This window comes from Manis pentadactyla, chromosome 13 (assembly GCF_030020395.1).
Source record: "Manis pentadactyla isolate mManPen7 chromosome 13, mManPen7.hap1, whole genome shotgun sequence".
Taxonomy (NCBI): Eukaryota; Metazoa; Chordata; class Mammalia; order Pholidota; family Manidae; genus Manis; species Manis pentadactyla.
This window is the reverse complement of record NC_080031.1, coordinates 79,453,518-79,525,606: the sequence shown is the minus strand read 5'-3', so window position 1 is coordinate 79,525,606 and position 72,089 is coordinate 79,453,518. Positions and strand designations below refer to the sequence as shown.

The window sequence follows — 72,089 nt, the reverse complement described above, 5'->3', positions numbered from 1 at the left end:
TACTAGAACTGATATCGGAATACAGCAAAGTTGAAGGATGAAAAATCAACACACAGAAATTTGTAGCTTTCCTATACACTAACAATGAACCAATAGAAAGAGAAATCAGGAAAGCAATTCCATTCAGAATTGCATCAAAAAGAATAAAACACCTAGGAATAAATCTAACACAAGAAGTGAATGACCTATACTCTGAAAACTACAGGTCACTATTAAGAGAAATTAAAGGGGTCACTAACAAATGGAAACTGATCCCAAGCTAGTGGCTAGGAAAAATTAATATCGTCAAAATGGCCATCCTGCCCAAAGCAATATACAGATTCGATGCAATCCCTATCAAATTACCAGCAATATTCTTCAATGAACTGGAACAAATACTTCAAAAATTCATATGGAAACACCAAAGACCCCGAAGAGCCAAAGCAATCCTGATAAAGAAGAGTAAGGTAGGGGGGATTTCACTCCCCAACTTCAAGCTCTACTACAAACCCATAGTAATCACGACAATTTGGTACTGGCACAAGAACAGAGCCACAGACCAATGGAACAGACTAGAGAATCCAGACATTAATCCAGACATATATGGTCAATTAATATATGATAAAGGAGCCATGGACATACAATGGCGAAATAACAGTCTCTTCAACAGATGGTGCTGGCAAAACTGGACAGCTATGTGTAGGAGAATGAAACTGGATCATTGTCTAACCCCATATACAAAAGTAAACTCAAAATGGATCAAAGACCTGAATGTAAGTCATGAAAAAATTAAACTCTTGGAAGAAAATATAGGCAAAAACCTCTTAGACATGAACATGAGTGACCTCTTCTTGAACATATCTCCCCGTGCAAGGAAAACATCAGCAAAAATGAACAAGTGGGACTATATTAAGCTGAAAAGCTTCTGTACAGCAAAAGACACCATCAATAGAACAACAAGGAACGCTACAGTATGGGAGAATATATTTGAAAATGACACATCCGATAAAGGATTGACGTCCAGAATATATAAAGAGCTCAAATGCCTCAACAAACAAAAAACAAATAACCCAATTTAAAAAAGGGCAGAGGAACTGAACAGGCAGTTCTCCAAAAAAGAAATACAGATGGTCAACACACACATGAAAAGATGCTCCACATCGCTAATTATCAGAGAAATGCAAATTAAAACTACAATGAGGTATCACCTCACACCAGGAAGGATGGTTGCCATCCAGAAGACAAACAACAGCAAATGTTGGCGAGGCTGTGGAGAAAGGGACACCCTCCTACCCTGCTGGTGGAAATGTAAATTGTTTCAACCATTGTGGAATGCAGTATGGAGGTTCACCAAAATGCTCAAAACAGACTTACCATTTGACCCAGTAATTCCACTCCTGGGAATTTACCCTAAGGACGCAGCAATCAAGTTTGAGAAAGACAGATGCACACCTGTGTTTATCGCAGCACTATTTACAATAGCCAAGAATTGGAAGCAACCTAAATGTCCATCGATAGATGAATGGATAAAGACGAAGTGGTACATATACACAATGGAATACCACTCAGCCCTAAGAAGAGGGTAAATCCTACTATTTGCAGCAACACGGATGGAACTGGAGGGTATTAAGCACAGTGAAATAAGCAAAGTGGAGAAAGAGAAATACCAAATGAGTTCACTCATCTGTGGAGTATAAGAACAAATGAAAAACTGAAGGCACGAAGCAGCAGTGGAATCACAGAACCCAAGAATGGACTAACCGGGACCAAAGGGAAAAGGACTGGGTAGGATGGTTGGGTAGGGAGGTCTAAGGGGGGGGAAAGAAGGGGGGTATGAATATCAACATGCATGCAGGGGTGGGAGAAAGTGGAGGGCTGTACAACACAGAGAAGACAAGTAGTGATTCTACAACATTTAGCTATGCTGATTGACAGTGACTGTTAAGGGGTTTATAGTTGGGATCTTGTATAGGGGAGAGCCTAGTAAACATAATATTCTTCATATAAGTGTGGATTAAAGATAACAAATAAAAAAGAAAGAAAAGGGGGATTATTCCATGATAGGATAAAACTAACTGGAAATCAATGATTAATGCATGGTTTAAATATCCTTATCTTTGATCACTTAAATGGTGTCAAATGATCGGTTATGGAGGCACACTTTTCTGATAATATTCTTTTCTCTTAAAAAAAAAAAGCAGATCCTGTGTGGTGACCTCCAATGAGTTCTACACAATATTATACATGGAACATCAAAGTGTGGGCAAAGGGTCTGTTTGTATTTATACAGAGGATCAAAGCCTAAATTGGCTACCCAGAAAATGAACTAAGATACGATATGAAGAAGAACTACCAACATCAGCACTCTCTGGAAGAGTCATACCAGAAGATGATCATCAAAAAACCTCAACAAAGATCCAGGTGATGCTGCAGTTGTAGCTGCATTCATACTACCGGTTCCTGGACTTGCCATTGGAATGAAGAAGGAGATATCTAAGCTGGCCTGTGCATACAGTAAAACAACAAGTTTGACTCGATATATACTGTCGGAACTCAACCAAGAATTAGGAGAAGTGCAACTCGCAGCGCTCCAAAATCTTGCGACTATAGACTATCTACTGTTAAAAGAACATATGGGATGTGAACAATTCCCAGGAATGGGCTGTTTTAATTTTTCTGATTTCTCTCAGACTGTTCAAGTACAGTTGGTCAATATCCATCATATAGACAAATCTTTGCAAATGCCTAGGATGCCTGACTGGTTTCCTTGGCCTCACTAGAGACGGCGGTAATTTTAGATCTGCTTTGGTTATGTAACTGTATTCCTGTTATGTTAATGCATGTGTGCAATTTAATTAGTAGTTTAAAACCTATACATGCTTAAACTACTCTAGAAGAAGATATGTCAAAGGAATAATCAATCTCCCCATGTTTTGTTCCATCTGCTTCCTCTATAGCTTTTCTTCTTCCTTCCTAATTACAACCCTTAAATAGAATTCGTGCCTCATATTGAATTTACCAAGTATCATAATTCCTCCAAGTGCTAAAGATACCTCAAGACAAATGCTGGGCATAGAAGCCACAGGGCATAAATCTGCAAAGAAGTAAAAAGCTAACCTTTTCAAACAATATGGCTTCTCTCTCACTTACCAACTTCACATCTCCCTCTACGGCCCTGGAAGATGACTGGTTAGCCAGAGATGGGTAAGATTCCTCAAGGGAGGAACAACCTAAGACAGGCACAGTCACAGGGGTGCCATCAGGTGAGAAATTGGGAATCAACAGAGGTGAGGCTTAGAACCTCTCCTCCCCTGTTTTGAGAGAAATCTTCTGCATCCGTGGATGTTTCATTGCCCTTGTCTAACTTGGATTAACACATAGTCTACAGGCACACACCTGATCATCTACATTTGCTCTCTTAGAACACTAAACTGAGTTTTCTTCCTTTATCTTACATCTACCTACCACTTCAGCATTTTATTTAAAAAAATAATAATAAAGGGAGAAATGTTAGATCCACATACATGTCAAGTATAAAAATGAAAAGAATATTCATATTTGACCTGATTGTTTATGGTTCATAATGCATGATCAAAACCAAAAGTTTCTGTGATGACTGCCCTTGCACTGTTCACCATGTAAGAACTTATTCACTATGTAAGAATTTGTTCATCATGTAAGAACTTGTTCATTATACTGTAGATGATTGGAGACTGTTGAGAATTAGGCTTGGGGATATTTAATGATTGTGCATTGAGTCCCCTATACAGAATTTTATTGTTGTTAACAACCATTTGATCAATAAATATAAGATATGCCCACTCAAAAAAAAGAAAAAAAATCTAAGCGAGTCAATTCTTGCTTTTCCATGTTAGATATCCAATTCTTGTACTGTCTAGTTCAAACTTTTCCCATTTTCTCCCCCTCAAATTATTGATCTTGTTACATTTCCTAATATTTTCAAATTCAGTTATATTACTCAGAAAAATGGTAATTAGTGAGTAATTTCTAGTTTCTAATTTAATTTTTATGTTTATATTCATAATTAAATCTACATTAATGCCTTGGTATAATACTGAGTCATTATGTGTTTTTTAATGTACATAGTGATAAATTTATATTAATCCATTTACCAGATGCAATTAAAACATTTCTTCCTTTAACAGGGACAATTTTGTCCCATAGTTACTGTTAAGGTACATATTATTAGAACATTTAACTGAAATAATATATGGCACTAAACCAGTCTTTTTACCTATTCTGAATGGTTTATGTACTGGAAACTTGCAACTTTGGCATTAAGCTAAAACATTCTTAAATACATTAATTACAGGATAACTATTTCAAGAAGATACAAGTCAATATGAAAAGTGACATAAGTTTCCGTAATAGGTGGTATCAATTTCCTAATGTACTTTTCAATACTTAGTGTTTGCAAATGTGGCATGGGAATCCATTCTAAATTACTTATTTTAATTGGTCTCCCTAATCTCCTGCATGAGCAATTTCTTTTGTGCTAGAAACTTTCTGAAGGCTTTCTTCACACCCTTGTTTCTCAGAGTGTATATGAGAGGATTTACCAATAGGGTGACCACACAGTAGAACACGGAGACCACTTTACCAACGGTGAAGTTGTACTTGGCCGGAGGGTTGACACAGGCAAAGATGATGGTGCCATAATAGATGGTGACCACAGTGAGGTGGGAGGCACAGGTGGAGAAAGCTTTTCTCCAATCTGCCTGGGAAGGCAGTCTGATTGCTGTGACCACAATATGTCCATAAGAGGACATGGTGAGAAGAAAAGAAATGAGAATCACAACAGAGCTACATGTGTAGCTCAAGGCCTCCACCAAGAATGTATATGAGCAAGAGAGTTTATAGATGGGGTCTGAGTCACAAAATAAATGGTTGATCTTCTGGGGGCCACAGAAGATCAGATGAGAGATAAGTATGGTAGATGGAAGAGAGGCAATGAATCCTCCAATCCAAGATCCAGCAGAGAACTGCAGGCACACTGGAATTCTCACGAGTAGTGAGTATCTTAGAGGGTTGCAGATACTGGTCATAGGCCATCACTGCCAGGAGGAAGCACTCGGTAGCTCCCATGGAGAAAAATAAGTAGTACTGAACTATACAGCCAGACACAGAGATGGTGACACCCCGTAACAGGCAGGTGGCCAGCAGTTTGGGTACTGTGACTGTGGTGTACCAGATCTCCAGGAAGGACAGATTCCCTAAGAAAATCTACATGGGCATCTGGAGTGTGGACTCCATCACAACAGTGAATATGATGAGGTTGTTTGCCATGAGGGACAGCAGATACACAGTGAGAAACATCACAAACAATGCGAGTCTCAGGTGGAGAATACCAGGAAACCCAAGAAAAATGAAATCAGTCACTATGGTCTGGTTTGTCATCTCCATAGCTCATCCTCTCTGATCTGGAATCAACAAAGCCTGGATGATAGATGAGCAAGAATGGGATATATTTGTAATCATTTTTTAATGATGATAATAGACTTCTAGTATTTGTAAAAATTAAATTTTACACATGGATTAGCTCACTCAATTTTGAAAGAAATATCCATGGTAAATATTCAAAGAATCTAAACTTCAAATGAAGAAACTGGGGGAGTGATTTTCCTACATTTACATCACTTTAAATGGTGGGGCAGGTTTTGAACTCAGCAGGTTGATTCTAATGGTGAATCCACAACAATAAATAGAATATGTTTCTGTTATTGTCTCATCACTGAGGAATTTACATTCTGGAGACTAGAGGATGGTGATGAAATATGCAGACACCTCATTTCCAAAGCCAGAATATCATGGGAGTGGTTGTTATGCCTCACAGAATGGAGATTCTAGGCCATACTATTTGCTAATCAACACAGAATGTTTTTTACAATTATATCTTCAAGATCCCTAATTTATTCCATCAATTATGGTTTTTTGGAAGATTGGGACATGAGCAAACACTATCTGAGAGAAAACAGTAGCACAAAGTAGGATTTAAAATCTATATGGAAAATATTTATTTATAAATATTAACATTTGTAATCTTTGGTTTGTTTGTTTTTAGAATCATTCAATTCATCTCTTCCTACATTTAGGCGAAATAGTCAAACAAATAAATTTTCACAGACAGGTAGTTTCTATATCTTGGTTAGTGTGAAAGAACAGAGCATGAGATCTACCCACTTTCTAAATATTTAAGTGTACTTTATAATATTGCAAACCGTTGTTCTGTTGTGTTACCACAATAAAAAATAATTAGAAATCTTGTCTTTAAAGAGAAAAGGATTCTTATGGGTACAGTCAGGTATACATGTGCTTTAGTGCCAAGTATCAAGATGATAAATGTGAAGTTAGCAGAAAAATATTCTTAGGGCTCATAATAAAATCTTACTTTTATATGTAAAATATAATTTTAATATTTAAAAAAATTATCTGACAGAAAGATACTGACTTGATATCTCCTATATCACAATAAAAATATGTTGAGTGAAATGTAGAGACAATTGTGTTCATATATGTGTATTTCTGTGAGCAAAACTTCATGGGAATTTTGAAACATAAAACTCTATTTAAAAATATGTATATGTGTTATGTCACAGTATTAATGGTCCAATGTAGTGTACTGCTGATACAGAAGAGAATTTTTCAAGATATATATGTCATAAAATTATTAGATGTGGATAAAGTAACATCAGTATGATCAGGAGACATTTTATTTGCCCCACTACATCAACCTTCAGATTTTAATTTCCTAAAAATGCTACTTTTGGTGTTTACTCTAACATAATATAACATTTACTTTTTTTCAGTGTTTATAACAATTCAAAGTATTTTAAAAAATATTATGAGTAGTGAACACACAGAATTTATCAATTTAAGAAAACTATTTTGAAGAAAGAATTGGGATCAATATTTAAAAATGTATTTCCTGATTCCATTAGACAAATATTACAATTCATATAGTCACTTTACTATAAATGTTTCAAGGTTTCTACATGGCTTTTATGAAAAGGGTATTGCATGGCTCTCTTTCTACTAGCACTATCAAAGGAAATTCTGTAATTTGAGAAAAATAGCAGTAGAGTTTTTGCAACAATCAGGTGAACATCATGCCAAAGAGAACATTTATTTTCTTTTTCTTGAAGATATTATGGCTAATTCTGCCTTTAGCAAAAATAGGGTTATACCCTCTTTAAATATATATTAACTTTGAAGGGAACTGGACATGCCAAAGGTATATTACATGTGATTACAGAAGGATTCAAATTATAAAAGTACTATTACGCAGATCCATTATTTTCTACCCAAGTAAAAACATGTATTATATCCCCCCCAGATATACTCACAGCCTGTAGTCACTTTGGTTATTTTTCAGGAATGGAATGTTATTAAATTCTCTTTAAGGTTTCCTTTCAGAAGGTTACAGTATTAAAGGACACTACATTCAATTGGACCATAAGGAGAAGAAACAAAAACATCTCTTCACTGCTATGTCATTGACTCTCCCCGACCATCTATGTTATAGATAAACACGAATTCCCTTTTTTTTTCAGAGCTTTTTTTTCCTTGTGAGCAGGATGTAAAGAAAGTCGCAGTCCGTGATCCCCTTGTGGGAATTAGTATTATATGTTCAGCCAGGGGCCTTGGAGACTTGCCTTTCAACGTGGGACATCCACAAAGTTTCCCTGAAGATTTTCCTTGGACGAGAGTCATAATTGTCTCACATTAGCAATAATGAAAGAACAAAGGAAGTGTGGGAAGTAACAGAAATGTTTCCACAGGAACTGAAGGAATAGTCTCCTAACGGGCTTTATAATGCCACCGCCCATGGCATTCACCTGTCATCCATGTATACAGATTGCACCCTTCAATATTTCAGCCAGAACAAGCATAACAAGAAGATCACACTGCCTAGCATACAAAGTACACACTGGATCAGTACTTAAAAGACTTCCTTTACAGTAATAGCACAACCAAACATGCAGAACAAAACAATGCTGGTGTGACATTCTCTTCATATAAAAAAACCTCAACTCTCAATATTTACCAAGCATATGTGGAAACAACACTGCACAATTGGATATATACTAAAGTTAAGTCATTTCACACACACACACACACACATTGTTATAGCAGCATAGAAAATATGTATAGACGGTATGAAAGACTGACAATCTACAAGAACAAAAGAAGGGAAAAATGACAATGTATGTGTCTGAATAAGATAAATCTAGATTATTTCTACATATGAATGGCAAAAAGAGAAGTAAGAATATAAGTGTGAGATTGTTGATATTAAGTTCATGTTGCCAAGGAAAATGCTTTCTTAAAATTGTTTCTGAAAATTACATGGTTTCTGAAAATTACATGGTTTCTGAAAATTAGCCCATATGTAAATATTTTAAAAATAAATCCTTATAAATAAAAGTCAAGCCAATCAAACATTCAAGCATTAAAGAAACAAACTATGAATCAATTGTTATTACTGAGAAAGTAAGATGTACCAGGAGGTATGTATTTGAAACTACATACAGGTAGCTTGTTGAAAGTAACATGAGATATTGGTGGCATGATTTAATATGAGAATGAACAATGCTAATTATTTAGGGTTGTCAAATGCCCTACCAAAGATATTAATAGCGGTCCCACTAAGAATCACTATCTAAAGACAATAGAAGACAATTTTTAAAATGAACTTTTTGAGCTATAACTGACATACTATAAGATACAGCCGATATAAGAATAGAGTTTAAGTTTTGATAAATGTATACAACTGTAACCACAACTGCAATAAAAAAAATAGAGCATGCAGAAAGTGTCCTCTTGACCCATGCATTCAATTATTTTCTCCACTTAGACACAAGAAATTGCTGCTTTCTGTTTAGTCACTGTAACTCTGCGGGTGGGGGAATATGTTCCCAGCCAAGGTCAAATTTCCTTTGAAGGTAAAATCAGTCCAAGGGAAAAATAAAGTGGGATAAATCTGTTTATTGCTTACAAGGAGATGTCCACTTCAGCTCACCAGTGTCTCTCCCAACTGGGCTACAAATGACCCAACCAACCTCTCCAGTAAAGATATGGCCTCACTCTTGTGATCATCTATTGATATGGAGATGGACTACTCTCTACAGCCTGGAAACACCTATTGATATGGAGATGCACTAAGGCCAGCCCAGAGTGTCTGGAAATATTGAAATTTTACCCACAGCCCACCCCTCCAGAAATCTCACGTCACAATATACTCAATCCCCATCTTCCACAATGGCCCCTGTGTGAGAAAACTGGAGCACTGTAACCAGACTCTTACCATGCAATAACAACAGCAATAAAATCATGAAAATCCTCAAGCTGGAGGATTCTGCTAGGCTCACCCATACCACAGGCACCAGTAGCTAAAGGAGTTCAGAGCAATCATCATGCAGCAGCTGCAGCCAATGGGCACATCCAGGTCACAGGGAATGCAGAAGAAAATAACCTTAAGGGCAATAAGATACATGTTTTAATGACACCAGCATAGGCAAATCTTGTCCATCTGATAGGACGTATGCAAGAGAGTGGTCCTGTGATAGGACACCAGCAGGAATGGGATCTCATCCTGGTCTGGTACACCAGACTTTCACCCCCTCCCTGTGGGAGTTACAGATGGGTCATTATATAGGGCTACAGGAGGTACATGCCCTGATCATAAAGATAAAACAAAACTTCCTGGTAAGAAGCTCATACTCCCCAGACACTTTGGGTATACTACCATGATCTTTGGGGTCCACCCTACTATTACTCCTGGTACATTCACAAGGCAAGTTTCCAGAGCTTTTCCCCAAGGGGCCAGAAGGGCCAGCCATCACTGGTCTGTGTGTTGGAATGTGCAGGGCCATGTCCACTCAACAGAGTCTCCAGGGTTTAAAGCAGTTGGGGCAGGCAGCAGGATGTTGCTCTGCTGGTCATATCCTGGCTTCAATAATTCCTCTTTGGTTTGCACATACATGTGTAGGAGAGGCATCACTGTGTGTTAGCATATCCACAGGGTTCAAAGCTCTTTTCTAGGACTTCTCATTCTAATGTCATACCATCATCCAGAAGTGAACTGACCAGCCCTGTAGACTATTAGTGTCCGACTTCAGGCCAGATTTCAACAAAAAATTTTACCTCTCTGTCATTCCTGCCCCAGTAGGGTTATATGGTACATGAAACTTCCATTTTATTCCTAATTACTATACCCATTCTTGTAATGCATGTCGAGGAAAGTGGATACCTTAATTGCTCTCAATCCCCTGTGGCCGGCCATAGGCCGCAAAGAGATGCTTTGGGTCCCTCTTGCTGGTTTGCTGATCTGCACAAAATGCAGGAAAAGCAACCAAGAGTCCAGTAGCTGTGTCCACACAAGTCATGGCGTACCGATATCCTTCTCATATGTGCAGAGGCCCAGTATAGTCTATTTGTCACCTGAAAAGGGGTATTGGCCCCCTTGCTATTGTCCCATGTTGCTGCAGGACTCAGCGTATGTCCCTCTTAGAGCACACAAGGCACTCCTTCCAGGCTCTGCTGACTTCTTTAAAGGTCACTGTTAAGGCCTACTGACAGGCCACAGACTACCTTGTCTTTTGCCCCATGTGCAACAAACACTGATGTAACCATTGGGCTCCATCAGAGGAAGGCTTTCCTTCTAGCCTGTGCTCCTGGACCAATGTGATTGCTTCATCATTCTCTGGGATGCCAAAGGCAAATGGCCAGTCACATGATATATGGTAATTGTCTTAGTCTGAGCAGAGACACGTAGGGTTTTGCCACAGCCCTTGTCCCCAAAGGGGCCAGTGACCAACCATCCAATAGCATGGTACCATGTCAGTAGCCATAGGGTCCAGCCCTGATAGATGGCCCAGCTGTCAGTGCAGAAAACTATAGGGGAGGTCTCCTGGGTGACAATGAGCCATACTGCCTGCAACTCAGCCCACTGACTGCTCTTCCCCTCTCTATCCTCCATCCATATTGTCTCAGTCTTAGGATGGAAAGTCACAGCTCTCCACTTTGGGGGCTGCCCACAACTGGAGCTGTCTGTATACTAAGCATCTTCAGATATAGGGGCTTTTCCCTCCTGATAAGCACTCTTGGCTACCAATGGCTCAAAAGCAAGTTCTTCCTGCTTTTCCACTGGTAAACATCACTGGCCCCAATAAGAACTGGAGTTCTCCACTTAAGAGGCTATTGGAAAGAGTGTTAATATACTGTGAATATATGCCCTATTTGGCTAGTGTAGGCATCTGTGCCACACCACTCCATGGACTTTGGGTCTAGTCTTGCACCCACACTGCAGTGGGATAGGTGGTTTTTACCTAGGTCAGAGCTGTTCTGGTGATGGGCTCCATGGTCAGAAAGGTATGGTATCCAGCATCCGGTTGCTTCACTGTCAAAGTATACTGGACCTCTGTTCCTTTCCATAGTTGTGTCCAGAATGCAATAGGTTGGAAGATTAGTTCAAGCTGCTGCCAAAGGTCCCATCCATAACCATCCTTATTTACATGAACATCTAGCTCATAGGGCTTTGATGAGTCCATTACATTCAAGGCATGTATGGCAATACCCAATCATCATCCTGTGGTGGTGAGGGCCCAGGAAGAGTCTTTGTACTGTCCCCAGGAAGTCCTGCAGGAGACACAGGCTGAGCATGTGACTTTGCCTCTCTCTTCCATGTCCTGGACCTCAGTAAGTGGAACTATTCCTCTGGCTTAGTTGTTCCCACAGTTATGACATCATCTTATTGGGTTGCCCATCAACTTTTCTTTCACTACCTCAGCCTTTATCAAATTAACCCACATCTGAGTCCTCGAGACATTCACAGGGCCCTTTGCTCCTCTCCTTTCAGTTGTAGCCTGTACTTCCTTCCATTTTCTTATTATTTCAACCTCCCCCAGATCTGCTAAAGTATGAGTAGCCTCATTTATGGGTTGCTTTATGAGGAGGGCAAGAATAGTTACTACAGACCGAAGGAGAGACGGGGTTGCTATATGGAGCACCGTATTTCTCATTCCTACAGTGAACAACTCTTCATTGGGGCGCCGAGTGTCCATATTATAGATGATATTTTTCTTGCCCATCTCCCATAACACCTGCTGTAGCTGTGCATACATTTTCCCGCTAGTGGGTGAGTATGGTAAATCACCCTGATTAGGTCAAAGTGCCCTGATGGTTACTGCCAGTCAATCCAGAAGTGCCTGATTCCCTGAGGTGTGTTGGGCACTTTACAACTGTTGCCAGAAGTAAGGATGAGTTGTCAGGGAAGCCAGTCTACTCATCTCAGTACCTGACATAACCATGTTTTCCACCTGCATATACCAGAGATGTAAAAGCCATGTAGGCAGAGATTCCAATGGCTTCCCCTGTACCAGATGCTTATGTCCACCAGCTCATCCTGGGTACAGGGATGGAGTAGAGTGCTCCACAAATTGGGGAGGAGTGAGCTCCTCCCCCTGAAGAGTCCACAGTTGCTGTGTTTTTATTTTTTAATTAAAAACTCGCAGAACTTTAATATGGGAGAGAGGTTGGTGCCTTGGAGAGTGACCTTGGCAACAGAGCACCCCCTCACCCCATTCCCTCTTCCCCTCCTCATGACTCCGCTGCCATAACCAGGGGTGAAGGTACCACTCTTCCCTCTAAATGTTTAGACAGTTTCCAATTTAGAGTTATTAAGGATAAAATTACAATGAACATTACACATACAAATCCTTGTATGAAGATATGCTTGCTTATGCTTGAATAAGTAACTAAGAAGATAATTTGTATGTATAGTGTTAAGTACTAAACTTACTAAGAAATTATTACCAAAATAGCCAGATTTGTTGGAACACTTTACATTCCAGTGAGGAGTGACGAGTGCCCCACTGTCCATATCCATGCCAACACTTAATACTCTTCTCTTTCATTTAAGTTATTCTGGTGTTTATGCAGTGTACTTCATGTCTCAGTTTGTACTTTTCTTACAACTAATGACAGTGAGCATGTTTTCATGTGTTCACTGGCCAATCTTATGATACTTTTTGTCAAGTGTTCAAATGTTGGCATTTTAAATTGGATAGTTTATTCTCATATATTTATTTTTTATTATATATGTGTGTGTATTTTTATCTCAATTTTTTACTTGATTTTCCATAGACTTAGTAATGATTTCTAAATAGTAAGAGTTTAAATTTCATTGGGATTTATCTCTATTATCATTTGTATCTTTCATATTTCATGGTTTATGATTTTTGGCATGTGTCTTATAAGATTTCTATTTTCCTAATTTTTTGAAGACAGTTTTCTCTATTTTCTTCTAAAAAATGTAGTTTTACATCTTATATTTAGGTCAATCATCTTTTTCTAGTTAATTTGTGTATGGACTGAAATAACATATGAGATTCTATGTTTTTCCTATACTGGTTTTCTACACCATTTTATAATCCTTTCCTTATTAAATTTTTATAGCCCATTAGAAAAAAAGTTCAGAGTAAGTCTATGTAACTATTTCTAAAGTCTTATCTTATTCATTTTTTTATATTTATGCTAATAACAGTCCTGATTAACGTACCTGTATAGTCATTCTGAAAATCAGGTGGTAAAATTGGACAATATGGTTTGCTATTTCCAAAATTGTTGATTTCTAAACCTTTGGACTCCATGTACATTTCAGAAAGAGTTAATCAACTTACACACACACACACACACACATAACCTTCTGAAAATTTATATGTGGAATCTAAAAACAAAAGAAAATTTATAAAAGAGCAGTAGACTCACAGACACAGGTATAACTGGTGGTTACCATGAGGAGGTGTTGAAGAGGGCAATTGACATATGTGAAGGGGATAAAGAGGCAGAATATCTCAATCATAATATGAAATAGTTACAAGGATGAAAGTACAGCCTAGAGAATGTAGTCAATATCTCTTTAATATGTTTCTATTCTGACAGATAGTAACTGTACTACTTGTGGTACACATTTAGTAATGTATATAACTTTTGAAACACTATGTTGCATGTTCAAATAAATATAATATATACACTATAATTAAAATATATAAAAAGAAAAACGATGTTTCATCAGTTATACATCCATAGTGAAAATGTATCTTTAAACATCACTAACACCATTGATAATATCAGCTATGTTGTAATTCTAAATTTGAAAAAAAATTACTAAATATTTTAGAAGAAAACACATGTGAGCATAGGTGTATGTAACACTTATCTGTTTGATGCAACATTCATATTTGACCTTTTTGCTACCAGCTTAAAACTTTTTGGTGGGTTTCCATTTTTTGTTATTATATAGAATACTATGAGGAATATAGATAGACAGTACTTATCCACTATCTATCCTGGATTATCTATTTCATACTCATCAATCTTGACCCCTTTGCAATCTCATCACTGGGATATGAGACCCTTAGTGTTAGTACAACTATGATGGACAGTTTATTTCTCAAGATTACAGATATTTTGCAGTGGGGGAGTGAGGGTTGCAGAGTGGGCATGACACCATGAAGATCAAGTTTTAGGCATGTGTTGTCAGGATTCAGCCAAGACTATTAAACACAATTTATTTCTGTTGCATACATATGTGCACGGATGTGATATGAGGACGTTTGGTACAACCCAACCAGCATATTTTGGAGTAAGAAGTGCCTTATCCTCACATGTATTAAAGCCATAGATCAAGGGAGAAAACTTACATGACCAAATTTTTAGACAGCAAAAAGTTATATGACATATTTAACACCTATTGCTGACCACTGTCCTTCTTTACCCCAAGTAAACACACATGCACAACACAGACGCACCCACAAACCAAAGGACAATGGAAATTAGATTAATATATAGAGAGAGAGTGGCATAAAATAGAAAATAATATATATATACAAAATCACTAGAATATAAAATTTATATATGTAAAATAAAGTAACTACATACATTATTTTATGTATGTATATAAAAACACATTCCAGCATCTTAAAAACGTAATAAAACTGAAAATAAACAAGTTGAAAATAAAAACATGTTAAAATTGAAAATAAATAAAACAGGATGCCCACTAAGCCTGCTTTTTTAATATGCATTAGAGTTTATTACCAATGCAATTCACATAAAATATACTGAAAAAATAATGAAAATTGGAAATTAATTGATGAATATATTTCTATTAACATTGATTTGACTTTATACTTAGAATACCCAAAAGAATCTACCTAAATACAATAAGAACTAATATCAAATGTGTAATTATTCCCTTTTGAATAATGTTATTACACAATATTCAATCATATCCAATAGAATAAATTTTAGAATAACCATATTTGACATTTTAGGATTAGTCAGGTTTGTAGAAATCCTAAAATTAGAAATTTTTTTCTAAAGCATCTACAATATTTATGATAATCAGGTTTATGTACTTTAAAAATTGTATGCCAGCAGTTGTGTTAAGATATAATTCATAAATTTTTATAAACAAATAAAATAATTTACTGAAGAAACCATAAGTAAGCCTTACAGTCACAAAAAGCAGATGGAAATGGGAACATTTAATAAAATTATTGACACATTTATATGTTCACCTGGAAAGTCCCCACACCTTGAAATATATCATATAAATAATTTCTTTTGGATGGTTTTCCTAAGAACTCCTGTCAGATTATGATTCCTTAGACTGTAGATAAAAGGGTTTAACAAGGGAGTGATCATAATGTACATTACAGCTGCTGCTCTGTCTGTTTCGCCTGTGTGGAAGGTGGAGGGACATAAATAAACACCAATTATTTCACCAAAAAACAAGAGGACCACACAGATGTGAGAAGAACACATGAGGAATGCTTTAAACTTCCCTGTGGTTGATGGTATTCTGACTATAGCACAACCAATGAGTATGTAAGAAACTAAAATACAGGTAAAGCTCTACTTTACCACCACTACAAGTCCCCCCTCAATAAAAATAAATAACTCATTGATGTGGGTATCTGAACAGGATAACTTTAGCAATGGTTGTATATCACAGAAGAACTGAGGAATTTATTATCCTTACAGAAGGGTAATTGCACCAGTAAGATGGTGTGTATCTGTGCACTCAAGACGGCAAAGATCCAGGAGCTGGCCAGCAGATAGGCACAAAATTTGGGAGTCATGATGGATAAATAGGACAAAAGGAGGCAGACGGCCACAAAACGGTCATAGGACATGATAGGGAGAAGCAATGTTTCCAACCTTGAAAAGCAGATAAACAGGTACATTTGCATCGTGCAGCTATTGAAAGCATGAAGCTCAGAAACCAGATTTATTCAGGCCATCAATCCATGTTGGATTTTTTTTCTGTGAAAATATAGTAAATATCATTTATTTGGGGTATGGTGTAATCACATTGGTTCAATTGATTCATTGCCATCAAATTAGTTCAAGAATAATTAAATTCTATATTAAAACAAAAACATTTTATCACCCCCAAACTAAACTATGTCATACATTCTCTAATTCATTTTCATTCAATTCCCCTGGAAATCATATTATCTGTTTACCAATGAATAAACTGAGATTCATAAGATGTTAAGTCTTTCCCATGATTTATCATATACATATAAGTAAGTGAAACTATTATTTCAACACAGATTTTCTAACTGTTCTTTAGCAATTCATATGAGGTGTAATTTCACCATGAAAAGGCAAAATGTAAAATTATTGAAACACTCTTGTATTTTACTATTAAGAGTAGTAGTTATAATCTATATTTCACTTTCTTTTGGCTTTACAACCTCCCTAAGATTCATTCCAGCTTATTTTGGGTGTGTGTCCCAGAGCCCTTTATCTTTATCAGAACAATTAAGCTGTAGCAATTCAATTGCTCCTTAATTTATGTATTTTTAAATTAACCTGCAAAGCACTTAAATAATAGCGTCTATGTCATGTTTACTCTTGTATCACATCTTCTAATAGTTCAGACTTAGATAATGGAATAACTACATGAATGAAAAATTATCAAAACAATATAATACATTTCAGGAAACTTTGGCTAATACAGCATCTGGCAAGATAGGGAATGGTTCACCTATTTTCATAACAAAGAGCCTATGTGTTCCCACTTGCAAAAAATAAGAAATAAATGATTTTTAAGAATTAATTGAAGTAATTCACAATTTTCCTTTGTCTCTATTTGTGAGATTACACTCATATCAGAGAATTTTTGAACAGCAAAATAAATGATTTGAATTACATGAATCAAAATTTTGTAATTCTAATTGAATGAATCTGGACAGAAAAGGATTCAAAGCTTATTAGCTCTGTAGCTCTGATATGAAAATTTGTTATTAAAAGTTTTCTGGTTTATAGAATAATGAAAACAATTGCTTTACTTTAAAGAAAACCTTTATCTGTTTGAAGTTATAACAGAAGAAATATAATGAATATACAACTAGTGTAATGTGTTTGGAGAATAAAAACTGAATTGAATGAAATGGAAATGACATTTCCAGTAGCAGACTATGACAATGAATGCATAGAGGGAGTATTAAGATTGACATCCTTCCTTTGTGTTATTTATGTCATCTGTGCCTATCTTGTTGAAAGTTTAAACACATCTTGAAATTCAATGTGAGTTTTCATTTTAGAGTCAGGCTAATGCTCTTGAAGTGGATAGGAGCTAAGTTTTCAATTAAAATTATTTCCAAGAAACAGTGAGATGTATGGTTTTTTTAAGCATCATGTTATCAAAAAATCTCTTATGGAAAACAAATGTAACCAGAAACTCAGTTTTTCTCATATCGCCCTGGGCATATCCCTTTATCTTAGATTGCTGGTCCACAGGGCTCCTCCAAGTATCACCATTTTTACAGATCTATTGAAACATACCTGGCTTCTAAAAGAGGAAAAGCCAAGAATTCAGAATAGGTGACAAAATTAAGAAGCTAGAGCCTAACTCTCATAATTAGAGATAAATAAAACTCTCAAGTGTAGAATACTTGAAGAATATTAATTGAAAATTGTGCTCAAGGCATCCATGGAAATTATCATAATTTCTGACTATGTGTGGCCCAAAACAATCATGTTCTCTTTAGTAACAAATGCTTGGATGGAGTTGCTCTTCCTCAAATACCACATTCCACCCCTGGTGTAGATAAAATATTTATTGTGGCAGATCATGTGTATAACATAAACATCTAGAAAAGTCACACTAGAACCAAATCTTGTATGTGTTGGCTGCATAGTTGTGTTTAGTGATATCAACATATTATTTGATGGTTGAATTTACCACATTGACTGAATTTTTATTTTTTGGAAAATTTATAGTCCCATCAACATGAAATCAAAGACCAGCTTATCTCATGCTAGAAAGAACACAGAAATTCAGAAGTGTGTAATATATATTTCTACAACATATATGAGAGACAATCCCTTAGGCAGTGATATCAAGGAAAAGAAAGAGAAGACAAACATAAAGAAAAGATCAAAAATGTAAAAAGAAGTTACCACTGACACAGAGAAACTAAAACAATTATAAGAAAATTACATGGAAATGATATGCCAATAAATTTGACAAACTAAAAGAAATGTATAAATTCCTAGAAACATACAATCTTTCAAGACTTACCCAGAAATAAACTGAAAACCTGAACAGACCAATTTCTTCTAACAAGATTGAATTGGTAATAAAAATGTTCCCAATAAACAAAATTCCACAACCAGACAGTTTCATGGGTGAATTCTACCAAACTTTAAAAGAGCTAATACTCTTTTGAAAGTATTCCAGAAAAACGGAAGAGGAAGGAATAATTCTAAACTCATTCTAGGAGGTCAAACTACAAAAACAACACAAATATGAAAAAAGAATACTATAAACCATAATTCTACATTCACTGAATTGTCATGGTTTGGACATTATATAGTCTCATCAGCATAAAATCAAGGACTAGCTTATATTATAAGGAAGAGAAATTCAGAAATGTGTAATGACATATACTTTTAAATATTTCTAAAACAGCTTTGGAAATGGAGCTGTTGGAAGAGTTTTCATCCTAAAAGTCATTTAAAAATATGGACTATAACCCATAGCTATAGTTTTCAGATACTAAATAACATCAATACCTCTAAGCCTTATTACTTGGGTGGACATCTGTATACTAAATCTCTCAGAAAAACTTTCTTTGAGAGCAGGGACTACTACATCTATAAAACTAAAAGATGCCCATGTAGCCATTCTATGTATCATAGGCTGCCAGCAAAGGGGCTTTTGTAAAAATCTGGAAATAACTTACCTAAATTAATGTTTTTATTTGGGTATTTTTTCACTGCTGTCATTACTGTTTCTTTTCATGAACAAAGTGGGCTTAATTGATCCACCACTTTCATCTCCATCAACAATGATAAAGCATGTGCATGATGAATTCGTGGTTGGTCATAATGATTTAAGTAAAGGATATGGGGTTGCAAGAGGTAAACAAGGAAGCATGAAGAAAACTAATGTGGCCTTAGGTGGTCTCCAAGGTACAATCTCTTCAGTTTCTCAGGAGAAAGGGATACCAAGCAGATAGTCAACCTCAGGTGTGTACCCCAGAGACATTTTCTCTGGAGATGAATAAAGATTTATTAGGTTATCCCTTCTTTTGGTAATACAGCAATCCAATTATGGCATTTTTTCACCACAGAGATTAGGAAGTTGTTACATTTCCGAGGAGTTTCTGTTAACACTCTATAAAGTAAAATCTCAGGTATGAACTTATGGTAATATCACCTGACAGTCTGAACTCTACTGTATTTATTTGGTTCCCTTACCAATAAACAAATATCCTTCATTTAAACTGTTGTGTTTAAAAAATAAAGTTGTGTTACTTTCTTTTTGTCTATCACATTGTATGACATAACTTATTTATCCAGGAGTCTGTACACCTTTTATAGCACTTATTACTTTTCACATAAAATTGTATAATCTTTATGCTAAAGACCTCTTCAATACAGACTACACATGTTATTTAGATCAGGATTTCCAAGACTGTGGAAAATTAGAAAACTTTTCCTTTACTAAGGTATGCAACTGTGTGAAGTAAAATGATAAATAATGCATCAAAACAGTAAAGATATACTTGAAAAGCACTGTATTGTGTGCTAGATATCTAAAACTTAGATTAAATTGAGTACCACCCTATCTTGTCTATCACCTCACTTAAACAGTGAATATTGGCATCAGCAAGCATAATATCTTCAAATATTTTTATTTTGTTATTATTTCTATTTTCTTCTAAACGTGGCTGTTAGTTGATAACACAGACATAAAAGCCTTAAGGGATTACTTATAATTTGTATCCTTTAAATTTTCCCATGTGTAATTTTAAGGGTGAATTTCTCATTGTTATTTTATAAGCTACCAATTATAAATTACTGTTGTTAACAGATATTAAAGCAGATATAAGAATTGTACAAAACATTAATGTTGACTTACATGACTGTATTAATATATTTAGTATATTTTTCTAGTTTTATTGAGACATAATTGATGTACAACATTGAGTTTAAGGTGCACAATGTGATGATTTAATACCCTTATATATTGCAAAATGATTACCACAATGATGTTAATTCATACATACATCACCTCACAGAATTACCTCATGTACATGTGAGTCTGTGGTAATATATTTAAGATTCACAGTCTCAGCACCTTTCAACTGCATAACACAATATTGGTACCTCTAGTCAGGCTGCTTACAATAAATACCTAGAACTTATTCCTATTAAAATTGGAAGATTGATCCCTTTGATCAAAATCTGCTATATATTCCAAAACCCCAGCTCCTGACAACCACTCTGTTTCTATGAACTTGCCTTACTTAGATTCCTCTTATAAGTGATACTATACAGTATTCATCTTCATCTTGACTATCTAACTCATTTCACTTAGAATAATGTCCTTAAGTTTCATCTATTTTGATGCAAATAGAAGGATCTCCTCTATTGGATTACCTTTACTCAATCATGTTTCAATAGACACAGGTTGTTTTAATGTTTTGTTTTGACTTTTGTGACTAATACTGCAATGAACATAGACATGGAGCTGTGTTTTCAAAACAGTTAGGTCATATGACTCCTTTGTCAAATATTAGTTACTTTAATGTACATGCATGAGTTTTATTTCTGGAATGTTGATTTGGTTAAATTGGTTTATGAGTCTGCTTTCATGCCCGTTGCCATTTTGTTTTAATTACAATATATTTGTAATGTAGTTTGAAATCACAAACTATGAAGCCTCCAATTTTGTTCTTCTCTTTAAGAATTTCTTTGGCTACTAGGGAATTTTTATGCTTCTATATGACCTTCAAAATTGTTTTGTATTTCTGTGAAAAATGCCTTTACAATTTTGATAAAGACTGTATTTAATCTATAAACAGCTCTGGATAATTTTGGCATTATGACAATATTAATTTTTCCAATCCATAGATATGATATATATTTTCACTTATTTGTATTTTATTCAATTTCTTTAATCAATGTTTTACAATTCAGAGCACAGATATTTAATCTCATTTGAATTTTTTGCTGGATATTTTATTGTTTTTGAAGGTATTACATATGGGATTGTTTTATTTATTTTCATATAGTTCATTTTTCTGTTTAGAAACAACTGATTGTGTATGTTGATTGAATATTATAGAAATTTACTTTGTTATTTCTAACAGTTTTTTATGGAGTTCTTGGGATTTTCTATATAAAAGATCATTTTGCAAACAAAGACAATTTAATTCTTCATTTCCAATTTGAATATATTTCACATGTTTTATTTAATTGTCTAATTGCTTTAGTTAAGATTTTCAGCACCTTACTGAAAAGAACTGGAGGGAGTGGGCACACATGCCTTGTTACTGATATTGGAGAAAATTATTTGACCTTTTAATCATTGAATATAATGTTAGTTGTGGGATTCTCATGTATCTCCTTGAACAAGGACACATGAAACTGAGAAATATAGAGAAAAACGGATCTCTAGGAATGAAATAATGGTAAGATAGTTGTATGATAACTCCAAATGAATCAATATTTGTGTAATAGGGATACCAGAAGGACAAGATAGAGACAAAGGGTTAGAAACACTCTCTGAGGAAATAACTGTTGAAAACTTCTGGGAAACTTTTCTTTGGGGAAGAAAATAGACCGGTCACGGAAGGCCAGAGGCCCTCTAACAAAGGAACCCCAGGAGGACACCACCAAGATATACAATAATTGAAATGGTGAAGATTAAGGATAAGGAGAGAGTATTGAAAGCAGCCAGAGAGAGAACAAAGATTACTTATAATGGAAACCCCATGAAACTACCATCAAACTTTTCAGCAGAGACTTTATAGGCCAGAAGGGAGGGGCATGAATAATTTGATGTACTGAAACAGAAGGACCTCCGACCAAGGATCTCAACCCAGCAAGATTTTCATTCAAATTTGAAGCAGAGATTAAATATTTCTCAGGTAAATGAAGGCCTAAGGAATTTATAATCACTAAACTAGAATTACAGAACACATTTAAAAGGACTGCTGTAAAATAGAGGTTGATTCTTCCTTTCTAACAACAATGCCTTTTTTTCCCATTGTGTTATTCAATGGCTAAAACTTCCAGCTCCATATTAAATAAAAGAGGTGATGATGGACATCCCTGTCTTTTTCCAATTCTTAGAAGGAAGGCATTCAGTCTTTCATTATCAAACATGACATTAACCACAGGTTTTTTGGTTGGCTTTTTATCAAGTTGAGGTAATTCCACTCACAACTTGCGGAGAGTTTTTATCATGCATATGGGATAGATTTTGTCAAATGTTTTCTCTGCATTTATTGATGAAATCATACTTTTCTTCTTTAGTCTGTTGATATGGTGGATTACTTTGGTTCATTTCTGAATGTTGAACCAACCTTACATACCTGGAATCAATCCCACTTGGTTCACACACAAAAAAAAAGGACTGCTGTAGACAGAAATGTTCCTTAGACTGAAGAGCTTTCACCAGTGAAAATAATTACACATTAAAGGTAGTAGACCAATTAATTATCAAGCACATACAAAATTAAAACAATACAAAGGTAGTAAAGTTAACTACATAAGATGGCTCAAACTATACCCAAAAAATGCAGATTATGACATCTAATACATAAAGTGCGGAGGAGGAAAAAGAAGACAAAAGCACTTTTATATTTTTTTTGAAATGAAGCAGTCATCCACTTAATATAGGCTGTTATGTACTTTGGAAGCTATCCTTGAACGTTATGATAACCACCAACCTAAAGCCTGTAAAAGACACGCAAAAAAGTAAAAAGGGGACATCCAACCACACAACACTAAAGAAAACCATCAACAAGGGAGGAAGAAAGGAACAGAGAGGAACCACAAAACAAATAGAAAACAGTTGATAAACTGGTGATAATATATACCTACCAATAATTGCATTAAATGTAAGTGGACTGAATGCACCAATCAAAAGACACGAGTGGCAGAATAGATAAAGAAACAAGACCAATATATATGCTGTCTACAGGAGATTCATTTCAGACCCAAAGACATGCACAAATTAAAAGGGAAGGGATAGAAAAAGATGTTTCATGTAAATAAAGGGGGGAAGATGATTCTAGTCCATGCTTTCTCTTCCATGGATGGAAGTTACACCCCGCCATAAATTTCAAATTTATTTGTAGTTCAGGAAGTCCGAAGGTAAACTCCATAGAGTAGTTGTTATAAATATATAATAATATTATTTCTTTGTTTATAGTATATAATTCGTAAAGAATGGAGAATATCAAAGAGGAAGTTATTATAGGTAGAAAGGAACATTAGTTTGATAATCAGTGATATAAAGATGGAGGCACAATAAAATACCTAATTTGTGGCAACACATGCCTTGCTGAATTTCTTTTATAAACAAAACTTTGGCAATAATTTAAACATATATCAAATACATAGCTCCAGTAGAACCATTCAGTAAGAGCATAAGACAGCCAGCTAGGCGAAAGCAGCCAAGTTAATTCATTGAATAAGTTTGTGAAGTGTGGTGTGGAAACACTGTAATAAGGATTTGTGATCAACGGACTTGTAACATCCACAATTTATTCTTGATGACAATATAATAGACAATACCAATGTATGGATGTCCATCTGTATTTCAAAGAAAAAGAGAAATAACCATTACAGATATAATGCATATATAACTTCTCTCTAGGAATCTTACCCTCAGTCATTATTTAAGGCAGGACACTGGCCCATAAACCTTGTCAGGGCTCCCTTGACCTCATTGTTCCTCAGACTGTAGGTGAGGAGGTACAACACAGGGGTTAAGACAGTATAAAATGCTGACACAACCTGGTCATGGTTAGCTGACCTATAGGATTTGGATCTCATGTAAGTAAAAATGCCTGCTCCATAAAACAGTCCCACCACAACCAAATGTGAGAAGCAGGTGGCAAAAGCCTTTTTGTGGGCTTCTGTAGAACACATCCGGAGAAGAGCAGCCAGGGTGAGACCATAGGAAATCTGGATGAGGGAAAGTGGGACCAGAAGCATTAACACACACCAGGTGTACACGTCAGCACAAGCCAAACGCATCAGGGTGAGCACGTCACAGAAGAAATGGTTAGTTTCACGAGCCCTGAAAAACAGGAAGCCCAGGGTGGCAGCAGCCTGCATGAGCCCATCAGCTGCTCCCAGGAACCAGGACCCCCAGGTCATTAGCAGGCATAGTCTTCAGTTCATGAGGATGGGTTATCTCAGGGGGTGGCAAATAGCCACATAGCGGTTTTAGAACATGGCCACCAGGAGGAAGCACCCACCTCCTCCCAATGTGAGGAAGAAGATCTGCACCCCACAGCCAGTGGGGGAGATGGACTTTCTCCCTCTCACGTAGTGAGCAGCCATCTTGGGCACAATAACGCAGACCAGCACTCAGTCCGTGAGGGAGAGCAGGCTCAGCAGGACATACATGGGCATGTGCAGCCGAGGGTTCCCGTGAACCAGCAGGATCATGAGGGCGTTGACCACGAGGGAGGGGAAGGTAACTGTTGGAGCCACCACAAAGAGAACGGGTGGGCTCCTGAGTGGTTAAAGAGTCCTAGAAGAATGAACTCTGAGGTGGTGTTCCCACTTTCCATGATTTCAACAGGATTGACACTGAAAACAGCGAAATAGATGAGTTTTCATCAGTCACAATGCTCCATTTCAATTACATTTTTCATGAAAATAACTGAAAATAACAAAACTTATTTCAAATACTTTATCTGCCTGTTGCAAAATCTTTTAACTAGGGTATAAAATTAATTTCAGTATTTTCTTGTTTTCAAGGTTTGAATTTTAAGTCCTTCTCAGTTTAGTTTGTTTAATTGACACAGTGAATGAGAATTCGTCATAAATCCAATTTGCTTTGTAAATGTACCTTTATGCTCTATGATAGCAACACAAACGGACAAGATATTAATTACATAATTTATAAAATATTTGTTCTAGCCTTGTATCAAACACAGTAATATTCTTGGAAGCTAAATTAAATCGGTGCATTTAACTGTAAAAGCTAAGTACTTGATAATGGAGTTATACCTATGTAACATTTCAAAACTTATTGAAACTTACCAAAATCAGATAATTTTTCCTGATGTTGAGTAATCTTAGGAGGCATTCTTTCCTTTCCAAACAAGACAGCTTATTTCCCCTGGTCTAGGAACTGACAGACCTGAGTCTGCAGATGGAAACATAACTACTTGGAATTGGCAGTGCCTTTAGCTTGAATGTATCACGTTATACACTGAAAACAAGAGTGACCTTCTTTGAATGCTTTCTCCCAAAGCAAGTCTGTACTGCTTAGTGCGCTCTCATTTACTATATAAAGGCACTCGTGTAATGACACTGTTTCCCCTCAAATTCACCGAAATATAGTATCTTCTGATAAAGAAGAAAAAATAAAAACTCTTTCGTTTATCACCCAACACAGAGATAAATTACTTTCCTCCTCGGTGCCAAGAGAACACATATTTGAAGACAATTTCATTTCTTATCTGCTGGTACTGGAACTATTTATTCTTTTTAAATAAATATGATCAGAGACGGACATGGTAATTCAGTCTCAAGGATCTGATGTCATTCAATGAAGTGACATGGCAGCAGGAGTCCCCATCCTCCATGGTCATTCCTTCTCCCCACTACACACAGCCCTCCTGTACTGGAAGGCCAATGAAGACAGACAAAGGCAGTGCCAAGCCACACTTAATCCCCAGCCCCACTGCGGGAGCATCATTGTTGTACGGGCGGCATTCTGCTTGAGGGTTTCAGTTGGTTGACTCAAAGTTAGACATCACAGAGCCCACTTCCTCTTTGCATTTTCCAAAACTTTTCTATCTGCCAAGCCCTATATTTGTGACTTGCACTCTGAACACCTAGTAACTAATTCTCCTGACTCATTTCTTTGATTGGTAGACTTCTTATTTTCCATTATTCTGATCTCTCCTTGTTGAATGTTGACAAAACTTTAAACTTGTTTAAAAATCAATGCATAAAAAGTAAATGGTGCCTTTGTGCGAGCGTGTGTGTGTGACTGTGTGTGTATGTGTGTGTGTGTGTGTAGTAAGAGAGCACTTGAGAAAGAGAAAGAACATTTTTAAGAGGTGGGAGTCTGAATGCCACTTACTATTTAGTTTTTTAAAACAACAATAAAATATAAGGCAAGTTACTATTAAAAATCTGTAGTTTAGTCATTGTAGGGTGTCGGGTCATTTTCTTAAAATAATTTTTGCTATTATTGTGCCCATTTTTAAGTATTCTGTAGTACAGTGATATGCATATTTGCATTTTTTCTGCAACCATCACCAATATTCATTGCCAGGACCCTATGCATATTCTCAAACTGAAAATACGTGCCCATAAAACAGTGATCCTCTATACCCCCTGCCCCCAGGAACTGGCAGACACCTTACTACTACTATTCTGTCTCTTTAAATTTGACTATTATGGTATCATCAGATAAGTGGAATTATACAAAATTTGCCCTTTTGTGACTGGTTTATTTCATTAGCATAACATCCTCAACCCTCATCCACTCTACAAATGTGTCAGAATTTCATTCCTTCCTTAGGTGAATAATATATTCCTTTGTATGTGTAATGTTTTCCTTGTTAATTCCATCCATCTATGGACGTTTGGGTTGATAGATACTGCATTAATATTCCTAACACTACTTTCACAATCTGTGAATGAGTCAGTTTTCCACTGATTTAAGTATCTGTAAACCAACACAAGTAAGATATTAAGAAATAATTCCTAACTAAATTGCCAACGCATAAAAAGTGTGGTTGGAAATAAAAATGAAGAATTAGCTCATCTTGCAAGTAAAGAATAGTGGCACTAAGTGGAAGAATGAAAGTTTAACATTGACTAGTGCAGGAACAGGAAAATTGACTACTCTAGAAAATAAGTGTTTTTCTTTTTTCACTATGTCTTCATAAAACTTTTCTTCCCTCTGTTCCCAGACTTTTGCTTAGAATATTTCTAAAACTTCTAGATCTTTTTTTTCAGCCTCATAATCATCTCTTTGACAATGCTAATAGAAGGCACAAAGATACACCCTTCCTATTATATAGTTATCACAGAAAATTTAGAATAGTATCTATAATTTTCCTTCTACATTTTTCGGATCCTTGTTGCCCTAACATTAAAACTGAACTCTTTTTCTTTAGGATGCTGAGATGATTAACCAACCTATGCTCTAAAAGCTAAAATAGTAGCATTCAAATCATTCACTGGACTGAATTGACTGTTTATTACTATAGTTTTTACCTGATGACTGTGTCAGCTTGCATACATTTCAGTTCTTCAGATTGTAGAATAGACAAATAGAGGCTTTTATCTGTGAATCTATATGTAGTAAACAGCAGAACTATGGATTTTCTATGGTTCAAAAGTCATTCTATGGAAAGGGATGAAATATTTGTCAACCACATATAAGGGCTTAATATCCAAAAACGTATTAAAAGAACATACACAACTCAGTATCACAAGAGCAAATAATCTAATTAGAAAATGAAGAACGGACCTGAGTATAATTTTTCCAAAGTGGATATGCAAATGGCCAACAGGTATTGAAAAGGTGCCTCAACATCACTAATGGACAGAGAACTAGAAATCGAAACCATAACCAGATATCACCTCACATATCTCACCATGGCTCTTGTCAGACAGACAACAAATATTAACAAGATAAGGGAAAAAGTATCTCTCAGAAACTGTTGATGTAAATGTAAAATGGACCAGATTACAGAATACAGTATGGTGGTGACTCAGAAACTTAAAATATAAACCCCACTTGATGCAGCAATACCACTGCTGGGATGTACCTGAAATAACAGAAATCAGTATATCAAAGAGGATCTGCAGACCCATGTTCATAGCTGCATTACTCACAAAAGCTGAGCTATAGAAACAACCTAAAAGATCTTTGAAGGAGAAGTACACAAATAAAATTATATACACACAACATCCATGGTATATAATTGAGCAGTAAAAAAAGAAGGAAGTTTTGCCATTGGTGACCAAATAGGGGAATCCGGAAGGCATTATGCTAAGTGAGGTCAGCCAGACAGAAAGACAAATACTGTATGGCCTCACTTACATGTGGAATTTAAAAAACAAGCAAACAACTTCATATTTACAGAGAATACAATGGTAGCCGCCTCGGGCTTCAGTGAGGGAATGAATGTCTAACGATAAAAATTTTTTATTATAAAAAAAAGTTAAGAGGCTGAGCCAACATGGCGGTGTGAGTAAGACAGAGGGAATCTCCTCCCAAAAACATATATTTTTGAAAATACAACAAATACAACTAATCCTAAAAGAGAGAACAGAAGACACAGGACAACAGCCAGACTACATCCACACGTGCGAGAGCCCAGCGCCTGGTGAAACGGGTAAGATACAACACCGGCCCATTGGGACACGAGCATGCTTCCCCCCAGCTCCTGGCGGAAGGGAGAGGGAGCCCAGGGCTGCTAAACACACAGCACCAGCTACCTGCACCAGAGCACAGACACAGTGCACACATGGAGGGCTAGAAACTAGGGAAACAGGGAAGCAGGACGGCTGAGCAGGTTCCGAAGCTGATGCCCCTGTGACAAAGAAAAGCGAGTACTTTATGAAAGTCTTAAAGGAACAGGGACAGAACAGCTGGACGAAAACAACACAGGTCACAGCCCACTGGCTGGAAATTACAGGGAAAACCGGGTGAACTAACCTCCTGGGCAACAGCTCTGAGACCCCTGACAGAGGTAAACAGCCAAACAGCCCCCTGTCCATTATCCCTCCGGGTGCTGCGAAAGCAGAGAAGCAGCCTAAGTCTGGTCACGCCCTCAGAAAGGGAGCTTTCTCCACTATGGCTGGCCAAGACACAAAGACCCAAACTACACGCAATTACCCAACACAAGCCACTAGGGGTCGCAGTTGTACCATTAAAGAAAGGCCAGTAGCAAGTGAAAAGTTTGGCCCTCCCAGCTGACAGTCAATAGCACCTGTCAACATGAAAAGGCAAAAAAATATGATTCAGACAAGAATAACCCATACAGCTTTGGCATCTGCTATATCTTCCCCTGAGAAGGAACCTGGGGAGATAGATCTAACCAGTCATCCTGAAAAAGAATGCAAAACAAAGTCATAACGATGCTGATGGTATTGTAGAGAAATATGCAAGAACTAAGGAAGGATAATACAGAAATAAAACAAGCTCTGGAAGGACTTCAAGGACGAGATGCAAGAGACCATTAATGGACTAGAAAAAAGAGAACAGGAATGCAGAGAAGCTGATGTAGAGAGAGATAAAAGGATCTCCAGGAATGAAAGAATTCTAAGAGAGCTGAGTAACCAATCAAAATGGAACAACATCTGCATTATAGGGGTACAAGAAGAAGAAGAGAGAGAAAAAGGGATAGAAAGTGTCTTTGAAGAAATGATTGCCAAAAACTTCCCCAAACTAGGGGAAGAAATAGCCTCTCAGACCACAGAGGTACACAGAGCTCCCATGACAAGGGATCTAAGGAGGGCAACACCAAGACACATAATAATTAAATGGCAAAGATCAAAGACAAGGACAAAGTATTAAAGGCAGCCAGAGAGAATAAAATGGTTACATGCAAAGGAAAACCCATCAGGCTATCATCAGAATTCTCAACAGAAACCCTATAGGCCAGAAGAGAATGGGATGATATACTTAATGCAATGAAACAGAAGGGCCTCGAACCAAGACTACTGTATCCAGCACGAATAGCATTTAAATATGAAGGAGGGATTAAACAATTTCCAGACAAGCAAAAGTTGAGGGAACTTGACTCCCACAAACAACTTCTACAGGGCATCTTACAGGGACTGCTCTAGATGGGAGCACTCTTAAAAAGAGCACAGAATAAAATACACAACATATGCAGAAGGCAGGAGGAGGGAAAAGAAGGGAGAGAAATAAGGAATCATCAGACCGTGTTTATAATAGCTCAACAAGTGAGTTAAGTTAGACAGTAAGATAGTAAAGAAGCTAACCCTGAACCTTTGGTAACCACAAACTTAAAGCCTGCAATGGGAATAAGTTCATACCTTTCAATAATCACCCTAAATGTAAATGTACTGAATGCACCAATCAAAAGACACAGAATGATAGAATGGATAAAAAAGCAAGATCCATCCATATGCTGCTTACAAGAGACTCACCTCAAACCCAAAGACATGCACAGACTTAAAGTCAAGAGATGGAAAAAGATATTTCATGCAGAAAGCAGGTGTTGCAATTCTGGTATCAGACAAAACAGACTTCAAAATAAAGAAAGTAACAAAAGACAAAGAAGGATATTACATAATGATAAAGGGCTCAGTCCAACAAGAGGATATAAAAATTATAAATATATATGCACACAATGCAGGAGCACCAACATACGTGTAACAAATACTAACAGAACTAAAGGAGGAAATAGAATGCAATGAGTTCATTCTAGGAGACTTCAACACACCACTCACTCCAAAGGACAGATCCACTGGACAGAAAATAAGTAAAGAAACAGAGGCACTGAACAACACACAAGAACACACGGACCTAATAGACATTTACAGAACTCTACCTCCAAAAGCAACAGGATACACATTCTTTTCAAGTGAACATGGAACATTCTCCAGAAAAGACCACATACCAGACCACAAAAAGAGCCTCAGTAATTCCAAAATATTGAAATCCTACCAACCAACTCTTCAGACCACAAAGGCATAAAACTAGAAATAAACTGTACGAAAAAAGCAAAAACGCTCACAAACACATGGAGGCTTAACAACATGCTCCTAAATAATAAATGGATCAATGAACAAATCAAAATGGAGATCCAACAATATATGGAAACCGATGACAAGAACCACACACAGCCCTAACTACTGTGGGACACAGGAAAAGCAGCCTTAAGAGGAAAGTATATAGCAATCCAGGCATATTTAGAAAAGGAAGAACAATCCCAAATGTATGGTCTAATGTCATAATTATCGTAATTGGAAAAAGAAGAACAAATGAGGCCTAAGGTCAGCAGAAGGAGGGACATAATAAAGATCAGAAAAGAAATAAATAAAATTGAGAAGAAAAACAAAAAGAAAAAATCAATGAAACCAAGAGCTGGTTCTTCGAGAAAATGAACAAAATAGATAAGCCTCTAGCCAGACTTATTAAGAGGAAAAGAGAGTCAACACAAATCAACAGTATCAGAAACGAGAAAGGAAAAATCACGACGGAACCCACAGAAATACAAAGAATTATTAGAGACTAGTATGAAAACCTATATGCTAACAAGCTCGAAAACTTAGGAGAAATGGACCACTTCCTAGAAAAATACATCTTTCCAAGACTGACCCAGAAAGAAGTAGAAAATCTAAACAGACCATTTACCAGCAACGAAACTGAAGAGGTAATCAAATAAATACAAAAGAACAAAACCCCTGGGAAAGATGGATTTACCTCGGAATTTTATCAGACATATAGGGAAGACATAATACATATTCTCCTTAAAGTTTTCCAAAAAATAGAAGAGGAGTGAACACTCCCAAACTCATTCTATGAAGCTAACACCAACCTAATACCAAAACCAGACAAAGACCCCACCAAAAAAGAAAACTACAGACCAATATCCCTGATTAACGTAGACGCAAAAATACTCAACAAAATTTTAGCAAACCGAATTCAAAAATACATCAAAAGGATCGTACACCATGACCAAGTGGGATTCATCCCAGGGATGCAAGGATGGCACAACATTCGAAAGTCCATCAACATCATCAACCACATCAACAAAAATAAAGACAAAACTCACATGATCAACTCCATTGATGCTGAAAAAGCATTTGAAAAAGTTCAACATCCATTCATGATAAAAACTCTCAACAAAATGGGAATAGAATTCATGTAAATCAACATAATAAATGCAATTTATGATAAACCAACAGCCAACATTATACTGAACAGCGAGAAGCTGAAAGCTTTTCCTCTGAGATCGGGAACAAGACAGGAATGCCCCCTCTCCCCACTGTTATTTAACATAGTACTGGAGGTCCTGGCCATGGCAAACAGACAAAAAAAAAAATACAAAAAATCCAGATTGGTAAAAAAGAAGTCAAACTGTCACTATTTGCAGATGACATCATACTGTACATAAAAAACCTAAAGACTCCACCCCAAAACTACGAGACCTGATATCGGAATACAGCAAAGTTGCAGGATACAAAATCAACACATATATATCTGTGGCTTTCCTATACTCTAACAATGAAGCAACAGAAAGAGAAATCATTAAAAAAACTCCATTCACAAATGCATCAAAAAAAAAAAATACATAGGAATAAACCTAACCGAAGAAGTGAAAGACTTATACTCTGAAAACTACAAGTCACTCTTAAGAGAAATTAAAGGGGAAACTAAAAAATGGAAACTAATCCAATGCTCATGGCTAGGAAGAATTAATATAATCAAAATGCCCATCCTGACCAAAGCAATATACAGATTTGATGCAATCCCTATGGAACTACCAGCAACATTCTTCAATGAACTGGAACAAATAATTCAAAAATACATATGGAAGCACCAAAGACCCCGAATAGCCAAAGCAATCCTGAGAAAGAAGAATAAAGTAGGGGGAATCTCACTCCCCAACTTCAAGCTCTACTATAAAGCCAGAGTAATCAAGACAATTTGGTACTGTCAAAACAACAGAACCACAGACCAATGGAGCAGACTAGAAAATCCAGACATTAACTCAGACATATATGGTCAATTAATATTTGATAAAGGAGCCATGGACATACAAAGGTGAAATGACAGTCTCTTCAGCAGATGGTGCTGGCAAAACAGGACAGCTAAATGTAGGAGAATGAAACTGGACCATTGTCTTACCCCATATACTAAAGTAAACTCAAAATGGATCAAAGACCTGAAAGTGAGTCATGAAACCATTAAACTCATGGAAAAAAACATAGGCAAAAAACTCTTAGACATAAACATGAGTGACCTCTTCTTGAACATATCTCCCCGGGCAAGGAAAACAACAGCAAAAATGAATGAGTGGGACTATATTAAGCTGAAAAGCTTCTGTACAGCAAAAGACACCATCAATAGAATAAAAAGGAACCCTACAGTATGGGAGAGTATATTTGAAAATAACAGATCTGATAAAGGCTTGACATCCAGAATATATAAGGAGCTCACACGCCTCAACAAACAAAAAACAAATAACCCAATTAAAAAATGGGCAGAGGAACTGAACAGACAGTTCTCCAAAAAAGAAATACAGATGGCCAACAGACACATGAAAAGATGCTGCACATCACTAATTATCAGAGAAATGCAAATTAAAACTACAATGAGGTATCACCTCACACCAGTAAGGATGGCTGCCATCCAAAAGACAACAAACAACAAATGTTGGCAAGGATTTGGAGAAAGGGGAACCCTCCTACACTTCTGGTGGGAATGTAAATTAGTTCAACCATTGTGGAAAGCAGTATGGAGGTACATTAAAATGCTCAAAACAGACTTACCATTTGACCCAGGAATTGCACTCCTAGGAATATACCCTATGAATGCAGCAATCAAGTTTGAGTAAGACCAACGCACCCCTATGTTTATCACAGCACTATTTACAATAGCCAAGAATTCGGAGCAACCTAAATGTCCATCGATAGATGAATGGATAAAGAAGATGTGGTACATATACACAATGGAATACTACTCAGCCATAAGAAAAGGGCAAATCCTACCATTTGCAGCAACATGGATGGAGCTGGAGGGTATTATGCTCAGAGAAACAAGCCAAGCGAAGTAAGAGAAATACCAAATGATCTCACTCATCTGTGGAGTATAAGAACAAAGAAAAAACTGAAGGAACAAAACAGCAGTTGAATCATAGAACTCAAGAATGGACTAAGAGGTACCAAAGGGAAAGGGACTGGGGTGGATGGGTGGGTAGTGAGGGATAAGGGTTGGGGAGAAGAAGGAGGATATTAAGATTACCACGCATGAGGCTTGTGGGAGAAAGGGGAGGGCTGTACAACACAGAGAAGACAAGTAGTGATTCTACAACATTTTGCTATGCTGGTGGACAGTGACTGAAAAGGGGTTTATAGGGGGGACCTTGTGTAGGGGAGAGCATAGTATACATTCTATTTGTCATGTAAGTATAGATTAATGATAACAAAAAAAAAAAAAGAAAAAGGAGTTCTTTTTGGTGACCTCCAATGAGTTCTTGACCATGGTATAAAGGGCATATAAAAGTGTAGGCAAAGGGTCTGTTTGTGTTTAAACAGAGGATCAAAGCCTAATTTATTTGGCTACCCCAAAAATCAACTAAGATACGATATGAAAAAGAACTTCAAACATCAGCACTCTCTGGAAGACTCATGCCAGAAGATGATCATCAAAAACCCCCAACAAAAATCCACACACCGCTACAGGTGTAGATGCACTCATCCCACCAGTTTCTGGACTTGTCATGGGAATGAAGGAGATATCTAAGCTGGCCTGTGCATACAGTAAAACAACAAATTTGACTGGATTTATACTGTTGGAACTCAACCAATAAATAGGAGAAGTGCGAATTGTAGCGCTCCAAAATCTTACAACTACAGACTATTTAATGTCAAAAGAACATATGGGATGTAAACAGTCCCCAGGAATGGGTTGTTTTAATTTGTCTGATTTCTGTCAAACTGTTCAAGTTCAGCTGGACAATATCCACCATATCATAGATAAGTTTTCACAAATGGCTAAGGTGCCTAACTGGTTTTCTTGGTTTCAGTGGAGATGGCTGGTAATTACAGGTATGCTTTGGTTATGTAACTGTACTCCTATTATGTTAATGTATGTGCACAATTTAATTAGTAGTTTAAACCCTATACATGCTGAAGTTACTCTACAAGAAGGTCTGTCAAAGAAATAATCAATCTTCCCATGTTTTCTTCCACCAGCCACTTCTATAGCTTTTCTTCTTCCTTCCTAATTACAACCCTTAAATAGAATTCATGCCTCATATCGAATTTACCGAGTATCATAATTCTTCCAAGTGGTAAAGATACCTCAAGATAAATGCTGGGCATAGAAGCCACAGGGCATAAATATGCAAAGAAGTAAAAAGCTAACCTTTTCAAACAATAAGGCTTCTCTCTCACTTACCAAATTTACATTTCCCTGTATGTTCCTGGAAGATGACTGGTTAGCCAGAGATGGGTAAGATTCCTCAAGGGAGGAACAACCTAAGACAGGCACAGTCACAGGGGGGCCTTCAGGTGAGAAATTGGGGATCAACAGAGGTGAGGCTTAGAACCTCACCCCCCCTTTTCTGAGAGAAATCTTCTGCATATGTAGATGTTTTATTGCCCTTGTCAAGCTTGGATTAACACATAGTCTACAGGCACACACCACCGTGATCATCTACATTTGCTCTCTTACAACACTAAACTATGTTTTCTACCTTTATCTTGTATCTACCTACCACTTCAGCAATTTATTAAAAATAATAATAATAAAGAGAGAAATGTGGTATCCACATATAAATCAAGTATAAAAATCAAATGAGTGTTCATATTTGAACTGACTGTTTATAGTTCATAATGCATGAGCATAACTGAAAGTTTCTGTGATGACTGCCCTTGTACTGTTCACCATGTAACTCATTCACTATGTAAGAACTTGTACTCCATGTAAGAACTTGTTCGTTATGCTTCTGAAGATTGGAGACTGATGGAAATTAGTGGATTACTGTTTGTGCATTGAGCATTAACTCCCCTATGCAGAATTTTATTGTTGTTAACAACCATTTGATCAATAAATATGAGAGATGCGCTCAAAAAAAAAAGTTCAGATTATCTTATGTAGAGCTTTGTGACTGTAGTTAATAATATATTATTCTGTATTTATCACTTGCTTGAAATAAATCTTATAAATTATCGGTAACACACAATGAGTTAATTCTCTGAGCTATGTGAGTTGCTGATGCATTAACTATGCTCATCTTGGCAATGATTCAACTATATATATACTTATATATAAATATATATATATGTAATTTTCACATTGTATACTTTATTTTTATTTTTTAATGATATACAATATCATATTTGTTTCAAAGTACAATATAATGACTCAATAAATATATATATAAATACAATTATATTTGTCAATCATCCCAAAATAAAAGCTGTTTAAAAAGCAAAACCAATCACATCATAAAATCAAGAACAAAAAGAGAGTTAGAGGACTGATACTGACGAATGTCAGGACTTGGGAAGCTAAAGATAGTGCGGTAATGACCAAAAACATAAAATAGGTCAATGCAATACTATAGAAAGCTCAGAATAAGACCTCTGTAAATATAATCAACTCATCTTTGACAAAGGAGCAGATTGTTTATTCAACTAAAAATGTTGCTGGAAAAACTTGGCATGAAAAAACTTTCCAAATATAGACTGTGCACAGTTACAGAATTTAATTCTAAATGGATCTTAGACCTGAATGCAAAGCGTTGTAGTATAAAACCCTGCTAGATAGCCTAAGAGAAAGCCTAGATAACCTTAGTTATATGAGGCCTTTTTAGATACAACATCAAAGGCAGGATTCATGAAAGCAAATGTTGGTAACCTGGACTACAGCAAAATTAGAAAATTTAAAACTCCTGAGAAAGAAAATCTCAAGAGAAATAGAAGACAAGCAACAGGCTGGGAGAAATAATTTGTGGAAGACATATAGGATAAAAGACCCTTATTCAAAATATGCAAAGAAAAAATAAAATTCAACAATAAGAAAACAAACACTCCCACTGAAAATTGTGCACTTCACTAACGAAGACAGACAGGTATCAAATAAATGTTTGAAAAGATGCTCTATATCTTATGTCATCAAGAAAATAAAAATAAAAACAATGAGATACCACTGCACACAATTGGAATGGCCAGTTCCAGACATTAATAGAAATGCTGCCGAGAAGGTGCAGCACCAGGAAGTCGTACATATTAGTAATAGGAATTCAAAATGGAAGCTAGTTTTGGTCGGGTTTCACAAACCATATATACTTTATTCATGTGGTCCAGCAAACATGTTCCTTGGTATTTACCCAAAGGAGTTGAAAACTTATGTACACAAATGAAAATGCAAAAAAATATCTATAGCAGCTTTGTTCTTAATTGCTAAAACTTGGAACAAGCCAAGGTGGCATTCAGCAGGTGGAAAGGTAAATGAATGTGGTGCATGCAGACAATGGGATATTATTCATAAATAAAAGGAAACAAGTTGTATAGCTATAAAAAGACATGGAGAAACTTAAATGAACATTACTAAGTAAAATAAGCTAATTTCAAAATGTTCTTCATTGCATGATTCCAACTGAATCACATTCTGCAAAACCAAAAGTTATGGATAATGGAAGAATTCAGTGGCTGCCAGAAGCTAATGGAAGTAAGGGAGAAAAGTAGGCAAAGCAAAGAAGATTCTGGGGGTAGTAAAATGCTCTGTGTGATGTTATACTCATAGTAAATGTCCTTCTACATTTATACAACTCATAGAATATAAAACACTAAGATAGAAACCCTAATGTAAACTATGGATGTTGAGTAATTATGAGATGTAAACATTACATTGTTGGTTTAAAAGAAGTGTGACTCTAGTTAGTTATATTGCTCTTGTGGGAGGCTATGCATTTGTCGGTATAAGGGTTATGTGGAAAATCTCTATACCTCACAATCAATTTTGTTACAAACCTAAAAATCTTCTGAAAAGAGTCTTCAAAAGATTTTAAGTAAAAATATTACCAAACACTGGACATTTAATTATTGATGATAATTGTTATTGAAATAAAAGATGGAATACCTAATGCTTTTGGGTGAATAGTCCCTTCAGAAACATTTCCAGAGACTTTTTTATGGCATTATTTCTTAGAGTATATATCATGGGATTAAAGGTTGGGGGAGCCATGGTGTAGAACACAGAAATGACAGGGTCAAAAATGGAAGGGGCTTGTGAAATTGGCCACAGGTATGCAGAGAAACCAGTGGAGAGAAATAATACAATCACAATCAGATGTGGAAGGCAAGTGGAGAAGGCTTTTGACTGACCTTCTGTTGATGGCATTTTCTTGACAGTGGAGAAGATGTAGACATAGGAAATAATGATGAAAATAAAACAGCAGATATCCAATACCACACTAATGAGGATAGGTACAATCTCTCTTATTATGTTTTCTGAGCAAGAAATAGCCAATAACTGTGGGATATCACAAAAAAAAATGATGGACCACGTTAGAACCACAGTAGGATAAGGAGAAGGTACCGGCTGTGTGCATGGCGTCAGATCCCCACCCAGCCAGGACAAGTCTGTCAACTGAACACACGTATTCACTTTAATGATGACCTCTTAGTGCAGGGGGTGGCATATGGCAGCATAGCGGTCAAAGCACATCACGGTGAGGAGATTCAGCTCTGCAGTCGCTAAAAACACAAGCAGAAAGACCTGGGCTACACAGCCAAGAAATGAGATGGAGTTTCTGTGAGTCAAGGAGTTGGCAATGGATTTGGGAATTGTGAATGTAACTAGGCAGAGATCTAAGAAGGACAAATTCTTCAGGAAGAAGTACATGGGGGTGCAGAGACGCTTGTCCAAAGTTATGATCATGATAATGAGGATATTTTCCATTAGTGCAAAGAAGTATATCTAGATGAAGAGCACTGAGTGCAAAATGTACATATTTTCATTGGTAGAAAATCCAGTGAGGATAAATTCTGTCACAGCTGTGAGATTTGTTGTGCTTGGAGACATAACTCTGTATTTAAAAAAAAGAGAAATGAAACGTCATTTTCAAGTCCTTCCATATTCAACTTATAAGATATTTCTGTATTCATATAGTCATCACACAATCTATTTAACAAAAATGTTACTCCTACCATGTGGGTTGATCACCAACAGTACCTGAATAACACTGCATTATTGAACCACTTTATACTCAGTGCACATGCACGTGCCATTTTTATTACCCAAATATGTTCTATGAAAGATGCTGAAGGACTGAAAATTTGAACCGACCTTAACGTAAGTGTCCTGATGAAAAGCACCCTCCCCATATCTATAAATGAATCTTGAGAAACAAACTGATAACTGCTAAATTGTGTCCTAATCTTAATATCCTTACATCCTATCCCGTGACTAACAATATTTGTTTCAGCACATCTTCCAATAAATTGAACAGTAAACAATTCTTTAAAAAAATGAATTACAGACTTTCCTCAATCCTATAAACTAACCTACATTCTCTCTACAAAATACTTAATCTGGAGATGTTCTTACATTTAACATTTTAGTATAGAGATAGATCTAACTATGTTTTTCACATTCATAATACTCAAATTATTTATCGTAAAAGTAGGTGGTTTTATTCATATATGCATTATGGTTCTATATGACACATATCCTGATTATGTTAGGTTACAAATCCTACAGGGTATGACCTGAGATTGTTGGCTTCATGTTCATCCATTTATCACCTCCTCTTATTTTCCACTTTATCTGACTTTTTCCCCATATCTAATAAGTTAAAAGTGTTTCTCTATAATCTTTTTTCTTTTTCATGTCTGAACTTCCAGTCCCACAATTACATGAACTTGCAAGCATGATATTTTCCACGTTCACCTATTCCCCATTTTTTTCCTACCTCTTTCTATCCCTAACATAAGATGAAGGCAAATATGTGGTGGGGGAGAAGGGACCATTTATAGCTGGAATTAAATTCAGTCTTGGTCTGCCGAGTGTAATTGTCCTCTTTTTGCAGTAACACATTGATACCTTCTGTTTGTACAGATTTTGTTCATCAACCTTCATGCAAATGTGGTAAAATATTAAGCCTTTACTATACAATATTCTATCACACACAGTCTTCTTATTCTAATTCTCTGAAATATTATGTTCCACTTTTCTCCATGGTGCTGGACAATGTGAACATCTTCAGTACATATTGGTTGTTGGGTTTGGGAAAGTAATACTATAAAGCAATTTTAATATATTAGTGGAAATAATTCCACATATTTTAATGAAAACAAAATAATGTTTAGAACGTATTCCAGTTAAAGATTTAAAAATTTTGGGGTGACTTAAAACACATGTTCATAATGATAAAATTAGATTTGATATACATGTGCTGATATCCCTGTTAAAATATTGTGAATTCTTCATTTTACAAGATCAGTAGCAGCCTCTCAGTGACAGACTAAGAAAAACCCAGGTGTTCATCATGATAAATAGATTTCCATATCTGTCCATCACTTCTACTGTGATATATTAAATGATTAAGAAATAATGCTTCATAGCGTCCCTGAAGATACAATCTGACTCATATGTGTCATTAATATTTTAGGGGTTGAAAAATATAACATGCCTTTTTTGAAGACTCAACATTATTTTAATTTTAGTTTCATCTTGAGGCTCTTCATTATTTACTGTCTACTTCTCATTAATTGTTATTTCATTTAACATTTTATACACTTTCACCTTAGAATTCTAAATGCTAAAATCAGCACTAACAGATAGGAATGTAATACTGTAATAAAACCACTAAAAATCATAATCAGTGGAGCACCTTAAATTTAATAAAAATAATGTTTTCTCCCACTGAAACTCACCTCAAAAAAGCTGATATTAATTGAATAATTTGTGTACCATAGAATAAATTGATCCCTCTAGATATTTTTTAGTGTTCATTACACTAAAATTAGTACTTTAACTACTATTACATTTTTTCAAGTATAAAATGAAATTTTAAATCTAGAATACTTTAAATTTAAAACGATTTTTCCAAAAAAAATATTTAATAGTACAACTCCAAATGCTGGTACATAAAAGTTCCAGTTGTCTACTTAAGCTTTTTTCTAGGGAAATTTACTGCCATCACAAGGACAGAAGGATACACATCTCAACTGAGTAGAGATGACTAGCTTTGTTGATTCCTCTGAAAAGTTGTATGATTCTCAACTCTGGCCTCATCAATAACTCAGTCAAAAAAAACAGGAGACCTGAAGAGCTTGACCATTTTAGCTCTCCTGCTGATCTCTTGTGTGTTTAACCGTAGTCCAAGAGTTATGATTTATGTAGCTGTTTTATTCCAAAGGAAATATAGTGTTATTGTTTTCTCCATTAACCTGCTCAGTAAGTATCAGCCTATACTAAATCTCACTCAATTATTAGTGCGATCAGTGTGCCATATTTTAACTTTGTTAGCTGTTTACATATCTGTGACGGGACTCCAGTTAATCTAGCATCCAATGTTTCAGTCATTTATTGAGTGCCTACTATGGGTTAGACTCAGTAGATGGCAAAACGGCATTAAAAGCAATGCAGTGAGTCAAAGTCCAAAGGTGAGCGTGAATGCACTGTCTCTTGCCCGGAGATGGAGGCCTTGGAGAGAGACTGGAGGAAGAGAATACAGTGCAGTCCCAAAGGGAGGGCCACTAACCCCAGGTCAGTTAAGAGCACAAGCGGGGGTGTGACATGTGATCTTGACAATCTCCAGGGGAGCAGGGAAACAAGAGACTAGAATATGAGTGAAAAAAAAGATTTCATCATCAGGAATACTGCACTTCATGTGAAGCTGTTAATTTTTACTGTGAGAGGAAAGACACAGGTCGTTTTGAGTAGGAGAGGAGCGTGTCGTGTTATACTTAACCTTGATCACTGTCTGGTAAGTGTAGACTGTAGAGAAAGTAGACCGGGAGGAGGACTGGATGGAAATACATGGAAAGGAAACACATCCACAAATGATATGAATTACTATTGTTAATACACTATACTACACCAAACCATCTACAGATTCCATTTAATCTCTATCAAAATTATAATGCATTTTTCACAGAAATTGAAAACTATCATAAATTAGTATGAAATAAATAAGTACTCTGACTAGCAAAAGCAGCCTTGAAAAGAAGGACAAATTTGGAAGCATCTCACTCTCTCATTTCAAGCATTCTTATCACAGTAATCAAAATAGTATAGTACTGGCATAACTCTTGATAAATAAATCAATGGAACATATTGGCTACCCAGAAATCAGTACACTTGTATATATTCTAGTAATATTCATCGAGGGAGCCAAGAAGATGAAATGAAACATGATATTCTCTTCAATTAACTGTAGTGGGGAAAGTGGATAACTACATGAAAAAAAATACAATGGTCCCTTATTTTACAACACTCATAAAAACTAACTGAAGATGGATTAGAGACTTACACATAAGATCTGATACCATAACACTCATACAAAGCAGACCCAAGAGCCGCCTTGACATTGGTTGTGGCAAAGGTTTTTGAATATGACACCAAAAGCATAAGCATCAAAGCATAAATGAACAAGTAGGACTACCCTGAACTACAGCGCTTCTGCAGAGCAGAGAAACAGTAAAACAAAAAGCAATGCATGGAAAGGGAAAAAATATTTGCAGACCATCTACCTGACAAGGAATTAAGTCCAAAATACATACATGCAATGTAATAGCAACAAATAAGCAAAAAAATAAACAAAAAGTGGTTTAAAAATAGGTATCTGCAACAAAGTACAAATAAAATGAGGTGTCACTTTATGATCTGTTAGAGGGCTATTCCCAATAAAATGAGACACTAAGTGTTGGCAAGGATGTGTGGAGTAAAGGGAACCCTTGATGGGAATGTAAATTGGCACAGCCAGTGTGTAAGACACTGTGGACGTCACTCAAAAAATAAAACTACCATACAATTCAATAATCCCACTTCTGCCTATATACCTGAAAGAAATGCAAACATTGTATTTATTTCAGTACTACACCCATAACCAAGAAAGATGTGGAAACATCTAGATGTGGATATTCTAAGTGTCCTTCAATGAATGATGGAAAAAGTGTGACTTCATATATATAATATATATATATATATGTATACATACATATATATATATATGTAATGAAATATTATGCAGTTCTGTAAAAGGAAATTTTGCCTTTCTCAATAATTTGGATAGACCTTGCAGGCATTATACTGAGTGAAATAAGTGAAACATACAAAGAATAACACTCATGTTTTTATTTATATGAGGAGTCTAAAGAAGCTGAACTCAGAAATAGAGGATCAAATGTTGATTGTTGGATCTTGGACGAGGGAGAAATTTGGAGTAGTTGGTCAAATGGAACAAATTCTCAGCTGTAAGACAAATAAAAGCCATTTATCTAGTGTACAGCATCATGATTATAATTAACAATACTGTGTATATACTTGGAGGTTATTAAGAAAGTAGGTCATATTATCACTACACACACAAATCATAATTATGTGAGGGGTTAAAGGTGTTAACCAACCTTACATTAGGAACAATTTTTCAATACATTTGTGTCTAATTATAACATTGTAATCTTAAATCTACTTCTGTTTTGTGTCATTAATAAATAAATAAATCTAGGGGAAAATAATGCAAGAACAAAAGGAGACACACTATGACAATTTCGCTGCTATTGATACTAATTTTGATCACTCGCTTCAGATGCTGGCTGCCAACTTCTCCTGGAGTAATGATCAGTAGTAGGTAAGCAGATACCTTGATACTAGACCTCTTGTTAGACTGAAAGTTATCATTCCATTTTCTAATTTCTTAAGTTGTTTATATACTACATGCTCTCCTGAAATTCTGTGCCATGTGCTTAGTTGGTTTTTTTTTTAGTTATCATTATTTTTATTAAGTTATCATTGATATACACTCTTATGAAGGTTTCACATGAAAAACATTGTGGTTACTACATTCACCCATATTATCAAGACCCCCACCCCATTCCAGTCACTGCCTGTCAGTGTGGTAAGATGCCACACAGTCACCACTTGTCTTCTCTGTGCTACAGTGTCTTCCCTATGACCTCCCCACACACCATGTGTACTAATCATAATACCCCTCAATCCCCTTCTCTCTCCATCTCCACCCACCCTCCCCTCCCCTTTGGTAACCACTAGTCCCTACTTGGAGTCTGTGAGTCTGCTGCTGTTTTGTTCCTTCAGTTTTGCTTTGTTGTTACACTCCAGAAATGAGGGAAATCATTTGGTGCTTGTCTTTCTCCACCTGGCTTATTTCACTGAGCAAAACACCCTCTAACTCCATCTAAATTGCTGGAAATGGTAGGATTTGTGTTCTTTTTATGGCTGAGTAATATTCCATTGTGTATATGCACCACATCTTCTTTATCCATTCATCTCCTGATGGACACTTAGGTTGCTTCCAATTCTTGGCTATTGTAAATAGTGCTGTGATAAACATAGGGGTGCATGTGTCTTTTTGAATCTGAGATCTTGCTTTCTTTGTGTAAATTCCTGATAAGTGGAGTTACTTGGTCATATGGTATTTCTATCTTTAGTTTTTTGAAGAACCTCCATAGTGATTGCACCAATTCATATTCCCAGCAACAGTGTAGAAATGTTCCCTTTTTCTCATATCCTCACCTTCAGTTTTAAATGTTTGTAGCAGTGGAAAGTGTTCATATGATGTCAGATTATGTATACTTTTGAAATTACAGCCAAGACAATTTGCTAATGTGGAATGTGCAGTTAAGAAGGGATACAAAAGAAACAAGTGTCCTTTGCTCTTCAGGAGGCAGGGATCTAGGGATCCCTGCACTATGGACATCATGCTTCTCCACACCTCTGGGGAGTCATACAGGAAGGGGACCCATGAGACCTGACTGTTGTTGGAAGACCACTCTCTCTCTCTTGCCTGTATGCACAGCTTCTCCTGGTTAATCTTCCTTTAGATGTAGGTCACAACATGGAGCCTTATAATCCCTAAATGTATAAACACATGGCTCTGCAAACTCATTTTTCTGCCCCATATCTACTCCTTCAGAAATGTTAAAAATCTTTCATGCCATCTGGAACTTATTAATCAGCAAAATCCTTTAGATTTTAAAACTTTGCCCAGAATGTCCATTCAAACATCATCTCCTTAAAGCACGGGGCTTCTCTGAGAATTCATCCCATCCTGAAGTCCTCTCAAATGGTGTTGATATGTCTCTGGAAGAAGGACTTGCTGCCTAACTGAGGTCAGCAGACATGCTCAGGTATCATCATCTCAGGACCTACCTGGGGAAAAGCAGTCCATGCCCTGCCATGACAGCCCACTATGACTGAGCAATGTTGGGGTGAAGGGACACCACGGTAGAAAATACTGGCTCTGAGCCCTAACTGGATGTTGGTTCATGACCTTGGGAATTTTCCAGATGAGATTCAAACTGACCACCACTCAATGGAAGGCAAGGATAAACTAAAGAAATAGGCAGGCCACTCCATGTAGGTGGGTGGCAGGTTTGATAAGCAAAGGAACTTATACACATTGTCGTTATTGGGTGGCTGCCAGAAGAATACATCTCTGTGCCTTCCCACCAGTATCCTAAAAGTGTACACAGAGGTCTTTATGGGCTTCAGGAAATTATAGGCTCTAGATAGCCTCAATAACACTAATCTGTCATGGCTGTATTCTTGAATCAGCTCCTACAGTGGGAAGGTGGCACAATCTAAGGAGAAGGGAAAGAGAGGAGCCTTCCACTTCCATTCTTATGCCTCTGCATAACCACATCCAACACTAGGCAGGGAAATGCTTTGCTGACTCACCTCCTGCCAAATCTTGCTTCTTTCTAATTCTTTTCACTGGTGGTGTTGATTTCTGAAGCATACCCAACTCAACTTTATATCTGTGTCCAGGCAACCCTACCTGCAACACAGAGGGTGTTGCCTTCTCTTTCACCCCCTTGTATCACTCAGTCTAAGGAAGAGCATGTCTGCTTTGCTTTCCATCACCAGTTCTAGATCCTTCTCCCTGATTCTTCCAGGGGTGATGAGTTGCTTGAATTTTATGTCATAAGCCTATACTTCCTTCTCACCAATTTTGTTGAGTCATTTACCCTCCAAGATTCCCCACCTGGATGATCATGCCCAGTTTGACTTCTCATTGTCATTATCCAAGACAAAATGAAAGACGAGGAATTTGGTATATGATTAATGTAATTATTTTCAGAATGATATATTTTAATAACTGAATTTTTATAAGACCAATATAACTTAATGCACATTTAGACTGAAATTCTCCAGTTCCAAAGAAATTAACTGCAGAGATGGTGTGATTTCTTTTAATTTATTAGTGCTTCTGATAGGAGCTTTCAATTATAATATGTTTTAGTCTTATTTCTGAATGTAGAATTTTCTCAAATTGTCATGCACATATTTTTGAAAACTTGAAATTTTTTGCAGAAGAGATTTAATAATTACCCTTAAATGCTATACAAAATTGATATATCTTGATTTTAACAGTATTGTGATATCTGTAATATTTTTGGTTTCCTTTTTATAAATAATGGATAAATTATGTTATATTTTTTTATTTTCTTTTATACCGAAACCATTCTAGTTTTATCATATATTAGATCAAAGATATTTTTGCGTATTTAATTTTTAAACTTCAACTTAAAAGTCATTCTTCTGAAGATCTTTATTGTGTTCATGTAAGTTTAATTATTAATGTATTTTAAGACAGATATGCGACTTAAGGAGAAAAGGGACTTCAAATAATAATTGAATCATGTTCACAGTCTGGAATATTTTAAAGACATAGCAATTTGGCTAGGATATACACAATACCTTTGCTATATTATTCTGCAATATGAGAGTTTGGATGCTTTGAACAAGAAGTGATCTGGATTATTTTTTAAAATTGTTTGTCTTATCAATAAAACCAAAAAATGTGATTTTCTTTGGTAGGTTCAATGTATTCAGATTTCCCTCTTTTAAAACAAAAATACTTGGAGTATATTGGAGGAGCAAGTAAGTATATTGGAGGGGAAAATGATGGCAGTGTGAGAAAAGAAGCAGAAACTTCCCAAAACCACATACAACACAAAAATAGAGCAAATACAACTAATCGTGAAAAAGCAACCCAAAAATGGCAGAACAGGCTTTCTACATCTGTGGGAAATAGAAGACCTCACAGAAAAGGATAAAGTAGCAAAGCTGCCCTCTGACAGGACCCAAATTCCCTAGAATATAAACATGAGCAACTTTTTCCTGCAGACATCACCTTGGGCAAGGGAAACAAAAGCAAAAATGAACAAGTGGAACTATATCGAACTAAAATGTTTCTGTGCAGCAAAGTATACTATGAGCATTAAAAAAGGCATCCTATAGTACTGGAGAATATATTCATTATTAACTTATCCAATAAGATTTTAACACTTGAAATATATAATGAGCTCCCTCACATACCTTAACACCCAGAAAACAAATAGCCCAAATACAAAATGGGTGGAGAATCTGAACAGACACTACTCCAAAGTAGAAAATCAGATGGCCAAAAGGCATGTGAAAAGATGTTCCACATCACTAATTATTAAGGAAATGTAAATTAAAACCGAATGAGTTATTACCTAACACCAGTAAGGATGACCAACATCCAAAAGACAAGAAACAACAAGTGCTGGAGAGGATGCAGAGAAAGGGGAACCCTCCTACACTGCTGGTGGGTATACAAACTAGTTCAACCATTGTGGAAATCAATATGGAGGTTCCTCAAAAAACTAAAATTAGAAATACCATTTGACCTGGGAATTCCACTCCTAGGAATTTACCCAAAGAAAACAACTTCTCAGATTCAAAAATACATATGTACCCCTATGTTTATCACTGCACTATTTACAATAGCCAAGATATGGAAGCAACCTAAGTGTCCATCAGTAGATGAATGGATAAAGAAGATGTGGTACATATACACAATGGAATACTATTCAGCCATAAGAAAGAAACAAATCCCACTTTTTGCAACAACATGAATGGAGCTAGAGGGTATTGTGCTCAGTGAAATAAGCCAGAGAGATAAAGACAAGTACCAAATGATTTCCCTCATTTGTGGAGTATAACAACAAAGCAAACCTGAAGGAACAAAACAGCAGGAGACTCACAGATTCTAAGAAATGACTAGCGGTTACCAAAGCGAAAGGGTTGGGGAGGGTGGGTAGGGAAGGATGGAGAAGAGGATTTAGGGGTATTATAGTTAGCACACAACATAGATAAGTCATGGAGAAAGCAGTATAGGACCAAGAAGATAAGTAGTGACTCTACAGCATCTTGTACTGCTGATGGACATTTATTGCAATGGGGTGGGGAGGACTTGATAATATGAGTTATTGTTGAAATCACAGTGTTGCTCACGTGAAACCTTCATCAGACTATATATCAATGATACCTCAATTTAAAAACCAAAAAGAATTCAGGAGAAGAATTTTATTTCCTATTAAATTCTTAAACTGATTTAAAATGTAGGATCTATTCTGAACTCTGAATTCTAGTCCATTTGTCTATATGTCTTTCACTTACAGTTGACTACTGTACCTTTCCAGGAAGTTTAAAATAAGGAAGTATATTCTCTAATCTCGAATTTTCTCCTAATTTTTCCCTGACTATTCTGGGTCCTTTGAATTTTTACATTAAAACAAATGGAACCCATGCATATCCATGAATTAATAATGTTATTGGTTTATCAATTTTTACAAGAAATCCAAGTGGAATTTAACTGAATATGTAAATCAATTTGGGGAATGTTGGCATCTTAAAAGCATTACAATTTCTGAATTCAAGAATTTGAGATTTTTCCCCTTTTTCCAGTTTTTTAATTTCTGTCAAAAATTTCTTATATTTTTCTGAGGATAAGATTTATACTAATTTGGTTAAAATTTTCAATAAAAAAATTATAATTTTTCTGTTGTAAATTGAATGGTATTTTTAATTACATTTTGTAATTTTCATTGGTAGTGAGTATAAATCCCTTTATTTTTTTATGTTGATTATGTACTGTGAATCCTTTCTGGATCCCATTTCAAAGATCATGCAATTTTAAAATAAGGATAATTTTACTATTTATTTTCAAAATAAGCACTACAAAAATTGTATATAATGGCATATGTTTTGGCAAAAAATTTGCTGTAACTATTTAATATATCGACATATGAAATGTATACATAAATAAACATATATGTTTATAAGAGCAGTTCCTTCTAATATTGCATATTTTTTAAATGTGATTAACATTATATTCAGTAAATATTAACCTTCCCTAAAGATAGCTTGTGCTTTTGTTTTGAGAAACTGGAAGGTAATTGCTAAGACCTTCCAACATCCTGTCCTTAAAACATTTTTTACATAGAATCCTTAAGACATGCCTGGTCATCTATTCAAACAATTTGATTTATGGCAGGAACTTTGAACCACACAGTAGCATATAGACATATAAAAGAACTACAGGCTAAGGTAAATCACACAGGAAGCTATTCATACCTACATGTCTCACCTGAAATAAATCTTTGGAAACCAACGCTTTGGTGATCTTCCCTTGTTGAAAATATTTCATGTGCACTACTGTTATTTCATAATATAAACTTTTCATACTATATATTTCATATAAAATATTTCATGTAAGATATTGTTGCTGGGATCATAAGTTATGTAAATTTGCACCTGGAACACTCCTGGGCTCTTCCCTATGTGTCTCTTCTTTTTAATGTGCTCATTTTAATCTGTATCTTCACATTTTGATAAACTTTAATGAATATAATGGCTTTTTGGAATTATGTGCATCCTTCCATTGACTAGATGAACCTGAAGGTGATCTTGGGGAGCTGGTGTCAGAAGTAGGATTTCCCAGAACTGCTCTGACTCACTGAAACATGGTCAAAGAATGGTGTAGGCAAAGGAAGGCTGTAAGCACCACTGTTGATGAAATTTAATGCCTTCATGACCACTGTGTCTCCCATTCCATCTGACATGTGATCATTTATAGATGTAAAAGTTACAAATAAAATTTAGAAGTTATAGATGCAACTCTATCATACAAGGAAATAAAAATATCAAGAAGCTGTATATTATACAATTCCATGGTTACTGTTGTCTCTAGTAGCTAAAATGAAAATAAAGAAGAATGTACACATTAGGATGTTTGGGGCCAATCTTGGATGTACCCACTATGAATTATAGCTTGTAGTCAGAAGTCACCACCAAAGGGACTCATCCTGGCAGGGTATGAATATTTAGTTATTTAGAAATGGAATGAATAAAGTGATAATTGACTGATTCAAAACAAAGATTTAAATTAAAGCTTAATTGTAATTACAGGTTGGATGGAATGGTAGGAGGCTCTGCTTGTCTTCTAACATTGGAAAGTCAGAAACAAATCTGATGTATTTACTCCAAAATGAAAGAATTTAAAAAGATAGAAGAAAAAGGTATTAATAAGAAACCTGACATCAAATCACTTGGGCAATGATTCTTCAAAAATTTAAGGTAACGATTTATGAAAAGGTCACTCTCCCTTGATGAGGCACTGGCTAGGCACCCAAGGTCTTACATACATGGGCAAATTGGCTAAGGGTTGGAGAAAAATCTTTTCTGAAGATGCATGATATGTGATCACAGATTGCTCTGAATTCAAGACCTTCTAGTGAAATCCTCATGGTGACTGCATTTAGGTGGTGAGAGTGTTGTAATACAATGACTGATAGGATTAAGGTGAAACTGGAATACTTGAAAGACTTTATATAAAGTGGTTGTGTTTCCTTTAGCTGAATATATTACGGAAATGAGTATTTTCAGCTATTATTGACCAAACCTGCTGACTGGGACCCTGTACAACTGCTAGAACCCACCCAGATTGTTATATGAATGAGTAGGGAAGCTGTTGAAAGAAGACACCACAATTTAAGTTAATGTAAAATAAGAAAAACAGTGTCTAGACAGTTTATTTGGATTTTGGATGGTACAAGTTGTACATCTTTGAATACAGTATTCAAAACTATGCAGAAGAAGGCTATATGTGAGTGTGAAGCAGAAAAAAGATGAACTATAGCTCAAAAGCAAAATGTTGGCCTTCTTCTTTTTGAGGATGGGTCCCTGTGGAATGCCCACATCTGCAAAACATACTCTGCAAATTACACCTTGTGACAAATGCATGTGGGCACAAACCAGAAACCATTGGAATATGAACTAGAAAATGTTCATTTGAGGGCAATAACTAGCTGGCCCACTGACTTTAATGAGAATGTCTCTCTATGAATGAAGATCATAAAAACAAATGCTGAAAACTAACATAGTCATAATGTCTAGGGTGATGGTAGAGAAATAGTCAGCAGGGCATTTTCCTGGTGAGTTCCATGGTAAAATGGAAATTGTTCTGCAAGAACCTGTCAATGGGAGAATAAAAGTACTCATCATATTCACAAATAGATGATATATTTTCTTCTAGGGACAACTATTGAACATCTGATTAGCTACTGAGTCCTGTTATCAATGGACAGTACCCTTCAAATATTTCTGCATTGATAAGAATGATAATTAGTTTATGATGGCTATTGATATGATAGCACCTGGTTGAGAAGGTGTACATGGATTTAGGGTCTGGTAGTATTATGATTCAGAAGAACAATGGAAAACTAGACTATTATAAAATGCCCATATTGAAATTGTCCTTATGGAAATTTTTCTTCAATGTCTCTCTTCAAATGGGAATTTAAGGGGTGTATTAACATAGGAAATGTACTTGTGCACGAGAAGGATCAATTCCAGTATGGAAGTGGTTTAGGAATATCAAGCGGGAATGCTGATACGCTCATTTGAGGTGACCACCAGGGTTATAGAAAGTCTATACAAGGGGACCTTTATCAGTGTGGATTGGACAGATGGTCACCATGTTTTTCTCATCATTTCCTAGATATATAATGCCAACAATTCTGTTCTGTATCCCAGGGAGGAAGAATATAGATGTCACGGGGAAGATTCTTGGCAAAGAAAATACTGCACAAAGATGTCACTCTGAACAGATTCTGGAAGGCTGGGAGATGACAGATGGGACCTGCCAGGTATAGAAACTTGTTTTGGATTTGGCTTTGCATACTCAGTGCTAGATGCAAATGCCCAGATTGGAACAGAAGATGTTGTAGCAGCAATGTTGTAAATAGGTCGTACCAAATGAACACATCATGTTATATATCATCTTCAGAGTAATTGTTTGATAGACAATTGAAATGCTCAGTTGAAGCACTGGGTTTATGAATCTAGGGAAACAGAGGCATGCAGTGAAGTCCACACTCATTTGCAGGTTTGTGCTGACATTCAACTTGAGAAGCGAGCAAGGATCTCCACTAGATAGAATCCTCCATTTTACTTAGACATTTGTGGAACAGTGTGAAAAGAAAGCTGGCGTGATTGTTTAATTCTTCCTATACATCCTCAAATTTCCTTCTTCCCTACCTCACCTAAACTTTTCTGTTTCCATCTGATGCAGTGGTACCAAAATTAGGGCTACACATGTGGGTGCCAGAGGAAAGAATGTCCTTAATAGTTAAAATTTAACTATAATTTTAAACTCCATGTTATTTTTCCTAAGTGCATGGTGGGGTGGTTAAACCCCACCCCTCTGGCAATATTGAAATTGAAAGTAAATGCAGTTACAGTCCCTGTTGAATGAGATAGCCATGAATTCTTTCCCTATGGAAGCTTATTCCAGTTAAATGAGAATGGGGTGAGGAGGAAGAACTAGCTAAACTAGCATTCCTGCCAGCAACCTATGCAGAATGTTTGCTGAAATTGAAATCTGAAATCTGTTGCAAAGGTAAAAATGTTAGAGAAAAAAAGATAAATGGATAGAATTAGAAATTGTAGTTGAGGGACAGTGAATAAAAGGGTGTATAATGAGGAAATGCAGTATTTTATTTGAAATATATTAAAAGCTGAGAAAAAGAGGTAATGCTGTATCTTACCTCAATTGCGCTTGATGCTTTAGGATGAACCTGTGTGATACTGTGGCTTTTATAACCTGGGACATTAGAACTAACGCCTGCAATCCTAAGTGACATTGCTCTGGAAGGAAGCCATTTTGGTCCTTTGTTATGATGATGTACTTCACCAAGTGTTCAAGTAGATTAGATAAAACCTAAGGACTCCTAAACATGCAATGTTATGGAAAATGTAAGGACTGAGCAAGAACTCTATTTGTAGATAATCATCAGCTATTTTCTTTGAAAAATATTTGCATACAAATTTATAAGTTACAAATAGTGGTACCTCAACGAAGGAAAAGAGATACCAAATTAGAAAAAGCTATTAAAATATATGAATTGCTTTTATATGATATTAGCTATCTGAAAATATATCCCTACCCTACAATTGTTTCTCCATATTCTATCAATATTCATTCTGAAACTATTACCCTGTTAAATAAATGCTGAATTAAATTCAGATGCTCAGACATACGATTATTTTGCAGTAAGAGTGTCTTGACAAGGGACTAAGGCATAGCATGTGTAATAAACAATTTACTTTGGTTAAAATGAAGGACTCACCTTGGCCAAAAGAAACTGTAGTCATTTTCTACTGATCGCTGAGAGGTAGCTTTTAAGTCCTTGGATTGTCCTTCCTAATAGGACTATATTGGTTTGCCTGGGACACGGGGCACATCAGCGAGTGTACTCTGACAAAACAGAGGGGGACTTGGGACATGCAGTATCAGTTCCTGTAATCCTATAAGTAGGACTCAATCATTTGTGAATCTATGTCTCTGGAGAGTATTGAAAAACCACTTCTCAGTTTTTTTCTCTGTTCATAAGTGGAACAGAATGACCAGAGTGGGCTGGAGTAGGGTATTTCGCTCCCCCAGGTCTTTTAAGTTCTGATGATACCCCACTTGTTTAGGGTCTGGTTAACTAGTGTTTCACAAGGGCAGGCCTTGTTAAGAATTACAGGGTGTTATGTTTATTTCTACATTGTTGCTGACTTCCCTCTCTTCATGATATTTAATACCTTTTATAGATACAGTAATTAGTCTTGCAATTCACATTAATATTCATGCTTTTATTCCATTAGGGGTGTTGATCTTATTGTTATGAGACAGAAATTTTGAAATGTCATGGCGTCACCACTAGCCTAGAAACAATTTCTATGAATGGGTGCTCTCTCAAGCTTTACAAAACCCATATTGTAAGGAAACCTCTATAAATAGACTATTATTGGCCTAATTAATCTCAATGGACTGAACAAAATGTCTGCAGGAAACAAGGTGTTGATAGGCTTTCAGGAGGCTACGATTACTAGTTCCCGTGAGGCTTGTCAGAAGTACAACTTTGCCGTTCAGATATGGATCACCAAATAATTCAGAGAAGTCCAGTGCCTACTTCTCCATAAGGTTTATAATAAAAATATGGCTCTGTGAAAGGACTTTCTGGATCGTGTTCATTGAAGAACAACTTAATGGTATTGGACCTGACATCAGTGTGTCTGCCTGAGTGATGTGCAAAATAGAGAGCTCCTATCTCTGTCCTCAGGTATGACTGTGATCTTATTGCTCATTTTTTTATGGAGATATAATTTTATTTTTGTATCTCATTGAAGAAAACTATAAAATCTCCAATGTATTATAAGAACATTCAATGTCATTACCATTTTCGTATTTTTCTGTATCCTGAATCTTTCACATTATCAATTACTAAGCACTCTACAATGTATAAATTTATACGAGGTGTCTGTAGAGGTTGACATACTTTCCTTCCACTCTGTAGGTCTAATGGTTGGATCTCATAAACTGACAGCAGTTGACTTAACAGAGGAAAACACATACACATTTATTAATATTTAAAATTTGAATGCAGACAGGTATCACAGAAAAAAGTCAACACCCAAAAAATTGCTGGTACTTGAGAACTTTTATGCGATCTCTTCATAAGCATCTTTAACTTCAGTAAACCAGTGTATATGAAAATCTTATAGCATATGAGGATCATTTAGCTCTGTTTCCATTTTTTTAACATCATGTTTTCACTTTATGCTTCAACTACAGGTCCCTGCAGCATGCTGACAGGTGCAGAGAACTCCACCGTCTTCACAGAGTCCCTCCCCATGGACATCTCCAGTTCCAGGGAGCCCCAAGTATTGCAAGGTTTAATATTTTAGTGATTGATATGGGTGCCCTGGCAGGAAATCTTGTGACTTTCACTGTCACTGTGATGGATCCATGTCTTCATTTCCCTATGTACTTCATTATAGACAAATTATCTGTTAGACTTTGGTTACATCTCAGTTACTCTTTCCAAATCCATCATAAATTCCCTCATGAGTAGCAAACTGATTTCTCTCACAGAATGTGCTGCTCAGACTTTCTTATTTATAATATTTGGGTCCACAGATTTCTTCTTCCTTGTGGTCATGTCCTATGACCGCTATGTTGCCATTTTCCTCCCTCTGCACTATGGACTCATCATGACCCCACATTGGTGCACATAGGTAGCAGGTTTCTCATGGGCAGGTGGGCTGGTCTATTCTGCTGTCCTCACAAGGACCATGTTCAGGCTTCCCTTTATAAAGTCCAATGTGATTCACCAATTTTTCTGTGACATCTCTCAAGTCCTCAACATCTCATCTCATGATGTGCAGTTTTCTGAGTTGGTGGCCCTGGCTCTGAGCACCTGCATTATCTTATTCTGCTTTGTCATCTTATTCACATCACATGTTCACATCTTTTCAACTGTGCTCCACATGCATTCTGTGGAAGTCTGGAACAAAGCCTTGGCAACCTGTATTCCCCAGATCACTACTTTCATTCTGTTTGTAATTTCTGGATTGTTTGCTGACCCAATTGTATTGGGTCCTGTTGAGACAGGGACCGTGGGTGTAGTCAGAGTAGGGTGAGAGCCTCCAGGAAAAGCAGGATGGAATATTTACGGTCAGAACAATGTGACAATGGGCAAAGAAGTCCCTATTGAAACTCTATGTTAAACATTAAGTTCTGGAACCATTCTTCAGTGAGGTCAGTTAATATTCCCCAGATGGGGAAGAGTGGCACATGTTCAGTTATGCTAATCTTTTGTAGTCATGTGTAATATTCACTTCAACATACTAAAAGGCCCAGGCCTATGTGCTGTCTTTCCTCCTTCAGATCTGAGGAAGTGATTTTGCAAACTGAGCAACTAACTTAGCATGCAGACCGAGCTGTAGACAACGTGGTGAAAGGCAGGAAGAATTTCATCTTAAAGATAAGATTGCATTTTAATACCCAGAAAGTTCAAGAGGCAGGATTCTTTAACAAATAGACAATACCTCAGCCCACTTTGGGGGCTTGGTGGGCAGCCTTTTGATGTGCTCCCAGACCAAGGCGCCAGAGTCCTAGACAGAAATCAAGGCAGGAAATTCATTACGCTAAGTTAATCTTTAATATTAAGGGACCACGTAACAAGTCCACACCCCAAAGTTTTTTCCATGTTCTCGAAAAATACTCAACTGCCTATAAAACCCTTAGACAACGCACCACCACGGGCTCTCTTGACCCTCTATTCTCTCACTTTATTTCTAAATGAAAGCCTCTACCTTGCTCTCCTACCTTGAGTGTTTGTGAAGCTCAGTCTTCGGCTTCGTGAACAAGAACCCTGGCATCACTGTCTCAAATGAATCAACCATTCAAACTCAGCTCGTGGCCGTGTTCTATCCCATGATCCCAACCTGTATAAATCCCTTTCTTTTCGGCCTAAGGAACAGGGAGATAAAGAATGCTCTAGGCAGTACGTTCGAAAGCACTTTCATTTGCAGTTAAAGAGGTATTTTTGTTTGACTTGGAGAATTATTTCAGAAATCAAATTGGATAAAAAGAGTGCCTATAAAAAATTATCGACAAATTAAGGTAAATTTATAATTTTAGTTATATTTTTATTTTGTACAGTAAGGTATATATAAATAGGGTATAGTTAATCAAATGAAGAGAATATTTCCTTGAGCAAATTGAATTATTTACTGTATGCATTGTGCTCCTTTTGAGTGCTCACATTATTAGTAAAGAGTGAATTTTTCTTTTGTCTCACCATACTCATTTTGTTATAAATAAACTAAGGCCTGGAAAGATGCTTAATTTCCCCATGTACATGTTGATTTCAGTAGCAGAGGTAGGATTAAAACAGTCCTCTTTAACTCTGAAATACACCCTAACTCTTCTCTTTTCCAATACGTAATATAATCTTATTGCTTATTTTTCCATATTTGTAAAAAAGATGTATTTAAATATATATATATATATATATATATGCACAAAAATAAAAACACACACTTATAAACAGGTCCAATCATAACATTAAAATACACAACATAAAGTCTGTTCCATAGTTTCCATGAATAAGCCAGCAAGCCATGGGAAGGAAAAGATAATTTATACAGCACAGGAGGAACTCAAAAGTAACTGCCTTGCATCCATAAAACAGATGGAGATGATCTCTAAGTTCATTTTTTAAAACTATAATCTAATCATTTAGAAAAACAAAAAGTAAGAAGATGGCCATTAGGTTGCTGCCTCCAGCCATTGCTATTCCTGTCCAGGGGATATAGATGGATGAGGTAAAGGGAATGCAAAAGTTGTCCCAGGAGAAGCTAGTAATGATGCAGAGAGGACACGAAAGCACTGATTTGGACACACAATGCATGATACCTTTCAGAGATAAAATAGATTCTGTTTTAAATACTCTTAAAAACTTCACAGGCATGTACTGCTTATATAATGTTTTATTCAGTGTATAGTTGAATAGTACTACTCAAGGAATGGCACATGAATTTACACTTAAGATAAAAAGCTGTTTCTATTTCCATGATGTCCAAATATACAGATAACAATACTCTATTGTAAGAATGAAATCTTTCATTGAACAACATATGACAGACATGATTCAAGGCCCTGACTGATTAAACTCACAAGCAGTTCTACATAAAATATAATTGGTGCATAAGAATTCATGATTTTTTAGTTGTCATGAAAATGTTTTACTGATTTTTAATAATAAAGATGGAAAGGAATTACACTGAAGTGTTATTTATCTCCATGTTATGCAATGAAGACAGTTTTTCTGCTTTATAACTGTGATTTATTTGAAAAATTAATAAACTTTTGCATCTATAATCTGACTGTTAGGCAGAAAAATAGATATGAGCAGGGTGGAAAGAGAATTACAGCCAGTAAAACCCACTACAAGGGACTCAAAATGTTAGTCAGTTAAAACTAGAAACACAGAAAAGACTCAGAGTTAATGAGTTAATCAGTTGAACCTCAGAAGGTCAGGAGCAACTTGGCCTAGAATATTTGAATAGTCCTCAGATAAAGAAATGTAAATGAGCCCAGCCCATGTCTTCACTGTGTCAATTAGATCTTGCATTGTAAGATTTACTTTAACCTGCTAAAATGCCCACCTATAAACAGCATAATAAAGACAAGAATATTCCACCTTAAAGCTGGAACTGCATTTAAAAATCCAAGAAGTTAAGAAGTAAGATTCCTAACAGATTTTCTAGCAAACAGACAATAACTCAGCCCACCATGGAGGCAGGGCAGGCTATCTTGGTTGATAAACTCCTAGACCAGGAAGCTGCTATCCTGGGAGGGAATCAGAGCAGTGAATTTCTTGTGTTAAGTTTGCAGAATTACCCAGAGGACTGCTAAGAAACTTAATGTCTCATCAAAGATAAACATCTTGAGACCAATTAGCAAGTCCAGACCCCTAGCCCTTTGTAACATTCCTGAAAAATCCTTAAAAGGGCACACCCCCAATCTTTCAGCGCACCTCTCTCCGAGGTCACCCACACTTTTTAAGTGCATAGACTTTTTCCCCATCTTTCAGGGCGTGTCTCTCTCTCAGAAGCAGCTCCCCTTTCTCTGAGTGTGCACTTCCTCTCTCCACTCTTTCAAGGCACTCGTCTCTCTGAGGTCACCCACACTCTGTAAGTATATAGCCTTAAACATTCTCTCTGTAACCCTTCAGGTCGCCTCTCCCCCATGAGGTCATCTGTACTTTTTCTCTCTTTGCATAACTAACTTTAAATGAAACATTAACTCTGCTTCACTACTGTGTCTCTGCCCTTCAAGTCTTTGTTGTGGCAGAGACAAGAACTGAGGAAAAGAAACAACACCCTCTTAACATGGCAATAATTATTTTAACAAAAGGAAGAGTGTGTATAGGAAAATGTGAATGTGTGTTTAATTGTAATAGATGTTACTGTACAATTAATGTCAAACTTTGCTTTTCCTAACTCAAATGATGAAAATATCTGAAAATAAATTATTTAATTTATTCTAAGTACTACATTGCATCATGTGGCACACATCACATTTCATTCATTTATTTTCTAATTCAGAATACATAAATAACTGTTCTAACCCCGGCTCATCCCACTATAATCCAATAAGTAATCTATGAGTAAAACTGTCATATTTCCAGAATCTCTCATTTGGCTTTAGTGCATCTGCATATCAATAGGTGTTTTTAAGGGGTGGAGAGCATTAGTCTAGCTACATATCAGTACATTATTACAAGGGCATGCGAGGGTTAGTCTGGATCAGAGAGGTAGTGTGGGAGCTCTCTTCTGCTGAAGTCTGGTCTAGAGACAAATGGGATGATTGCTTGTAAGAAATCAATGGCTTTCTTAACTTTATTTCTCCCTTTGACTGATTTCAGTTTCAGAGGCATTTTGCCCTGGGGATTTTCCCCCTGGAGTTACATCTGGAGGTAGTTGGCAGGACCTATGAACCTTAAATCTGTCTAAATGGGTGCAAACCTTGGGTGGGTGGCCTCTAAGGATGGTGGGGAGGCCCCAGTGGCTGCAGCATTAGAGGGTGCAGCTTCACTTGGGAACATCTTATCTATGGGGCTTCCAATTGGGGAGTCTGTAGTGGAGAACTGGTCTAGGGTAAAGCACCTCCTAGAAGGGTAGGGCCTTCCCCATAATTGGGGAAGGTGGAGACACAAGAAGCTGCAGAATTAGCCCTCCATCAGATAGGAGACTGCGTAGAGGCCCTGAGCGGCTAGCATTGCAGTATCTCTTTTCATCCATATAGTGAAAAGTGTTATTGAGGAGAGAGAGAGACTTTTGAAGAAGAAAGACAGATCAGCATTGCTTGGAGGAGCTGAGTGATGTCCTATGGGATGCCCTTAAAGAAGAGAGACAGTTACTGAGAGGACAGGTGATGCACCTTTAAAGCTCTTTAGCAGCATCAATGGGGAGGCAGCAGTAGAGTACACACTGCAGAAGGTGGAGGGGGTGGGGAGGAAAGTGTGGTGACTTCAGCTCCAGAGATGGTGGGTGAGGTGTTGGGAGAGTATCAGCTCCAAGGTCTGATCTGTTGCTGAGGCCCCCAAAGGAGGCAGGCACCAGCTTCTCCCATATTAAAGGCTCACCAGTTCATAATTAATAAAGTAAAAACACAACAACTGTGGGCTCCTAAAGGGGAGGAGCCAACACCTCCCCAGGTTTGGAGCACTTTGTGCTCCACCCCTATAACCAAGGTGAGCTGGTGGGCATGCGCGTCTGGTATCAGCAGACGCCACTGGAACCTCTGCTTATATGGCTTTTCCATCTCTGGGATGTGGTGGTGGAAAACATTGTTATGTTGGGTTTTGAAATGAGTAAACTGGCTTCCCTGATGACTCACTCTTCTCTCTGGCAGTGGTTGCAAAGTGCTGTAACACCTCAGGGAATAGGGTGCTTTTGGATTGGCTGACAGTAGCCATCAGGTCAGTTTGGCCTAATCAGCGTGATTTACCATATTTAGCCACTAACTGGAAAATGTATGCAGAGGTCCAACAGGTGTTGCAGGAATTAGGCATGAAAAATATGGGCCCCCAAGTACCTGATGAGGAGTTGTTCACTATAGGAATGAGAAACCTGGTGCTGCATACAGCTCCCCCATCTCTCTTTGGGTCCCTAGTAACTATTCTTTCCCCCCACATGTGGCAATCCATAAGTGATCCATACTTGTACTTTAGCAGATTGGGGGAAAATTGAAACAATAAGAGCCCAGAAGGAAGTACAGAGTATGACTGAAAGGAGAGGTGCAGGAGGCCCAGTGAAGGTCTCAAGGACCCAGATGTGAGTTGATTTGATAAAAGCTGGGGTAGTAAAAGAAAAACTTGATGGGCAGCCCAATAGAATCTTGTTAGAACTGTGTCACCAGTTAAAGCCAGAGCAGTAGTTCAAGCTGCTAAGACTCAGGACATGGAAGCCAGAGGCAAAGCCCCTTGTCCAGCCTATGTCCCTGCAAGACTTCCTGGGGGACAGTACTCAGGATGTTCCTGGCCCCTCAACCCAACAGGAAAATGATTGGGTGTTGCAGTTTGACAGAGGGGAGGTCAAGGCCACAACCTTGGAGGACATGTTGGGAACCAGAGGCCACGTGTAGAATTAGCAATTCACTGTTCCCCTATGAATATACAACATGTTCTGGTTTGGAGGAAACAGGAGATGAGTGTTCTTTGATTTATGGCAACCCTAAACATTTTCCTGGGACCCCTGCTGTGACAGATGCCTATGAGGGAAAGGCAATTACACTGAATAAAGCCCAAATCCCATTGAGGATAGGATGTTTACCCCTAAAGGAGTATACTGTGTACATTTGTCCCATCCCTGAATACATTTTGGGGGTGGATATAATGCAGGGCCTGTGGTTACAGACCATTGCAGGTGAGTTCAGACTGAGGGTACATGTGGTAAAGAAAGTTCTGAGGGGACATGGTAAGCACCCACCCATAGTTCTGCCTATACCTAGGGGAGTAACAAATATTAAGCAGTATATATTGCTGGAGGGGCACATGGAAATTGGAAAAACTCTGCAGTAGTTGGAGAAGGTGGGCATCATAAAGCCCACTCATAGTTCTTTTCTCCCCAGTGTGGCCAATGAAAAAGCCAGACAGTCCTGGCATATGACTTTGGACTATAGGGAATTGAACAAAGTCACACCCCCTTTGCATGCTGCTGTCCCTTCTATAGCAGTCCTTATGGACACATGAAGTCATGAACTGGGGACTTATCATTACGTAGTGGACATTACTAGTGCTTTCTTCTCTATTGACATAGTACAGGAAAGTCAGGAACAGTTTGCCTTCATGTGGGAAGGCCGGCAGTGGACATTCACTGTCCTTCCACAGGGATACCTCCGCAGTCCCACCATCTGTCATGGACTTGTAGCCCAGGACTTGGCCACATGGAAGAAACCACAAACAGTGCAGGTGTATCACTACATTGATGATATTATGCTCATGCCTGATTCTCTTTGAAATTGAGAAGAAGCAGTTCCTAGACGCTCCAACATCTATAGGAGAAAGGATGGACTCTGAACAGCACTAAGGTTCAGGGACCTGGCTTGTCTGTAAAATTCTTGGGGGTAGTTGAGTTGGGTAGAACTAAAGTTATTCCTGAAATAGTCCTAGACAAGGTCCAGGCTTTCCCTACCCCTACCCCCATGTGGTCTTTCAAGAGTTTTTCGGTCTTTAAGGCTACTGGAGAGTATTTATCCCACACTTGGCACAAATTGTGAAGCCCTCATACAGGGTGGTATGAAAGGGCATTAGGTGGGACTGGGATGAGACACGTGCAGCTGCTTTTACTGCTGCTAAGTGAGCAGTCAAGGCTGTGCAGGCCTTCAGTGTAATGGACCCATTGCAGCCCAGTGTGCTAGATGTTCATGTACCCAAAGGTGGTTATGGATGGGGTCTTTGGCAGCAGCTTGAATGGACACAGCAACCCATTGGATTCTGGTCACAACTGTGGAAAGGAGCAGAGGTCCGGTACATCTTGGTAGAGAAGCAATGGCCTGCTGCTTACCACACCTTGCTGGCTATGGAGCCCATCACCAGAACAGCTTCAAGATAATGACCACGTATCCCATTGAGGTGTGGGTGCAAGGCTGGACCAAAAGGCCATGGAGTGGAGTGGTATAGATGCCTATACTGGCCAAATGGGCACATATTTACAGCAGCATAACACCTGTTCTACTAGCCCCTTAAGTGGAGAACTTCAATACTTACTAGTGTCAGTGATGTATGCCAGTGGAAAGCAGGAAGAACTTGCTTTTGAGCCATTGGTAGCAGAGAGTCCTTACCAGGAGGGAAAAGCCCCTACATATACTTGGTATACAGATGGCTCCAGTTCTGGGCAGCCCCCAAAGTGGAGGGCTGTGGCTTTCTATCCTAACACCAAGACAATATGGATTGAGGATGGAGGGAGGAAGAGCAGTCAATGGGCTGAGTTGCAGGCAGTATGGCTCATGATCACCCAGGAGACCTTCCCTATAGTTGTCTACGCTGACAGCTGGGCTGTCTGTCGGGGCTGGACCCTATGGCTACCGACATGGTACCATGTCAACTAGATGGTTGTTCACCGGCCCCTTTGGGGGTAAGAGTTCTGGCAAGACCTGTGGGCCTCTGGTCAGACTAAGACTGTTACTGTATAACATGTGACTGGCCATTTGCCTTTGGCATCCCCTGGGAATGATGAAGCAGACACACTGGCTCAGGTGTGATGGTTAGAAGGAAAGCCTGCCTCTGATTAACCCAATTGTTACATGAGAATTTGTTGCAAGTGGGAAAAAGACAATGTGGGCTGTATCCCATCATTGGAGCTTGCTGTTGACCTTTGAAGAAGTCAGCAGAGCCCAGACAGAGTGCCTTGTGTGCTCTAAGAGGGACTTACACTGAGTCCTGCAGCAAAATGGGATAATAGTAAAGGGGCTGATACCCCTTGCCTGGTTGCAGATAGACCCTATTGGGCCTCTGCCCATAACAGAAGGTATGCCATGATTTGTGTGGATACAGCTACTGGCCTATTGGTTGTTTTTCTTGCCTGTGGTGCAAATCAGCAAACCCTCAAGTGGGGTCTAGATCATCTCTCTGCAGCCTATGGCTGGCCACAGGTCATTGAGTGATCAAGCACCCACTTTATTGTACATGCGTTACAAGGATGGGTGCAGTGATTAGGAATGAAGTGGAAATTTCAGGTACCATATAACTCTCCTGGCAAAAGCATGATAGAGAGGTACAATGTTTTATCGAAATCTGGCCTGAAATCAGATACCAGTAGTCTATTGGGCTGGTCAGTTCAATTATGGACAATTCTATGGTATTTGAATGAGAAGCACTGAAAAGGATATTTGAGCCCTGTGGATATGCTAACACACATTGCTGGGTCTCCTATACACCTGCATGTGCTAACCAAAGAGGAGTTATTGAAGCTGGGATATGGCCACCAGAGTAACATCCTGCTGCCAGCCCCTACTGCAGTAAGCCCTGGAGACACTGTTGAATGCACATTTCCCTGGACATTTTGCCACATGGACAATAGATGGCTGGCCCTTTTGCACCTTGGGGAAAATGCCTGGAAGCTGGCCTCATGTGTATTCCTGGAGGAACAGCTGAGTGGCCCCCAAAGATCACAGTAGTGTACAAAATTAATCTGGGAGGTAAAAGCATCTTACTGTGTAATTTTGTTTTTTCTTTATGGCCAGCGCATGTACCTCCCACAGCCCTACATAATGACCTACTTGTAACTCCCACAGGGATGGGGGTGAAAGTCTGGTATACTAGGCCAGGATGAGATCCCATTCCTGCCACTGTCCTATCATAGGACAACTCCCTTTCATTCATCTTATCTGATGGAGCAGAGTTGCCTATGCTGGTGTCATTTAAAACATGAATCTTATTACCCTTAAAGTTATTTTCTTATACAGTCCTTATGGCCTGGATGTGCCCCCTGGCTGCAGGTGTGTGGCATGATGATTGCTCTGAAGTACCTGTTCAGCTTCTTACTGCCTGTGGAGTAGGTGAGCTTTGGACCTAATCTGCCTAGGACTTTGAACCTAGCTGAAGCCTCCAATTTGAGGATTATCATGATTTTATTGCTTTTGTTATTTTATGTTCTTAGCCTCCTTGCAATGCTCCAGTTTTCTTGAACAGGGCCATTGCAGAAAATGGGGGCTGTGTACATTGTGAGGAAAGATTTCTGGAGTGGTGGGCTATGGATAAAATTGTAATATTTCCAGAATCTCTCATCTGGTTTTGATGCATCTGCAATAGGTGTTTCCATGGGGTGGAGATTAGTAGTCCATCTTCCTATCAATAGGTAATTACAAGGGTGTGAGAGGGTTTATTTGAACTGGGAAGCTTTCGTGAGCTTTTTTCTGCTGCGGCCTGGACAAGAGAGAGTTGGGATGACTGCCTGCAAGAAATAAATAGGTCTCTTACCTTAATTTCTCCCTTTGACTAATTTTGGTTTCAGAGGATTTTTGCCCTCGGACTGTCCCCCTTGGACTTGCACAGCTATGGTTCTCAAACACAGTATCCCTAATAGCATGCTATTGAGGACTCCTCATCCTTACATCTTCCTAATGACAAGCAACAATTTAGATATGATTTTTGACAACACATATTATATTTTTACTGTGACTTCCATGGCTTGGTATATGTTCTTCTTTAGTCATTATAAAGTGACTAAATTCCATATTTCACACGTGATTATATTAAAAAGTCTCAAGTTTGGTTGCTGGTAAATTTGACACAACCCTTGGAAGGGTCTAATGGTCTTGCTAAATTAACTCCTGCCATATCTAAATGGAGACCCAAGAGATTTACTGGATGGTGCATTGTCTTCTTCTTTAATGCAGCCATTATTTTAGCTACTGCCTCTGTAGCAGCAGTGTCTCTTACCAAATCTATTCACCTGGCTAAGGTAGTGGAACTCCAGGGGGAAAATATTTTCCCAGCCTGGGGCAAAATAGATTTGAACTGAAATAAGTAATACGGAGAAATGGAATGGGAGAAACCTCTTTATTGATTACACACAGTTGTTCACTTCTGCTTACCCGTGTCTCTCACAACCAGGCTGCAAAAAGGACCCCACCAAACCTCTCCAGTCAGATATTCTCTGCTCCCCTTGTAATTATCTATTGACGTGTAGAAGGCCAGATGAGAGATTCTGGAAATATTGCAATTTTACCTACAGGTAGTTAACCATGTTATGACTAACATCACTTGAGCAATGATAACACAAACACATCGATAATGGCATTATGCAGAGGCTGCAGGCTATGGAGGCTGCTCTTGAGTGGCTTGGGGACCGAAAACAAGCTCTATTGATTAACAACACATGCAATGCGATTGACAACATGACAAAATCTGTGTCACCCCATTGCCATATAATCAATCCCAGCACTCACGGGACCCTGTAAATCAACAATTGCAAGGAGCCTTTTCCTCTAACCTTCAGATGGAAATTAATACTCTCTCTACTCAATTACATCAACAACTACTTGACATCTAACCAAAAACACAAATACAGGTTGAACAAGATTTATCCAGTGTCATGAAATGGTTACCCAACAAAATGGTTCCATAGCATTAATTGATGTATTGGGTCATTGTAGCTCTTGGTCTGTTAATCTTTTTCATTTTTCTCGTAGCCTTATGAATGATTTGTATTGCTATGACCGACACCAAGCATCAGGAACAACAGCTGGTTAAGTTGCTATTATCTGAGAAGTCTGAAGGATATTATAACCATAAATGGGGATATGTGGGGAACCACATGGCTATGTCCTGGATTGGAAAGATGTAGGGCCACCTGGCAAAGCAGAACACTGCTTCCTCATCATGTTAAAAACAGCACAATATGCTTCGCTTACCTATTCACTGGTGCATAGGATTTTACTTTCCTTTGAAGTCATGGAATGGCTATACTTGACTGCCTGCATGTTCCCTGCAACATCCTATTTGGCACGTAGCCTTCTGACATACCATACATTGCTTTGGTAAATGTAGGCTTAATAAATATGAGAGCTTGAGAGCAGTTTTGGGAGACCTCCCTTAGCCTCCCTCTCACCTCTCCTGACTTTCCTATCTTCACTAGTTCTTTCTGCCACCACTGACCATGTGGGACAAAGCCCAGGGAGTATTCTGCACTTCAAATTTACTAAATGAGTAGATCTCATGTAATGTTCCTACCACACACATGCTCATGCACAAACACACATAAGAACACAAGAAAATTCTGGGAGATATTGGCTATACCCATTAACTTAGTCATTATGATGTTATGATAGCTATTTGCATATGTAAAAACATGTCAATTGAATATGCTAAATATGCAGTTTCTGCATATCAATTATGCCTAAACGAAACTGTTGAAATACATAAAATGTAGCAAAAATAAATTAATAAAGTTTTTAAAGCCATCATACTTACTCCCAGCACAAAACTATTAGGGCACTGAAGCTTTGAAGATCTAATTTTATTAATTCAGCTAATTTATTAAGCTTTAAACAGTGAAAATTATCTTAGCTTAGTCTTTAGCCATGTTACCTTCTCAGACTAATCTACTTTTTTTGCTGTTTCTTAAAACTCATTACTATTTTTGAAGGAGTGCATGCCTTCTTCATGACATCTTTCTTCACCGGAGAGATAAAATACCACTTTGTGTTCATGACAATAAGATGTAGAACATTTACTTTTTTCCCCACTCTGGACTTACCTCAAAGTCTTTCTACTCAAATATTGATATTATCTCAAAATCAGTCAGGATTCTTTCTTTACTATCCTTCAAAAACAGTAAAGGAGCGGAGACTAATTCTAAGCTTTAAGGTTAGGATCTTACATTTTGTTTTAATAGATAGTTTCCTGTTGTATTCTGTGTCCTGTGATCTTCAAACTTATCCTAGTTTATTTACTATTAATGTTGGTGACATTGAGGCTGTTTCAAACACTTAATTGTAGATGTGAGAGGTGGGTAAATAGATCTTATTTTATTTCATATTTTCACACATTTTTAGACATTTATTTTTCAAAAGTGATAATCATGTTGATAATACTTTAATTTCAATATGTTATAATATTTATATATGCATATATGTATGAATAAAACATTCTATTATATAGTTTTAATTTTCAATCCAAGTATATTGTTCTTATTATCATAAGGCATTAACTTTGAAATGTTATTAAACCAACACTGACCCAGACACCATTTTAGATATTATGTTTTCTCAATTAGTACAAAAACCTCTAGTCAAAGTTATCTCCTAAAAAAGTCTATTATAATTCTAATTAATCTCACTGGATTGGCCAAAATATCTATGGGAAATAAGGTATTGAAGGCTCTCAGCTTTTCAGCAGTCTGCCATTATTAGTTCCTCTGAGGGCTGTAAGATATATAAGTACCACAGTGCCCTCCAAAAAGAAATAACAGTGCAAAACGGAGAAACAGTACACACTTCCTCATGTGATTTAGTGTAATGGTACACTCTAAGAAAGGGCTCTCAGGATCATGAGTCATAAAATGAAATGAAAGTTAATGGTATTGCAATTTAGTGATTCTGTAAGAGATGCTGGTGTGTGGGAAGACAGACCTTATGACTAAGCTCTCAGGTTTATCTGTTTTTTCATCATGTTAAGGTCTTTGTGGCACTGTAGTTTAGATTTTTAAATTCCATTTTACAAATTTCTAAGATGTCCAGTTTGCAGTTATAGCATATATTATTAACATTTTTATATTTTCCTGTATTTCATTTTATTGATTTCATTCATTTGACTAATATGTACTGCACATTGCTTGGTGATTATAAGACATGGAACCTTAAAGTCAGTAATCAATTCATCAAAAATATTTTACAATATATGACAATCATTTTGTTCTCTATTTTGAGTGTAGCATCATCTTACTACATCATCTTCAGACTCGAGGTTACAGAGCATGTTAGTAGACATGGAAAATCTCACCATCTTCACAGAATTTCTTCTCATGGATAACTCCAGTTCCCGGTAACTGGAAATCTTGCAGGGTCTCATGTTCTTAGTAATTTATCTAGGTACCTTGGCTGGAAATCTCCTGACCATTATTATCATTGTGATGGACTCAAGTCTTCACTTCCCTATGTGCTTCTTATAGTTAATTAATCTCTCATAGATTTTGGTTTCATCTCAGTTATCATTTCCAAATCGATCATGAATTCTCTAATAGGCAGTAAACTGATTTCTGTCAAAGCATGTGCTGCTCAGACTTTCCTGTATATTTTCTTTGGGTCCACAGAGATCTTCTTCCTTGTGGTGATGTCCTATGACTGCTATGTTGCCATTTGCCATCCTCTGCACTATGGGCTCACCATGACCCCACGTCTGTGCACACAGGTGGCAGGTGTCTCATGGGCAGATGGGCTGGGCAGCTCTGCTGTTCACACAGGGACCATGTTCAGGCTTCCCTTCACAGTGTCTAATGTGACTGACCAGTTTTTCTGTGATGTCCCTCAAGTCCTAAGCATCTCATCACAGGACGTGCAGTTTCCTGAGTGTGTAACTATTGCTGTAAGTGCTTGTATTGTTTTACTCTGCTCTGTCATCTTATTCAGCTCATATATTCACATATTTTCAGCTGTGCTCCAGATGTGTTCTGCGGAAGCCTGGAATAAAGCCCTGTCAACCTGCTCCCCCCAGACAGCTACTTTCATCCTATTTGTAATGTCTGCAATGTTTGCTTACTTGAGCCCCACTTCTCATGTATCAACCATTCAAAACCTTCTTACAGCCATGTTCTATTGTATGGTGCCCCCTTTGCAAACCCTATTATCTTTAGTCTACAAAATAGGGAAATTAAGAATGCTCTGGGTAGAATGTTTATTAGAATGCTTCATTTCCCTAAAAGAGTTTGTATGTGTGTATGATTGGAAATATTATTTTCAATAATCAAAGTGGAAAGTGAGTTCCTATTAACCATTAATCTAAAACTCAAATACAGTTAAAATTTAAGCCACGTAATTATTTTATACTTCAAAGGATTTATAAATAAATTAGGTGTATTTAATCATTTGAATTAAATCATGGATTGTGTAAAAGTAACTTCTTACATTCACTCTTGTTGAAATATAACATACAGTAGTAAATTTTTGGTCTTACCTTCTCATGATGTAAGTGAATTAAGATGTAAAAGAAAGTCTTTTCCTACGGGAATAATGATTTCATTGCAAAAAACTAAGTTGCAAATATAGTCATAACTAACTGCAATATTGTGCCATAATCTCTTCTTTTTTCGACATTTAATATATTTAGACATACAGGTCTATTGAATTTCATAAACGAAAGGGGTAGAATACTGAAATAAAGTTCTGCATTTCAAATACCTTTATGTGTATATGTCTGTACATATATTCATATAGAAATAAATATATAAAACGTAAATGCAAATAAATACAAATTTTACATATAATATATATGAAAGCTACAGAAACAAAAATATAAAGATCTGATGTTTAAATAACTATGTGTACATTTGCATTAATATGTGTATATATGCTTTCTTTTATGTAAATAAATATATATATATATAATTTGAACTACATAATTTTGTTTCAGTATATCTACTTACTATATCTATGAGAATATAACCTGGGCTTTTTCTGGGGAATTATAAAGAGAAGTACTTACACCTATAAATGGATTCAATCATATTTGTAACATATACTGTATAAAATTTTTTCAGGGTTCCTGTAACTCAACGACCTAGTTGTGGTGAGTAAAAGGCAGCTGGTAAAATCACCAGTTTGTAAGAGGTTACCGGTTAGTAGCAATGAAAAAAATGTAGATGAACAATATGTAATCATATCCAACATAGGAAACAGATGCTTCTCGTGAAGTTTTAATGCTTAACATAAATATAAATAGTTTAGTAAAGCAAACATTAAGAAAATTACCATAAGGTGGTCACATTCATTCATTTACACTCCAATATATACAACAATAATAAAAGGAAATAGTGAAGGGCAATGAATCAAAATATAGATCCAGGAGAAGATAGTGACAATGCAGATTTAACAAGAAAACAGACTTTGGCACAAACTGTATGAGTCACAGGGAAATATAATCAGTACCATTCACAACTGCTTATACAATTATTACTGTTTTATAATGTTTAATTTTGTGTGTGATTGAATACTTTTGTTCCAGAAATGATGGGGGTTATATGTTTAGGAAAAAAGTATTTACTAATTCAAAGATGCCCAGATATTAGGTAATTTGGGTCTACTGTAATATTAATCTTTTGTTGAACAAATTATGACAGCTGGCATTCAGGCCTCAATGGGCAGTGGCCAAAAATATTTTTCCTTCAAATGCAATTAGTACTGAAGGCTTAATTCATACTGAATGCCATTATCTGTATTTATGTTTTTCATTAATTCTAATAAATATGGTTGTAATGTAATATCAGTTCTTGGTTTTTGTTTAAATCAAGTGGGTCAGTGAAAGCTTTTGAACTTAAAACTAAATATACAAATTTGTACTAATTGCATTGAATCTCATACCACTCACCACATTTTACCCATTTATTCCATAGTCCATGAATATCTAAGTAGTTACAATCCTAAGCATATAAAATATTTATGTTTTCAGAAAAGAAATTTCACATATTTAAACTCCCATCAGCAATTCACCAGCATGACACTTTTTCCACAACTATGCTAAAATATGGTCAAACCTAGCTTTCTAATTGTTGCTATTTTATGTTTATTAAGTTATGTGTCTTTTTTGTCTGAGTTGCATTTTTCAGATTACTAGTGAATTAGATGTCATAATTGAATATACATGTGGGAATTATCTTACAGATATTAAAAATATTAGTTTTCCCATATGTTTTAGTTGATGTATTAATGCGAGAATTAATTTTTTTACATACCTGCACATTGTGAAAA

The 72,089-nt window shown here is 37.0% G+C and overlaps 3 pseudogenes; all 3 read right to left on the bottom strand.

The window, feature by feature from the left end:
* Positions 1-4,451: 4,451 nt before the first annotated feature.
* LOC130680251 (olfactory receptor 5A2-like) lies at positions 4,452-5,403 on the bottom strand (annotated as a pseudogene).
* Positions 5,404-24,204: 18,801 nt separating this feature from the next.
* On the bottom strand, positions 24,205-25,118 carry LOC130680480 (olfactory receptor 2T8-like; annotated as a pseudogene).
* A 13,250-nt stretch (positions 25,119-38,368) lies between these two features.
* On the bottom strand, positions 38,369-39,313 carry LOC130680250 (olfactory receptor 14A16-like; annotated as a pseudogene).
* Positions 39,314-72,089: the final 32,776 nt, after the last annotated feature.